General features: G+C 49.4%; 1 protein-coding gene and 1 long non-coding RNA gene across 3 annotated transcripts; one reads left to right on the top strand and one right to left on the bottom strand.

The window, feature by feature from the left end:
* Positions 1-5948: 5948 nt before the first annotated feature.
* Positions 5949-35204, bottom strand: LOC111837082 (uncharacterized). Of its 2 annotated transcripts, none has more exons than XR_002836568.2 (6): positions 34962-35204; positions 30141-30273; positions 7439-7540; positions 7026-7184; positions 6537-6626; positions 5949-6383 (listed from the first exon to the last, which is right to left on the bottom strand). It is a non-coding gene; the product is annotated as an uncharacterized lncRNA (long non-coding RNA). The 2 variants fall into 2 exon arrangements; XR_002836567.2 differs by lacking the exons at positions 30141-30273; positions 34962-35204 and adding exons at positions 22941-23013; positions 23096-23211.
* Positions 35205-38109: 2905 nt separating this feature from the next.
* On the top strand, positions 38110-41757 carry mafba (MAF bZIP transcription factor Ba). Its single transcript, XM_023798965.2, has 2 exons — positions 38110-38327; positions 38551-41757. The coding sequence occupies exon 2, from the start codon at positions 38604-38606 to the stop codon at positions 39735-39737; it is 1134 nt and encodes a 377-aa protein (XP_023654733.1). The 5' UTR covers positions 38110-38327; positions 38551-38603; the 3' UTR covers positions 39738-41757.
* The last annotated feature ends 20919 nt before the right edge of the window (positions 41758-62676 follow it).

The raw sequence follows: 62676 nt of genomic DNA, 5'->3' as shown, positions 1-62676 counted from the left end.
AAACCACGGTGCCCCATGTACCCATTTTTACCCACTGCCTCGTCCTGAGGAGTCAAAAAAACTCTCTGTAATTAAAATTCCTTACATGGACAGCGGCTGCCGGAGAGATGCAGCTCTTGCGCTCTGTATAGTTTAGTTCTCCCAACACACAATATTTCTTTTGATATAATAACTGTCTTGAATAATGTCCCTCGGGGCATAACGAATAAACGCTGTAATATTTCCTGGTAATGAATTGCCCCAGAACCTTTTAGATTGAAATACTCCGCCATTGCCCCCACCTCTCTACCCCCGACGTCAGACTGGCCACCACCCCCCCCCCCCCGCTCCCCGCCATTTCCTGCGTTTCGTGTCACCGGTTGCGCTGGCAGCAGGAACGTTCCCCACTGAGAACGGGGAGCAGTCAGAACCCCCCCCCCCGCCTCCCAGAGTCGTCTGTCTAAATCCATCCAGGAACTTCCAGCCCTGAGCGGTTCAATCATTAACTGCCAGGTATTGAATCATAGTGCTGATGTGCTAGATGCTAAGAGTGTTAGTGGTGGGGGGGGGGGGGGGGGGGCAGGTGGACAGCAAGAGGACAGCAGGCGCAGCAATGATGGGACAATGGCACCAGTGACTGCCCCACCTGTGGGGGGATATCTCCAAGCTGCCCCCCGTGGGAGGACGGGCCCCACCCCCGGATGGACCCCTTTGATGAGGCCCCCACAAGTCTTGTCCAGCAGAGCAAGTGCCCGTCGACCCACTGCAAGCCCCCCGGCTAAACATTAACCGGCCCTGGGCGGAATCGCGGGCGGATCCCCGGATGACAAAGGCACCGGCCCGGTTTTGTTCTGATCCTCTTTGCCGACGTGCGGCATCAGCAGATTCCCGCTTTTCTATATTTTTTATGGTCCTGTTTTTTTCTTTTCTCCCTGTCCCTCCCCAAAGCTGGACCGTTTGCCCCCCCGCCCCAGCACATATTCCACATTTTCCTCGTGACTCGTCGCTCGGGGGAGCCCCAAAGAGCGGGAACAAACACGCGACTTTGATGTTTCTAAAAGCGTCCCGAGGTCGGGGGGAAATTCTCCATGGCCTGGGGCAGGAGGAAGGGGCTCGTTGAGTAACGTTTGACAGTTCAAGGTGTGAGGTGGCAGGAAACGGGCGTGTTGCCAGGCGGCGGAGCTTTCCGCGGATACAGGGCCCGCTTCTGCAAAGGCTGAGGTCAGCTGAGCCTGTGCTTCCCCAAAGACCGGTGGTGGGCCCTGGCAGGAGCAGGATGCCCCCCCCAGTCTCTCATCTGACTGTCTTTCAATACAGCATGTATGCATCTAAAGGTAAGTGAAAGTGGCTGGTTTGCTGGGGGGGGGGGGGGGGAGATGCCGGCTCAGCTTGGGCGCCACATGAAAGCGAATCGGCTCGATTATGGCGATTCTTGGCCCCCCACTTTTCCTGGTAATTAATCATTTACCCTGGATCGGCTCCAAGGATCGTGGATTTCCAATCTGGATTAAAAGGCTGTTTGCGATCGCCGGTCACTTAGAGTGTGGATTCTGTTCCCCTCCACACCCCCCCCCCCCCCATGCCGTCACACGTCTATGTTCTCCTGCTCCTCCAGCCCCCTTGAATTATTAACCGGGCTCTGTATGGTGTGAAAGCTTGCGGATGATGGATCTGGCGTCACGTTCAGGAAGTCCATGCGTCTGGGGGGGGTGACGTATCCCATCTCACACACACACACAGTGCGCATGCTCACGCTCACACGTGCACTGGGCGGTTCATCTGTTACCGGACCGTTACACGGTCAGCTTTTGGAGACCCAACAGCGAAAGCAGTGCCCCCAGTTAGCGGGCACACCGAGAAGCTCTGCGGTACCAAGTTTTGAGGCCTTCTTCCAAAACTCAACGACAAACTGTGCTTCTGAGACACTGCTGGCCTCTCCCCCCCCGCTGGCCCCTGCGGAGAGGCCACCCTCCTCACTGCGGCCCTACCCTTCACGCTTCCTCTCTGGCTCGATGATTAACCACGGCCGTATGAAATGATTCCGCCGAGGCGGGGGACATCGGGGGGGTCTGGGGGCCGACACAGAGAGGAAGCGTCCCCTCATCAGGTCTGTGACGGATGGCCTGTCTCTCACCGCCAGGCGGGGGCGCTAGCGGGCACGTGGGTGTTGGGCGGGACATGCAGTGTACGGAAAGTGATCCAACAATGAAGAGAAGAATTCTCTAGAATTCCCCAAAAAAGTTAGCTTGTATCACACAGATTAAAGGCTGACAATTTTGTCATTGGTGTTTTTTTTGTGTCAAAAGTAGGGAAAAAACAGCCCCCACCCCCCAATTCTGGACATTGGTGGACCCCCCTCTCTGAAAAAGTAGCAGCTCCATCCAAATATGGACACGCACAGACTGATGGCACTCGGTACCCCCCCCCCTTTTACCTCCTTGGGGAGGCCTGTTAAAGGAGCTTTTATTTCTCCTACCCCCATGCTAAGTTTGATTTAGACTGATGGAAAATTTCTGTTTCTTTACCTGGGGAGTAATTCCTCTTCCCCCCCCCCCCAGTCAAAACGCTTTTCCAGGACACCGGGCGCGTGTTAATTCAGGTAAAACCTCTCGCTTAATTAGCGCGGCCTGTGCTTAATTAAGGCTTCCTCTTTAATAGCATCACACAAAGCTAATGACTGCTCCTTTTTCCGTTCTGCGTATCCGATAAGTGCAGGATTCTCGCTGAAGTGATTCTGTGGCGACGGACGGGCTGTGAGTTTGAGTTCCACGTACGGTTTCCTTCTTAATTGGGCCAATTAGGCCTGGGGAACCAGCCGGATTTAAAGTCAGCATATGTATGTTCCCCCCCCCAGTAGCAGTGGGTATCTACCAGCAGGGCACACAAGTCGTGCAGATAAATCCGCGAAGACTGCATTTTAAACTGCACATTCTTAATTCATTATAAAATTAACCCTTTAAAGCCTTCTCCCATACGGTCCCTGTGCTGGAACAGTTTTTAATAATGTCTTGATCTGTGATGTAAGCAGCCGTCGCATGTATCTGACAAGCTGTCGGCTCTTATGTTAATATCAGATGGGTCTGGATTCCCCGAAAGCAACCCCCCCCCCCCCCCCCCCCCTCCCCGGAGTCCGGAAGCCACAGCGGAGTAACGTATTAACCCACTGCTGTTAAACAGTATTGCTGACTGGATGGTGAGGCAGGCTGATCAAAGGTCTCGTGTAGGGGGAAGCGTCCCATTCAGGCTGCCCATGTCAGCTGTCCTCTCCGTCTTGTCCCTCTATTTAAAAGAGCTGACTTGATGAGTCCAGGCCCCGCCCCCCCTCCCACTCCTTCATCCTTTTTCCATTTTTCATCCTCCCCATCTTATTTTCCGGCTCCTGATCCTCATCCCCCACAGCAGCTCATTGCTGTCCGCTTTACCTATCACTCACCCCCTTAAAACTTTCCCCCACTTTTTTATCTGCATTAAATACATTTATTAATTCAGCAGGTGCTTTTATCCATAGTGACGTACAATTGAGACACAGGGTCCCTTCTGCATTTGGGAATTAAGCGCTTTGTTGAAGGGCCCGGGGCCCATAACTCTGCCAACTCTGGGATTTGAAAACACAACCGTCTGATCATAGACACAGTGAGGTAATCTACTGAGCCCCAACACTGAAATCACTCCTCTGACCTTGGGATTTAACCGACAACCTTCCGATCGCAGACACAGTGAGGTAACCTACTGAGTCCCAACACTGAAATCACTCCTCTGACCCTGGGATTTAACCGACAACCTTCCGATCACAGACACAGTGAGGTAACCTACTGAGCTCCAACACTGAAATCACTCCTCCGATCCTGGGATTTAACCGATAACCTTCCGATCAAAGGCACCGGGTGCTGACCAAACAAGCCACAAGCCCAACCATCTCCCCTCTGCCTCTTCCTACCTTTCCAGTCTCGTTACTTAGTCTGTCAATTTTTTTTCTTTCCTCAATCCACATTTCTCCCTAAATCCCCCCCCCCCTCCCCTTCATACCAAAATTCCAAATCACGGCCCAGTTTTCTGGGGTCACTCATTAAAAGTTGATGGCCCTCGACACATGAAATGGCTGGATGACAGATGCGGCCTCAACCCAACGCGACGGACTGGATGGACCACCAGAACCAGGGAAGCGGACGCCTAAATATTTAAATGATTATTCACATCAGGGCTGACACTAGCCTCTTTAAAGTACAGCTGGTTCCTCAGTAGGTGTTCTAATGTCCAGTATAGAACTGGTTTTACCCCCCTGCAAACTGACAACTCAGTACAGAGTGAACATACTCCAACCTGATAAACAGTACACTTTACTGGGCAGAGGGATACTGTGCATTGCACTTTACTCTGATATACTTCCTATTTCAGCCATTTATTTATTGTGTATTTATTTAATATATTTATACTTGGTTTAGTCATATTTTGTATTTCAGCCATTTCTTCTCTTTATTTCATGTTTCTTCCATAAATACCTACCTCTGTAGTTCCCAGTTATACACCCGCCTTCCTGTACACGGTCAATCCCTGTCACGTGTTACTGACTGGCTGGCGTGAGGAATCCTGTGTACTGATGTACGGAAGGCAAATAGAAAAGCTTCAATCTTGAATCTCATTCATATAATGTATAAGTGAGTATATGGAAGAAGCCAGGAGCTTCCGGAAAGATGTTTACAGCGTTTCATAGCGTCTTCACGCTTCCTCAAGATCCTGCGTTATCCGCGCGTTGAGGAGCCCATCCAAGTCCCTCCCGAAGATGCCGGACGGGCCAGTCCCGTAATGAAGGAGCGGGACGATGAATGGGAGCCTGCGGTGTGTTGGGGGGGGCGGGGGAGGGGCAAGGGGGGGACAGCGATGGTGATAGATTGGCCGGCGAGAATGGGGATGCAGATTCACTCATCAAGATTGATGCCCCACCGCTGTGCCGTAAGTGCAATTAAAAACGGGCCTGGCGGAATAGATCTGTAATTCAGAGAGCGATTAGTTCAGCCTGAATCCGGGGATGCCTCGCAACCTCGGGGCAGCCTGAGGGGTCTGTCGCTGCTCCCCAAGTGCAGGCCCCAATATATGGGCGCCTTGGGCGTCAGGGTTCGAATTGTCGGGCTCCCCCGCTCATTGAGGATCGCATTAAGGACCTCACGATCTCCTCCCCCCCCAATTGGATGCCTATGTCGCTTTTGTCATTCCGGAGCACGACGGGCCGTCTCGGCGGGACGCGCCCCGCCCCGGCTGCCCCCCCGGTACTTCCTCCTGCCAGCGTGGCACTCTGGCACGGCTCCCGGACGCTGCCCAGCTGGTCGGAGCGGACGGCGGCCCGGTGCCAAGCTGGCGGCGTTTCGGTGAAGCGGCCCGAGTCCGACTCTCGGACAGGTCAGCCAAGCGTGCCTCCGCGTTCCTCGGGAGCAGATGGTGTTGGTTTAGAGTAATGTGTCTGGTCCTGGGGGGCGGGGCGGGTGTCCGTCCATTGCAGGGCCCTTCTCCCCTCGCCTCGGCCCATAACGAGGTGTTGTTACTGATTGTCACAGCGCAGGGCTCTTTCAGCGTGTGCCTGGCATCCCCGGCCAATCACGCGTCCTCTCCCAGAGTTCCCTTTGTCATTGAACACACGTGTTCTCCACCCCCGCCGCGGTCCGCGCCGCACCGCCAGAGGTCGACCTCCGCTCCTTCTCCTCTTTTATCCCTTCTCATGCTGTTTCTTCAACTTCCCTCTTTTGTCCTTCTCTCTGCCCTTTTTTCTTACCTGGCCCTTCAACACCCCCGTCCCCCCCCCCACTGGCCAATCCTCCTGCAGGGTCCAAATCCCAGACTTACAGTGACGTTTGTCAATGATTTTCAGAGTGTGGTTCTGGTGATATTGCTCCTCCCCTTGCTGGTTTCAGGGCGTGTATGACTTTCCACCTTCCCACCTTCCCCCCCACCAGGGTCTGAAACCCACCCTTGTTGCTGCCCCAGCCCTGAACGCGGGATCGTAAGACACCAGCCCTGCCTCAACGCCGCTTGGCCCTTTCACAGGAACCATCGCTGTAACCCCCCCAAGCTTTTGGTACTGGTGAGGGGAGGGGGAGTACTCTACCCGTCTCATTTGCACATGCTGGAACAGAAGTGGGTGATGTTGGTTGCGGACCCCCCCGCCGCAGTCAGTGTCAAGTTGTTAACCCCGTGTCAACAGTGGTGCAGGGCGTGCTGGCGTCCGCGTGATGGATGAGTCTTCGCGGGCTCGACCCTGGCGGGGAGACTTTTTGGAGGTGCCGCACCCCCCCGTCAGGACCCCCTCCCTTGTACTGGACCGTGCTGGCAGACCCCTCCTCACGGACGCACTGTTAAGCTTTGATTCGATGCCGTGTCCCTTTTTACCTAGTAAGATACGAAGGGGCGCCAGGCTGCGGGGAAGTGAGATGGAGTATTAGCCAGAAACAAGCGGGAATTTTGCTCGGAATGAATCATTTATTTACATTTATGATTTAGGAAACAAACACAGACTTCAGGATTTGCTTGTAAAAAGTGCCTTTTCAAAACTGAGTTACAGGAAATACCTGAATAATGTTTTTGATGTTTTCTGTGAAGTTTTCTGGCAGATTGTTTGGTCGACGGCATTTGGAATGACCTGGATGCTCTCGTGTTTCCTACGGACACAAAGTGACGTGACTTTTTAATCCGTGTCAAAATTCGGGGTCTCAGTCCCACAGTCTGCTTATGATTATTCCCATTGTAACAACCCTCCGCGCCTCAGAACAAATCTCAGCAAATGACTTCCCGAAACGGGGGCAGGGGGTTGCAGGCGAGTATCCGAGTGCGTGGGCTGCCGCGTTGGTGATGGTTCTGTGCTATTTTTGGATGGGGGGGGGGGCTTTTCCAGGGTGCAGTTGCGTTGTCCACTCTGACTCAAGGGGTCAGATTAACAAGGAGGCCTCAGTCCACATGGCCTAGTGCTATCCATCACCCCTGTCTCTGAAAGGGGGCCGGGAGGTTGGGGGGGCGGGGGGGGGTCAATCAAAAACAGGCAGGGCTGGTTAAAGTTTAACCTGCTTCTTTTCCACTCCGGGATGCGGACACAAGGCATGTTCTGAGCCCCGCCCCCTCGGCCGCCCACTCTCTCCCAGGTGCCCATCTGATTCTCACGTGGGGGGGGGAGCAGGCTGGTGGGAAGGCTTCCAGTATGATCTTCTTCCAGGAGAGCATTTCTGAAGGAGCATAAGGGTCCAGAGATATACTAGCTGGTTCATGCCATGTTTACTGGTGAATTCATCTGTTTTTTTTTTAATTCGGCTACAGATAGAGGAGAATGAAGTAAGAGACATTTTAAATATTTACATTTAAATGTGCAACTGTAGAAACATAGTGGAATTTAATAACGCATAATTAAATAAACAACAATGACTGCAGCCATTTGGAAGACGGATGGATGGATGGATGAATGCATAATGAAATAATTCACCTCCAGGGTTATGGATTCGATTCCCATCCTAGTTCCACATGTGTGACTTTTGCCTGCTCCCCACATGGTCACGTGGGTCTTACTGGATGTTCTGGTTTTTTCCTGTAGTGCAAAAACAAGCACTTAGGAGATAGACTCACTAAATTGTCTGTAACATCTCAGGTGTTGCCCTGCCTTGCAAGTGTCCTGAGCAAGAGTCATGCAAGATAGATGGACTAAAGATGGCGTTATTAATATTATTCAATATGTACATCGTAATCAGAAGAAAAGAGGCCTGGGGACTTTACTGCTAGCATCAGTCCTGTTACCCATAATCCTATGCATGATCATCGCGTGAGAGCCTGAGTGTCTGAGAGCCTTTTGTTAATCCTGCTGAATATCCTAGATATTTCTCCTCATCTGAAGCAGTGTTCTTATGCTAAATGGGCCAAGCGATGGACCACACGTGGTTCTCTGTGATGCGGGAAAGCCCGTAACAGGTTACGTGTAGCAGGACACTCGTGTAATGACGGATGGCGGGTGGGGGGAGGGGTATCACCCTCGCCCGTTCCCGTCATCAGCAGCCAATCGGCACCAGGATAAGTGCCGGCACCCAGGACGTCCGGCGGCTCGATTAAATTACCCTCTGCGAAAGTTAATAATGTATTAATTTCGGGACGTGGCCATTTGGAAGGGAGGGGGCAGCTGTCCGCTCACACGAGTGTAAGAATCCGTCAGCTGTCGGGACAGATTTCCCGAGAACCGGTGCGACACCGGTGACAGCCGGCTCCCTCGTGCTCTCAAATGACATTAGAGAAATTGTGTTTGCGGCCCCATCGGGCGTGGCCCCTAGGAGCCCGCGCACGGGGGAGGGGGGGGGGGGTCACAGGGAGGCTGCCGTCAGCACTCCTGGCTGTGCGCTGCACCCCCTCCCCCCACAGCATCTCTCCATGCCGAGCTGGTGGACGGTGGGTCCAACCCAGGAGGTCCCCTGCTGGGGGGGCCTGAAAATCACAGGCACATGGGCGTGTTGCCTCCGAGACATGGGGGCGGCATCTCCAGGGGGGGCTGAAATGCTGAACATTTAAAAATGGCAATTAAGAGCCGGTCCCGGTCCCCGCAATAGTCTTTATAGCCATCCTGGGCTTTGGTCCCTGTATCGCTGAGCCCCAAACGGGGAACCTGGGAGTCCTCCTGCCTGGCCGCAAAATCATTAACCATAATTGTTCCTGTTTTTATCACTCGTGGACTCGTTTCTTAATGAGTCTTTGAATATTAATTAGCACAGGACCATGCGCCCTGCCCTCTTGAGGATTAACATGGTATTAACGCAGAGGTTACCGAAGGTTCACGCACACTGTGGTCAATTACTGCGGTATTCCCATCCTCACACCTACAGACAGGATGCTGCTAGAATCTGAAGCTGCTTGCTGGTCTCACCTCTGCCAGGGAAAATGTCTTGGAGTAATAGACTCCAACCAGACCGCTGTGAGCAAAATGTTTATACAGTATATTCATGGATACCCCCCCCCCCAGTGGCCACAGGACACCAACAGAGCGTGGATCACCTGGCTCAGACATGAAGAGACACAGTTCGCTGTTGGCTATAACGTTGGTGGACTTTTTGCATGTCACCAATACACCCTTGGCAGTGAATTCATAAAAATGATACATATCCCATCATGCTCTCCTTTTTAAAGGCATGTATATATGATAAAGATGCTTGGGATTTGCAGGGTTAACCATCCACCTGGCATGCCTGGAGCATTGGGGGGGGGTGCAAGGAGTAAGGGCTGAACAGAGATGTGGCTGCTCTGCTGGGCACGGGATTCAAACCAGTAACCTTCTGATAAGAGACACAGAGGCTTAACCCACTGAGCCACACACCTCCCCGCTGGGGTACCCATTGGGGTGTCTCATCTTTCCTCATCAACACATGAAATGTTCAGATTATGACTGGTAATGACCCTGGCCAATGTATTCTTAGAGCTTGTAGGCCTTGTTCTGGACTTCGCCTTCCTACCCAGTCAGCTTCCGCTTACCTGGCCTGCCCCCAGCACTTAGTCACGTACCACCAGTCACAAACAACATCCAGACTTCCACACCTCTGAGGTCGAGATCTTCCCCATTGATATTACTCGACAGAAGCACATGTCAGCAGGTGCTCCACAGGCCCGCAGTGAAGCCTGGGGCTAGTAGTACTGAGCGGCCAGCTCTGGAGGCCCGGCACCCTGCAGGGCTTCAAGCAGCACTGGCCCTTTGTCACAGAGATGCCCCGAAGACCCATGATTAACGGCGCTCGTCCAACGATCGAAAAGGCTCGTTGCCAGCTTAAACATGACGTAGTATTTTTTTAAGCAGCCAGGATTAATTGGACAGGCTAATGAGATAGATTAGGGCTTAGTTTTTGACCTCTGCCCTGGGACACTGGGGTGAACAAAGGAGGGGGGGTGCAGATAATGGGCCCAGGGCCTCCAGGTTTTACAGGGGGGCATGTTTATGGCTACTCAGGGGAAATTGATTTAATCGTGCCACACCGTGTGTATGAACAAGCCTGGCATTTTTACTGGCTATTTGTCTTAGGAGTCAAAGCTGAAGGAAATTTATACCCACCTCTGGTTTTAAGCGAGCAAACGTGTGCATGACATACGGGAGGGGTGACGAGGGGGGGGGGGCTGGGTGATGGGGGGGGTGGAGTTATTAGCGATGCCCCCAATGTGCATTTTATCTGAGTGTCAGTCATTGGATATTAATTGGCAGAGATACATTTCAAATGGTACCAGTGGTCCGAAATCATTCCCAGGGCAGTCCGACGGGATGTAACAGACCAGGTCCTGAGTCCTGCTGTCCGTGGTCCCACCCGACTTCTGCCATAGCTATCCCGGTCTTTCGATTTATTAGACCATGAGTGACGGTCGTCAGTCTTAGACTGGGAAAAATCACTTTAGCTAATTAACTGTTAGGTCATGCCTGTTTGGCTGGGAGGGATGGGGATGCCTATAGCTGATCTCAGGTCAGTGTGGGCATGGTGGTGCCTTCAGTCAGTCGGCTGCTTTTGGGGTCGCGACCCAATCACAGTGAATAATTACACGCAGGTGGAGACCTGTTTGAGATATTAACTTCAGGCTACGATGTAATCGGCATACAAAGATCAGGCCATGTGCTTTGTTTAGACAAGGGGTAGGCAGCCTTATCCAGAAAGTTCCGTTGTGTGTGGAGGGTTTTTGCTGCAACTCCCTAATCAGAGGACTGATTGGCTGAGGAGTCCTGACAACTTAGAGGGAAAATTTGGGGGTTGGTGGCAGGACTGGCACTCCAGCCACCGGAAAAAAACTCACACTGCTCCATTTGGACTAGTGTGGTGCTGAGGTATCACCCACCGCACGGCTGCCCTCAGGTTCTGAGGTGCTTCATTGGGTGGTGCTTCGTTGGGTGGTGCCTCATTGGGTGGTGCTTCATTGGGTGGTGCTTCATTGGGTGGTGCTTCACTGGGTGGTGCTTCATTGGGTGGTGCTTCACTGGGTGGTGCCTCATTGGGTGGTGCCTCATTGGGTGGTGCTTCATTGGGTGGTGCCTCATTGGGTGGTGCTTCATTGAGTAGTGCTTCATTGGGTGGTGCTTCATTGGGTGGTGGGTGCGGCGACATGCTGTAATCAATGTGTGCTCCTTGCCTCCTCCTCCTAGTCATAAATAAATTATTCTGATTCTATTTTATTGACACCCTTGTAGGTTTTAATTGAGGTTCTAGGTCTGATTGCATGATGAATGTGTCTGGATTTCCCATCTTGTTATAACCTACAGGTACGGGGACATGTTCTCCAGAAAGAGACTGGGTCTCGAAATAGATAATGTAGGAGGTACAGCCGGGGGGTGTTATTCAAACTGGCACCTGCCCGGCAAGCTCTGTCAGGGTGTTAGGGAGTTAGAACGGGCACCCACACTGATATAAGCTCAAAGTCACCTCGGGGGCAGGAGAGAGAAATGGCGAGGATCAGGGAGGAGGGGTGACAGGACAGGGCACAAAGTAAATAAAGGCACTTCCTACATGTGGACGAGCAATTGAGAGGCCAGGAGAGAGACAGAGAGAGAGAAGAGAAGAGAGGGAGAGATAGACGACTGCAAGCTTCCTGATTCATGCAAATTGAAAAGCCGTATCGATTGATAATTGATTTAGACTGATACATTCGTCCGCCGAGGCGAGGTGGAGACGCGGCCCCGCCCCTCCCCTCCCACCGGCCTGCGTGCCGCTAAATCAAATTTGTCTATTGGCTGATGCCCCCATCGGCTCATCCGTCAGAGCCATTAGATCATCTCTCATCGGATCCCAGAGGCGGATATGCCAGCGTCTTGGGGGTGGGAAAGACACCTGGAAGGCGGCATGGCCTGCAAATTTAAATGATGGCGGAGCAGTGAGTGCAATCATGACAACTGCTGAACGGCATGGCCATGGCAAAACATCAGTATGGTGTCGTGACGTGTGATGAATGTTTATAATGTTTAAAGAACCATAGCTGGCATTTCACACCTCTAATCAACTGCTTTTCTATACCAAAGATGAGGCCTAAGCTTCAGGTAGCACAGGGGCAAAGGTTTTGTGTGTGTCTGTGTGTAACCCGGGTGGTTGTTTGTTCAATTCCCATTCAGCATCAATTCCCATTCAGCATCAAGTCCCTTACTGATAAACAAGTTCTTAAAGAAGATTGCAGTCCTTTTGGACTTTCAAAGGCAGCAGAAATGAAGTTAAAACGGTGAAACAGAATTGCCTTAAAGTGAGTTAGCAGGATGTGTGGCTCAGGGTGAAGAAGGGGGTGTTTTTGTGGGAAAAAAAAATGAGCATGGAGAACAGCTTGGAGATTATTCATCCTTTCTGATCGTAACTCACACGCCGTTCTGTCTCACAGCGACGCTGTGGGTGACACCACGTGAAAGAAAAGCCCACAATTCATCCCGTGCTTGCCCTCCCTCATTCTGTCCTGTTTTTAAGCCTCCCTCTCCCCCCCCCCCACCCAATTCACTTCTATCCTTCCCTCCCACGCAATCCAGTGATCTCTGTGGCCAAGAACCAGCAGGTTAGATTCTCATCCATTAAAAAAGACCCGGGAACAATTTACAACATTAATAAATGACAGGAGAAAGAGGAGGATATACGACAGAGTTTGGGCCCCGTCCAGGAGAGGAAGTGGCAGGTATAATTTAAACAGGACCTCAAAGTCCGAATGTGTTTCCAGTGATTAAGGGAACGCAGACGGGGGCCGGTACTGATCCGTTTGGTGGAGCTGAGCCTGCCACCCCACGGCTCAAACGTCCACCAGTCTTTTTTCAGGAAAAATTTCATTTTGCAAACACTTTTAATGAAAGCAGCATACATTTTTGACCAAATAAGATCTGACAGTCCCTAAAGCAGTTGTGAGTTATTAGTGTTGTTCAACAGCCTGACAGTAAAATCACTCTGTTGATCCAGGGATTAGAACCAGCAACCTTATAATCAGAAACACAGCATCTTAACTGATGGAGCCACACACCAATGTGGGCCAGCATTGAGATTACCTCTGCAGTGCGAGGCAGCTCAGTGATTTAAAATCTCCAGCTGGTTCATCACGAATAAGTTGGGGCGGGGGGGTTATTTATTTATATGCAATATTGATTTCATTATTCTGGCAGTAAAAAGGTTCATAGAGAACTGTGTCCATCACCCGGTTGTGTCCCCCAGGGTGAGCTAAAGGTCTTATCAGAGGTAATCGAAGTTGCATGTCCATTAGCTGGTGAAATGTGTAACAGAAAAAACTCGTATGAGGGACTCCCCCCACCCCCGAGAGATGGTACGACCCGCCCCTGTGTGGAATTGTGCCTGGAAGGAGACCCTTACAGGTTAGCCACCTGTGTTGGGGTGTTGTTTGTGACTCAGTGAGTTAGGGCTCAGTGCCTGTTACCAGAAGGCTGTCAGTTTGAATCTTGAGCTTGGTGGAGTACCTGAATCTCCGTTAGGCCCTTGGGAATGGCCCTTAAAGTAACCCCTTATTTGCAGTACATTGGAATTCTTATTTTCACACAGCCTATCCTGTTATCCTCTGACACACGCATGTATACAGCTGAGAGTATAGCTTGGTGTCTAATCCTGGGATCAGGCCATTTATCAGACAGTCCCTGGAGCGATTCCAGGGGTTAAGGGCCTCGCTCAAGAGCTCAACAGACATGCATCTATCCTGCCAAGACCAGGCTTCAAACCAGCAACCGTCCAATCACAGGCACAGAGGCTTATCCCCACAGATCCACACACCTCGCCGTTGTTGGATCGCTGACCTTCCACTCAGACCCCAAGCTTCACTCTCACCTCCATATGTACCTGTGCCTTGAAAAGGAGAGCATGATGGGACATGCAAAAAAAAAAACACACTAATGTTCCTGTACTGATGGTGAAAAAAGCTTAATTTTTCCAGTGGGGAGAGTATGTTTGTGAGACTGTATTCACACTGTGTGGTATTTTCAAGGTGTGACTCTCATGTGTTCATTTACAGAGGATGATCTGAGCTCTCTGCGTACACAGGAAGCACATGGTTTGATTTCCCAGCATTCCTGGAAAAGCGATCCGGAGCGATACCACTTGATTTAGCTTTTTTGATTTTCTTATTTGAAATAACAGCATAAGGTAATGTTGTGTGGATGGCGTCATATGTACTTCAACCCGAGCTGTTTTTCAGCCGAAGACAAAGTGGGGGGGGGGGGCACTAGTCAGGGTTTGATCTGCTGCCTGATGTTCAGCTAAATCACTCAGCACTGAGCAATGACGCAGGTCTCTCTAATTATCCCACATGACTAGACCAGTTTTCAGAATGCCTGTTCATGGTAGCTTACTGGGACCGGCTCAAGATGAAGCGCAAAGTAACGCTGATGCATAACCCATATGCTGCCAGCAGGTGGCATAATGGTTAAGGCTACAGCTTTGTAGGATGTTGGTACAAATCCCAGGATATAACTGAGCCTGAAACCTGAATGGGATTGTCCCACAAAATCACTCATAATGACGGACTTCAATTTAACAGCTGTGGTGCTCAGCTGCATGTGTCTCTAACGCTATGTTCGTGTTAATGTCCTCAACTCGTTCTCCTCTCCAAATGCCACCTTGTTTGTGGGATCTGACCACACGGCTCAAAGGTCCAACTGAATACGTCCCAAATGCATGAACATGCAAGTTTGTATAACTGGGAAAAAGGCTAAATCTCACCGGATCACCATTTAAATCACAGTTTGCAGTGGGATTTTCCACTGGAGTGTGAAATCCAGACCTCATGTTCATGGGGACGCTAGCGCCGAACTTCCTGAGGTTCAAACCTACAACCTTCGGCCTGAGACGTACCACAGTCTCCCCCTGTTGACCTTTCAGTGATGAGTTACTCAACCACCCCCTCCCCCCCAAACCACACAATTAACACTTGACGTGCCGGTTTTTTTAACGCTTCACTTTTTCATAGATTAACAGAAAATAACGTAGCGTGGGCCCTGGTTTCTCCGGTTCCGGGCCTTTCTGGGATTATGATTGATAAGGGTCTTTCCCCTGGACTGCAATCCGGGCCTGTTTTGACAGAAGTTCGTTATTAGGCCCAGTTAAACGCTTTAAAAGCATTGATTTGCGTGAATTACAACATCACCCCAACCCGGCAGCATGGGCGGGGCCGACCCAAGACTGATCCCAAGTCCACATATCAGTGCCACCCCTCCCCCGCCCCCGGCTCCTCCGCATCTTCACTGTATTGATTCCCACCATAAAAGGTGTTTAATTCAATCAGGGGAAACTGAGTGCCTGTTTTTCTGGGTCTCAGTCGATGGCTATTAGATGAATTAGAGTCGGCTTCGCCTCACTGACAGCTGCATGATGGGATATGAACTTGGGTGGACGAGCTGTAGTAATCCTCAGATGCATATCTGGCGCTCTTTCCTATATTCCCCCCCCCCCCCCACCTTCCACCCCACCCCTTCCCACACTAGCTTGCCTGATACCGGTACATTACCAGAGCTAACTGTGCCTGGCACTGCAGCCATATGTGACCCCCCCCCCCAAATGACACAGCTCCAGCATGTCCCCCCAGCTTCAGCTCTTGCTGGTTGCTTGCACCCGCGTTACCCTCCAATATAAGGTCCGTTTGCTTACTTATCTAGTGTAAAATCAAATTTGTGACTTGCAGTGCCAATCAAAAGTTTGGTCACACCTACCCATATAAAGGCGTATTTGTACTATACTCAACATTCTGGAATAAGTATAAAGACATCTAAACTGTAAAATAACATATATGGATTATGCGCTAACCAAATAAATATTAAACAAAAGAAATTATTTGTTGGTGAGCAACTGTGTGGGTTGGGGCTCAGAAGGTTGCTGGTTCAAATCCCACCACTGGGCCACTGAGCAAGGCCCTCGACCCCTGTTACTCCAGGCACGGGCAGGCCCTACTTTCGCTTCTATGCCAGTTTCAGGAGCTGGCCTCCTGGGATGCGTTTTCAGCTGTCCCTTTAGGACCCACGTATATGCTGAACACTCATTGGCCACTTCTCCTTCACCCTCTGGTCAGACTCCTCTGAAACCATTTCTACTGTGTTTAGGTCTGGCAGCCAAGTCATGTGACACAACAATCTATCACTCTCCTTTGTAGGCGGCCTGGCATGTCCCTACTTTTCACTGGTACTGTTTTAACTGGCTTTATGTTTAACTCTGGAGAAAGAGACACAATTGGCTGATGTTCTGGTATCTCCCTATAGATGATCCATTCACTGATGGTCTTCCATGATCAAACAGAACCAGAGGGACGTTTCTTCAACCTGTAACCACTATAGGACACTCCTGGCAACTTGACCAGCAAATGTATGAGAGTCTATCCCCGATTTTCATTCTTTTCTCCCCACTCAGAGCATCTGGGACTTTTGGTACATAACTTTAGTGAAAGCCTGAGAAGATGCCTTCATCTTGTGACTTACAGAACCAGTCAAAAGTTTGGACACACCGCCCCCCCCCCCCCCCCATAGAAAGATTTATTTGTACTATTCTCTGCAAACAGGAGGCGTTGTGGTCCACAGAGCCATGGACTCCATCATCGCTGTCTGCATCGTGCATCACGGGCAGGGGAGGATTAAGGTGTACAGAGGCCCCTAGGCTACAGTAGTCTGTGGGCCCCCCAACCCCACCCCCCTCCGCGCCAATGGGGGCCCCCTTGCAGGCTGGCACACGTGGGGCCCCTAGGCTTAAGCCATATCTAGCCTGTGCGTTAATCCGCCCCTGATCACTGGTGCCCCTGGCCTGCTGCCCTCCCATGGAAACATGATGCCCCTAAATTGCCCTGAGACTGTCCGTGTGTCCTGTGATGGACAGGTGTCCCATCTTCGTCGCCCCCCCGTGCTTCCTGGCACAGGGTCCCCCAGCCACTGGCTCTGGGTGATGGATGGATGGATATGTTAGGTGTTGCTCAGCTCACAACTCTGGACACTCAGGTGGGATGGAAATCTCTAGAAACAAACCAGATCCAGGACCCCATTCTTCACTGGTGCCTTTTCTACTCCCAGTAAGTTTCCCACCATCAAACGATAACAACATAAAGGGAAATAAATACGTAAGATCCATCAAAATCAGCCCAGCTTCTGCGTGGCAAATGAAACAATATTTCATAATTGCTTTGAGGATGGGACAAAAGATGTCAATTTGTGGCTCTGGGTTTGCCCCCAGCCCTAGTGCCCCCCCCCAACTCTCTCTCTTGCCGTCCCCCCCCGCCCCCAACACGTGTGGAGTGTAGTTAATTATCAGGGAGGACACGCTCCAGAGGGCCGGCTGATCCCAGTACACCCCCCTAATCAACTGTCCCGCGTGTGGATGTGCTGAGCCCCTCATTTATCTTGTCAGTGTGTGTGTGGGGGGGGGGGGGGATCTAATTACCCCCCTCATCGTTCTTCTAACTCTCCAGCTCCATAGCGCTGCAGCAGCAACGCCAGTTTGGGCGAGAAGTTAGCAAATTAGCCCCCTATTAGAACCCCCCGCCCCCCCCCCCCCCCCCCCCCTCCCACAAACGCCTGCCTACCCACTGTCTCTGACGCCCACATCACCAGCCAGTAGGAGACAGTTTGCAGCAAAGGCTCAATAATCTGGGCTGAGATTATCACTGGCCGGGGAGGGGGGGGTGCTCAGCCACTGGCCCCCATGGTGATATTCCTGCTTCCACAGCCACTTCCCCCTCATTTCTGCCTGTTTTATTGCATATTAGAAAGCTTCGCCCACGCTGGTGCATTCTGGGAAAGTTTTGCCCTCTCTGCTGGATATTGGCCTTAGTGCAGATTATCTGGCAGAATGTGTTAATCAGCTCTTTTTAAATGCCTCCCCAGTTTGTTACAAACACCAGTAAAGCAACACTGACCAGTTAAACCAGTTGTGCAGAATCTCTTCCCTCCAGAATGTGATTATTTTGGGAGGGGATTCATAACTTTGTTTTAATGATTTTGAGGGATGTGCTGGTTCAATGCCTCTGATACCTGTTTCCTGAGTGGAGTGTGTGATTGGTGGGTGGGGGGGGGGGTGTTTCTATGGAAGAATCCCGGCCAAAAATTACCCAATTCCTGCTGCATCGCAGCTGTCGGCTCACAGTGGTTAATTGTGTCAGCGATCCCAAGTTGTCCCCAAAACCTGCCCCCTAAAACGTTTAGAGAGCACCCCATCCTGGGTGTCATCATTTTCCAGCCACCATCCATCTTCCCCCCTCCCGGATTAATTCTTTTCATTTTGGCGCCTCCCTCATAAATCCTGGCACAGTTAATTAATTTCACTCGCAACTGAGGGCCCAGTATTACAGAATTGTTCTCGCAAACCCCATATTAATTATGCCATTTTACGGCGATCCCATTGAAGGCTGCGTTTCATCTTTCATAATTACATTTTCAACAACAACATTTCGCAACAAAAGAGTCTAATTATGGATTTGGCGCCTAGCGCCGTGTAATAAGTCAACACATCGCGGCGGCGTCCCCCGGCAGGATCGATGCGCTCGTCTCAGTATCGCTCTTATTGCTGTTATTATTTCCTCGTGGCGGGATGGCAGGGCGCGGGCCGCGGCGGGAAACGGGGGACGTCACTCAGCGGGCGAATAAAATCTAATAAAAAAATTAGCGGTGATCATCGTCATCTGAAGATCCTCGCTCCCACTGCCTGATTGGCTGATGGAGGCACCGGCCAACGTACGATAGGGTGGTGTGTGTCTCATCGGGCTCAGGATACTGTGCTTGAGTGTCGCTGGTCCAAATCCTGGGATCGGCAGAGTGATGTCACCGTATTTCTGGGATCCATTCCTTTTGGGTCTACGGGTCTCCCACATCATGCCCGCCCCCGGAAACAAACCAACCGCACTTCAAAGCTGACAGGCCATGAATCATGATACAGTTATGACAGCCCCCATCTCTGCAGGGAGGGACGGGGGGGGAGCTAGCTATTAGCGGCACCATTTTTTGTCGCTAACCCTCCCTGATTCATGACCTGGAAACGGGGTGGGGGGACAACAAGCAGAGCACATGGCTGCCATTACTGATCAGAGATCCGGTCAGTCCTCGATTAACGAACAGAAACTATGATGGGGTGACGAATCAGACTCTCTCATGGTCCTCACAGAGGGGTGGCACCTCATCCTGTTAGGGACTCTAATGGCTCAAACTCTTTAAAGTCAGAGATGGAGGCGTGATGCAGCAGGAGCACGGACAATGGGCAAGGCCATAATGCATACAGAGGGGGCCAAACTTATTACCCAATAATATGTTTTGAATCTGTGAGTGACACAAGAAGGGGCCAATTGAGTGACAAAGGAAGAGGCACTCAGCCAATCGAGTGACAAAGAAAGGGGCACTCGGCCAATCGGCTATCAGATGGCCCCACCCCTGAGCAGGAGGCTACGGGTGTTCCTCAATACCGAGAACACAAAGATCGTACTTGTAGTCTTGGCAAGACTGGTCTTGCTAACTTGCCTCCCAAGGGTGAACTTGGGGTGCAATGAATCATGGGATTGGTGTCGTTTGGCAAGGATACAACCAATATATCCTTGATATTTGGGGTGGGGCAGGAACTACATCCATGGATTTTTACTGTCCTTTATATTTCTGTCCTTGAGTATTAGAACTGGTCTTCGGCAATGGAAGATAACATAAAACAGGTACATTAGAACACAAGTATGGTAAAGTACACATATTGAGATTCACCATACATCCTGCACTCTGTCTCGGCTTTTAAACTGCACTCTGAACCTTCTAGAACTCATTTTTCATTTAGCTGCAATTTGCTTTAGCTGAGATGATTTGGGATACAGCTATAAGGTAATGTAAGACAGGGCTGATGTTTTCTGGAACTTTCAGCATGCTCCCCTTTCTTAACTGGTTCTCCTAAATGTGATTTTTAAGTCCCAGTGCGTAATTCAACCCTAACCCTAAAACAATTAGAGCCAACAGATGTTCTTTCAAGTTCCATTCCCAAATGAACAGGTTCTGTCCCCACATTGGACAAAACCATTAAAGAACCCTGAGAAACGTCAACTGCTGACTGCTGACCGTGTGCCCAGCGACCGGCTGTCGAGGTCTAGCTACTACACATCATGTATCAGTGAGAAGCCACCGGAAGGTCATGGCCAAGCTGGTCAGCTCTAAGCGGTTGTACCAGGTCACTCCTGAGCTTGCATGGAGAAACTCTAACTCAGGCAACACGATAATGTCAGGCACCTGAGGGAAGTGAGGTTTGTAGGGGGGGGGGGGTTACGGAAGAGTGTGGAGCAAGGAGCTAGAGAGGTAACAGCAATGAGCTCCTAATTATTTAGGGCAGGGGTATCCAACTCCGGTCCTGGAGAGCTACCGTCCAGTAGGTTTTCTATTCTACCCGGCTTCTGATGAGCTGTTCTCAGGTAAATATCAGGAACAGCTGTGGCTCATCAGAAGCCAAGTGGGACAGAAAACCTACTGGATAGTAGCTCTCCAGGACCGGAGTTGGAGACCCCTGATTTAGGGCAATGGTTCATGTGGGAGCTGGGAGGGAGCAAAAACATGGACCGACTCTGGGTCCCCGAGGACCGGATTGGGAAGCCCTGATTTAGGCTACTAAACCCTACTAGGGGCAGCTCTTGACTATCGTAAATAATTTGTTCCACATACCCTGCAAATTTTACACAAGTTGTATTCATCTTCCCATATCATTTAAGACAGCTCACAGCAAAAAAACACATAAGCCAAAACTATACTAGTAATATGTACCAAAAAACACAAGTAAAGAAATCAAGAATAAAGTTGAATGGTACATTTTCAGACGTATGTCGCCTTCTTGCATTAGCGCTTCTGCAAACTCTGGATTTACTTAAGTCAGTTTTATGTAAGATGAGAGGCTGCCTGTATTGGGTGGTTTAGCTTAAAGGATCAAAAGTATTTATTTAAATGCTTGATCATCCATCCATCTATCCATCCATCTTGTAACTTGTTTTTCCGGGTCGTTCTGCAGTCTCATCCGTGCTTACGGCCAGTTTCGGTTCCAGCAGCATGACTGTAAGCATGGTTATGGTTTAACTGCCACGTGTGATGGTGGGAGGGGGGGCCGCAGGCCCTGTCAGGAGGACCCCTGGCTGGCCGCCCCCGCCAGGGACATTGTGATCAGCAGAGGTTAAAAGTTACAAATCACCGCCCCCCCCCCCCCAAGTCCCTCTAGCCTCCCCCCCGCCCAACTCACGTCCTGCTTCTCCTGGGGCCTTGCTCTCATTCATATTCCACGGCTGCCATTTCTATTGGGGAAGTGGGGGGGGTGGCGGCTGTAGGCACCGGAGGGCAATTACTCCTCCCGTTTAATTGGCGTTATCATTTTTGCCCCCCCTGACAGAGATGGATCACCCTCCCCAGCCATGACCACTGGTGTCTGTATGAGCCAGGGAGCACGGGAGTGTGAAGGAAGGTAGGCCTGCTGGAGGAGGGAGGAGGAGCAGCATGACGTGGGAAGCCAGAGAGGCAACATAAGCCCCCAGACCGGTCTTCTCCAGAAACTCCTCAGCTAGCTAATCCAGCCACAGCTCCGCTCTGTTCCCCTCTGGGCTCCCGTTGCTGTTCTCTTGTGTGTCCCCAATACTCCTGCGTTTTTGTACTTGTCTTTGTCCTTGATTTGAGTCGCTCACCTGTTAGATCCCCGCTATGTTTGTAGCGTATACAGTAGCTCTTCCTCTGATGATTACTTGCACTCGTTACTGGTCACTTACCGGAAGCTTAGCTTTGCTGCCCGTAAGCCTGGTTTGCTCCTTAACTTTTGATGTACTTCCTGCCTCACACTCTGTGAGCGAATGTAAATGTGGAATGAGCAGAGCCGCCCCCCTCCCCCCCCCCCACTAACAGCTCTGTTAGCATGCACTTCCTGTATAATAGTCAGGGTATTTTGCCCACCAGGAACCCCCTCAGTAAAGGTATTATCCATGAATCATCTCTCAGTCGTCTTGCCGCTATGCCGTCATCGACTGATCGACAAGCTGGCCAGCTCTGGCTTACAGATTTAAATGCTCCAGATTTCACTTTTATGTTTTGGTAAGGGGTGGCAACTGGCGGGGGAGGGGGGAGCATGATCCTCCGCTGCTGTTGTTCCCAAGTAGCTTCTTTCACCACAGACCCTGATCACGTACCAGCTTTACTGGCCATAAACTAGCTCCTCTTGAAACAAAGTAGCTTCTCTGGTCAGAACTAGCTTCCCCCATCACATACTAGCTTCCCCCATCACATACTAGCTTCCCCCATCACATACTAGCTTCCCCCATCACATACTAGTTTCCCTTATCACATACTAGCTTCCCCCATCACATACTAGCTTCCCCCATCACATACTAGTTTCTCTCATCACATACTAGCTTCCCCCATCACATACTAGCTTCCCCCATCACATACTAGCTTCCCCCATCACATACTAGTTTCTCTCATCACATACTAGCTTCCCCCATCACATACTAGTTTCCCTCATCACATACTAGCTTCCCCCATCACATACTAGCTTCCCCCATCACATACTAGTTTCTCTCATCACATACTAGTTTCTCTCATCACATACTAGTTTCTCTTGCCTCTCTCGCCAGGTTCATTGAAAATACAGGTGGATCGTTTTTTTTCCCATTTTCCTGAAAGATAACGTCGGCATTGGTCGCATTGGCCGTAACCGGGCGGCACTAAAACAGCATCTGAAACGTGCTGTTATTAATTCTCCCCCGGGTATGTGTGTGTGTGTGTGTGTGGGGGGTGGGGGGAGTTGGACTAAGAGCTGCGTATTAGCGTAGGCCGGCATGAAGGATGTAGCTGCATAATGAAGGGTGGTGTAGTGATGCCATATTTCAGCACCAGTAAAAATGTCACTTGAATTAAGAGGGGGCCATTATGGGTGCGAGAAGCGGGTTCCGGTTAAATTAAAGAGCCGCAAAACGGCGCGGTCCCTGGGGCCACCACCACCGGGTCATTCCAGACGCTTAGTGAATCATCCAGGTATGCGCCAGGCTCCGCCCACAACACTGACCTGGATCTGCGTCTCCCGCTACCGGGACATCAGGAGGGCTGACTTGCGTCTGTGTTGCCGGCGGTTCTCATGCCTGCATCCATGGATCATGGGATTATCACATGGTGCCAGAGTCTAAAGAGAAGAACGCATAGATTCTCCTTGAATCCACTTACGGTTCCACATCCGTGGCGTCGGACCAGCGTCGTATCTGAGGAGTTCCTAGTCTTCCTCTGCCTGGGACAGGCTCACTATGACCCCGTACTGGGTCAAGGCGATGGATGGATGGATGGATGGATGGATGGATGGATGGACCATTATAGTTGGATACTTATTTCCCTCAAAATAAATAATGTTCAGTTACTGGTCGACTGAGCATTAGAACTGCAATGGAACAACCATCATTTTCATGCACTGACGAAGTGCAAAATTCAATTCAATTACACAGCTGTCAAAAATTATTTATACATATTACATATATTAACAGAATATACAATTACAAAAGCCCAAAGGTGTTGATTTGGGTATCAGTAGGGACATGGCCTTACCGATATTGTGGCATTACTGTGTGTTTAGGGGGCAGGAAGGTTGAGAAGGTTGAGCTCCAGCAAGGTTGAGCTCCACCAAGCGGCCTGACCAAGGACTAACGTCCTTGGTCAGGCCGCTTGGTGTCTTCAGTAACTGCCACTGGCCTGGTCTTTCATCACACCAATGTCTGTAAACTCCAGATGGTGCAGTGTCTGAAAATCCCAGGTGGGGGGGGGGGGCTCTTTCCCAGATGCTGGACCCGCTGTGTCTGGCACCACCGATCACGGCACGTTTAAAATCACTTCGATCGGGAGTCTGAGCTGTTTTAATGCTACAGTATGTTGAACAGTAACAGAACCTCGTGACCCAGTCTGTGTTTGGTGAGCTAGCTTACCAATTGCACCAATCAGCAGCGGTACCCATTTATCCGGGGCATTTATGAAAGATCTATCTAATTTAACATTTTATTTTTGTATCGTTCAAACAATAAACACAAATACGTATTGGCAGGTATGACCTAGACCATTGGTACCAGTACGCAATAAGGTAAATAGATGCGTCGGCTTGGTAATAAGTTTTATTACGTAACACACCTGTAGTGGTGCCGTCCGGAGATCCACATCCTGCTCCTTGCACCGGAAAGCCCGTTACAGAGGCAAAAAATACATCAGCCTCTGTTTATAGTCTCTCCGTTACCACGTGGCTGTTCTATTTGCAGCTAGCAAGAAAGCAAACCGCGGTCGCTAACCTATATTAGCAGTCAGCTGGCACGGACTCGGGAAGTGGAGAGAGGGGAGGTGTCGGGGAGGAGGGAGAGGAGGAATTGGGGGGGGTGGGGGTTGATGGAGGCAGAGTCCACAGAGAGTCCTCCGGCTGCGGCCGTCCAGAGGGTCGGCCCGGCGGAATATGAAAAATGAAAACTATAAGGGAGACAATAATAAAAATAGCGGTGAGAGTGGACAGAGGGACTGCTTCATTATTCACTGGCTGCTTCAGCTCTGTAAAAATGTGCTGCCCACTGCAAAACCATGTATCACCGCCGGCCCAAAACAAATGGCCTGTCGGCACCGTATTTACCTTCGATTGTTCAAGCGGCCGCAGGCAAACGTGTCCGGCTTTTCCGTTGGCGTCTCCCGGAGACCGGAAGGCCGTAGCTCTGGCCGAGGCGGGAGCTGGGGACCCCCGTTTCTGTCCCCCCTCCTCCCCGTGGTCCGAGGGGGGCTTGGAGATGGGGAGGGACCTGCCGGTGTGTGACGCTGCACCGGCTAGTGACAAAGAAAGGCTCACCGTGGACATTTCCCGAGTGCGTTATGCCGAACAGTGCCCCCCCCACCCCCGGCTCACTCTGGTCTTTTCCGAAGGAAACTCCCAAGGCTCACTGCATTTCTACAGGGCACGGCTCCCGTCCGGTTATCAAATGAGATGCTGGGAGGGACCTGCGGGGAAGCCCTAGGACGCCCTGTCCTCCTGGCCATTCGGCGTCCCCCCCCAGGTTAACAGAGTCAGACCGGGGGATAGACAGCAACCCCCAGCCCTGGAAGCCAAAGAACTGGAACTCTGCTGATTAGGCACTCGTCGTACCCTAATTTGAACGACCAGCGTACACTTTCTCCCCCAAAACTCACATTATGGCCCCATGTAAAAATATATGTGTCATTTGATGATCTCCTGGAGATGTTTCTTTGGAAATAGTGGGTATAATTTGCCCGAGAGTAGTGTTTTAACAGCTTTCGGCAGCTTTATTTCACATTTAGCGGCTCCATCAATAAGTCGCAGTCCCTGCGATGCTCTTCCATTAGATGCTGAGATGGAGCATCCGGAGGACACGCCCCTCTCCACATTACAGCACTGCGCCGGGAAAGATCTGCCTGATTATCACCACGAGGTTCATTTTGGCTAATTTCGATCGCGGCCATTAGCCGCAGCCCTGCGGAGGCGCAAGCTGCATTTGCATACAAACGTCCCCCCCCCGCCACCCCCGCGAGCAGCTTTATCGCGGCTCAGGGTGCCTCCGACCCCCCCAGTTCGCGTCATGTTCGGGCTGATTTTTGCCGACTCCGCTAAACCAGGGTAAACGGCTTTCTGCCTCAGACCAGACCCACTTCACCACCTTGAGATGTTTGGGCTCTCCTGCTCAGCTGTTGTATCTTAGGATCCCCAACCCAGACCAAGCGGATCCAAGCTGAGGGTTTGTGGTCGTACCCTGGTAGCGTCAGGCTGCTACATCACACCTGATGGTGACTTGTAGGCAAACACCAACGGGCATGTGAGCAGTGGGTAAATCCCTGCAATCTCCCTGTCATTTCTTATCGACCGTCGCATGTACTTTTGTGTTCAGGCTGGCACATTTAAACCGGCACCAGCTGTCGACTGATTAAATCCCGACCATGGGGGCAGCTCTGGTGCCCGCCTGCCCTGCCACCCCGCCTCATCATGCCGCTCTGGTAAGCTCACCCGGCCGGGGAGCCTCAGACTTTGTTTTGCCTGAGTTGCGGAGACCTGGGCCTTTTGATACATACTCCGTAATCACACAACAACACTGAATGCCATATTCACACGCCAACCACCCCCCCCCCCCCGGCATACAACAGCCCCCCTGGCCAAGATTAAACAGCTCGACTCCATGCTGAATTATTTCCTTAACAGCCATTATTCCCTCTATTCACTTAAGCGCTCGATGTACTCTGCCGGTCTGGAAAACCGCACCGGAGACCGACCATCCGGAGATGGGGGCAGGGCGAGTCTCGTGCAGACGCAATCAGGCGGTATGTTTCACCTGCGTGCATTAAGTCGCGATAATGTTTGGAAGCGGGAACGGCGATCCCGTGGCTGGGAATGGGAAAATAAAGGGATGAGGGAAAAAAACAAGGGAGGGAAGGATATCTAATTTATGTGGAACGCCGACCGGAGTGGCAGTGATACATGTGTTTGTTAGTCAATTGATAAAGGAGAGGAAATTCTTAAAAAACATTCATCACGGCGGAATATGGCCGCCATATATCACCTATTTGCAAACAACGGGGTAATATTCATTCCGGGAATGATCCAGTGACCCGCACACATCTACAAACAGGGCTTCCTCTGACCCAATTAAGGAGAATGAAAAGCTATTGTAATTAGGTGCTGCATTTAAACCAAATAGCGCTCAACTCGATTCCTACTGTCCTTAAATCCCATTCTTATTTTGACTGTTAGGAAAGCTACACAAAATACACCAGAAACTAAAATATTTTTTAAGTACTTCTCTTAAATTGTGAAGTAAAACCAGTTCAAATATGCTTTTTCCCAGATCCGCAACTGAATTTGTGTGTTTGTTTTCAGTAATAGCAGCTTTGCGGTTGGCTGACGGGCCAGTCCTTCAGCTCTGATGCATCATTTAAATAAATATCTCTGACTTTTTGTGTCGTCAGCAATAATATTTAATTATTTGGCCCCCTGATTATCAATCGTGACACTGTCGACCTCCCCGATCCGGCCACGGTCAAAGTTCCATAGAACCGTAAACATAGAACATTCATTTGTAAGCCCAATAAATAGAAGCTTTCATTTAAGTGAACAAACAAACAAATAAATAACGCAAATTCATCAATAAATAAGGTGCACTGGGAGAGGTGTCTTTGTTAAGATCCATATCCCAGATGGATAGCTTTTTGGGAGCCTTGTATTTATTTTTCCAGCTAACTGTGGCGGGGGATTTGTTATTCGCTGGCGTTCCTGAGTTTTTCACACTGTTCCACATCCAGGGACCATATTTCATCTCCGCACCACCCCCCACCCCCCACCCCCAACACAGTCCCCAAACAGATATATTTACAAGCCATACTCCTGTATCCCTGTTTCTGAACTTCATAACCATCAGCCCTGGGAAAACATCCAACAGCATTACAAGAGGAAACTAGTTTTTCTCTCTCTCTCTCTCCAGGTTTTTCTTAATTCCATGACACAATGAAGCAGGCTCCTGAATAGAGCATAAACGGGCTTGTTCCTGGTGAAACACGACGTGAGGAAATGCTTCTTATGTCTGCTTCTTATGTCTCTCTGGGGTGTTTCCACTGCCGTCTCTGTTATTTTTCCACCGTTTCTTCTTCGGGAAAATCTTCCCCAGCCCGACGTCGGCCGTGATTACCTTTCTGTGCTCCTTGAGGACCGTCTATTAACTTCTGAGTGACCCCACTGTGAGTCTAAAATATTTATTGGCTTAATCCCAACATATGAGAGTCCAGTATTATTTTTAGGAGGTATCATTTGTTGTTCCCCTGCTGTTGTGTTGCTAATATCTTGAGTGGGGGCATGTGCCCCCCCCCCCCCCATTCAGACTCTTCTTGTCAAAGTGTAAACAGCCTCCCCCCCAGCTCACCAAAGCCCCACCCATTCCTCCTGCATACATGTATTATAATTCAACTGTTGTCCCATGACCAGTGGGTCCTGGGGTAGCTGTTTGTCAAGCAGAGGTGGGGGGGGGGTGTTCTGGCATTTCCTTACCCTTTCGTTGGTGGTTGCTGCAGGATCGCAGCTGTCAAAGACTTTCCAGGATTTGGATTTAACTCTAACCTGCCTCCTTTATTCCTGTACAAGGTACAGGAGGCAGCAGCGGGGGGGGGGGGGGGGCACAAACAAATAGCCTAACCATTTTTCATACTCCCTAAAAAACAACATGCCCTTCTTCTCCGGCGATTAATAAATGGAGGGATAGGACTTGTGAAATGTCAAGCGGTGACTGGCAGTCCGCTACCCCGGGAAAGGTGTTTTGGCGATGGGGGGGGGGGGCGGCAGGGGGGGCCGGGGAGCCGCGGTCCTGGGCTCCTGTGCGTGTGAGTAATGATTCTGCCTGCCACTCCACCAGTGTCGGCACATTTATAACAATCCCGAGGCCGCTCTGCTCATTTCTTCCCCGGCACCCCCCCACACACACACATCCCCCCCCCCCCACCCCTTGCTCAGGGGAGATTAATCAGTTGTCGGTCAGGGGGACCGACAACCAGGCTGGCAGGGCCCATCCATTCCAGCTGAGCGGAGTCACACCCAGTGCGTGGAGGCAGGCCGGCCAGTGCTTCTGTGTGTGTGTGTGTGTGTTTACTGTGGCTCCTAAACAGTCAGGATGGGGCTAAGGACCCTTCTGGAGATCACAGCCCCACCTCCCACAGACCACAAATATGGCCGTTGGTGTCTGTATGGGACAGAAAGTCCAGAATCCTCTGTGCTTCTGTGTCTGCGAATGTCTCATCCCCTGAAGGCACTGCAGGGTCTTCCACGAAGCAGGATTTTGCAGTTAGCTGGGTTGACTTAAGCTATAACTCATGATTCTCCAATACAAGTGCTCCTAACCTAAACCCTTATTGGACAATCAGGACTTCTAGCTTAAGTCAACCAAGCTAACTGAGAAATCCTACTTTGTGAGTGAAGTACCCCTCCCCCCCGGCTAACTATGGCTTGAGCCTGTACGATCAGTGTACTATCAGTATAATTTAGTAGTATCAGTGTAATACTGTGCTATCAGTGTAGTACTGTCCTATTAATTTAATATCAAATGGTCAGTGTAATACTGTACTAGTATGGTTATACTGCATTTTTCAGTGTGATACTGTCAATGTAGTACCGTACTATCAACGTAACACTGTACTGTCAGTCTAATACTGTACTACTATAGTTTTATGTACTTACTGTACTATCAGTGTAGTACTGTACTATCAGTGTGCTCTCAGGGCCTACCTGGCCAGTGTAGCCTGACTCTGAGCGTCCCCGCTGTCACCTCCGGATCTCTGCACAGGCCACCCTGTCTGCTCACACCCGCATCCCTGGGACGGCCTGCTTCATCATTTTCCTAAAAGGAGAATCTACGCGTTTCATGTGTGGAGCAGCTTCCAAATCCTCCTTGCTCCCCGGGGAACCCAGTCTGTGTCTTAGCAAATGGCCCACCAGCCGGCCCGAGTTACCAACCGGCCCGAGTCACCAGCCAGCCCGAGTCACCAGCCGGCCCGAGTCACCAGCCGGCCCGAGTCACCAGCCGGCCCGAGTCACCAACCGGCCGAGTCACCAGCCGGCCCGAGTCACCAGCCGGCCCGAGTCACCAACCGCCCGAGTCACCAGCCGGCCCGAGTCACCAGCCGGCCCGAGTCACCAGCCGGCCTGAGTCACCAACTCCCCGAGTCACCAGCCGGCCCGAGTCACCAACCGGCCCGAGTCACCAACCGGCCCGAGTCACCAGCCGGCCCGAGTCACCAACCGCCCGAGTCACCAGCCGGCCCGAGTCACCAGCCGGCCCGAGTCACCAGCCGCCCGAGTCACCAGCCGGCCCGAGTCACCAACCGGCCCGAGTCACCAGCCGGCCCGAGTCACCAGCCGCCCGAGTCACCAGCCGGCCCGAGTCACCAGCCGGCCCGAGTCACCAACCGCCCGAGTCACCAGCCGGCCCGAGTCACCAGCCGGCCCGAGTCACCAACTCCCCGAGTCACCAGCCGGCCCGAGTCACCAGCCGGCCCGAGTCACCAACCGCCCGAGTCACCAGCCAGCCCGAGTCACCAGCCGGCCCGAGTCACCAGCCGGCCCGAGTCACCAACTCCCCGAGTCACCAGCCGCCCGAGTCACCAGCCGCCCGAGTCACCAGCCAGCCCGAGTCACCAGCCGGCCCGAGTCACCAGCCGCCCGAGTCACCAGCGCCAGTGTCCCACAGATTCCTCACCCGCGTTTTCTTACCTATTCCAGCTCAGGGGAGATGACAGGAATAGCAGGATCCATACTTTTCACAACTGCAGACGGAAGCCTTGTGGAATCTTCTGCTGACTCCTCGTACCCAGGATGTGTGAGGTTCCACTCTCCTGTTTCGCCCCTGTCCGCACAGCAGAGCCGTGGTAAAAGGTTTAGCAGGCTGGGATCCTCGTGGTAAGATGGCTTCCGTGGAAGATCAAGTTTAATAGAGTGTGGGGGCAGCCAGCCAGCCCCAGGAGCCCGAAAACGCGGCTCTTTAACGCACGACATGCCTGGTGTGCTGGTCCTTCTTCCCAGGGCCAGAATGCTGTTGTTTCCCCCTATTCTGTCCCCTCCAGCATCTGCTTGCTAACAATGCAGACTTTGTCCAGAACTGCCTAACATGATGATGCCCGAATAATTAAGCTGGCTTTGCGTTTCTCTGAGGCAGGAGCCTGAATATTTATGTGAGTGTAAGGACTTGCGCTCCAATAATCAGGCCCATTACAACCGACCAACAATCAATCCATCCATCCATCCATCCATCCATCTCCCAGTTCCTCTCGGATAGTAATGTGCCAAAAGGTTTGTAAATATCCTTGAAAATACCTGCTTTGATGTTTGCCTCTATAGCTATGCACATTGGGAAAGTGAAGTATTACATTACATTTTAATTGACAGCCACCTCACCTAATTAGCAATTACATATAATTAAATACATGTAATTAATGATGCACAATACATGCACACATATAATCATGTGCATACACGTACATATCTATTCATTTGCTTTTACTGATTCCTTTCTTTTCCTTACTGGTTGGTTCTCAGCAGGTTTTCCTGTTAATCCTCAGGTTACTGCTCACTTCTTCAAACCAAATTCTTGTAGTAAATTCCAGTAAATTTCCCCTTTATCTCCTCCACAGAATAACCCCCCCCCCCCCCCCCCCGCCACACCCCACCCCTGTGTCCTTGGAAAAGCACGGTCCAGCCTAAATCATTTAATGTTATTTGTTTTAATTATATTTGCTCATTTACCATCAATCCTTCGACGGTGTCGGACACCAGGCTGTCAGGTTCGATAGCTTTGAAAAACCCCGTCGCTTGACAGGGGGCGCTGTAGCTGTCCGGGTCCATGTGAAGCATGACCGGTACAGCAGGGCACTGGCAAATTGAGGGAGGGGGGGGGGGGGCACTAATCCCATGTGTCGCGTGGGCATGATTGACGGTGGGGGGCACGGGGTGGGGGGCGGGGGGGCAGGGCAGGGTGGGTGCTCCTCTCACACTGAGCATCCGCCTTTAGCTTCTCAATCTTGCCACCCCCATCGGGCCGAAATAGCCCCTCCCCCCTCTCCCCTGCCCACCCTCTCCAAAACCAGGGTCATTTATCACAGGGCAGCAGAGGAACCCCAGGGCTGCAAGGCCTTGTCAGCTGCTGCAATCGGCTCTTTGTGCCGACCGGCAAACAAGTGTCGGATCAGCAAAAGTCTATTAAAGGCTGGTGGGCTTTTCAGAGCCAATCGGTACCGGGTCAGTGCCTCCAGAGCGGCGCCATCGCGCTCCCTACTCACACCCCTCTTTGTGTCGCCACTTGGGGTGACACAGATCCGCAGAAGATTAATGATTTTTAGCAGGCGTTTGGTTTTTATCCTACTCGCGCTTCGTGCCCCCCCCCCCCCCCCATCCACACACACACACACACACACACTGCCACCCCCAGGGCTGAGGCACCAGTCGCGGCTGCCCTGCCTTCCCACGGCGAGCTCTGGACAGCCACTCATCCAGCCCGACCGCCTTTTATCGTCTCCAATTAAAAGCGCCCGAATTCACCCCCTTGAGCGTAACCAGCTTTCCGCTTGTAAACGTGACGCGTCGGTAAACCCCGGCTTCTTGAATGTGTTTTGGACTGTTTGCATTTGGTCCTTGGAGGGACTTTCTGTTGTTGTTTAAGTGTATGTGTGTGTTTTTCCTTACAAATTTTACACTAGCTTCTAAAGAGGAGCCCAGGGGAACCACAGACAATGAATAAACAGAATTGCACTGTCATTGACGGCAAGGGCACACGCCAGTTGGTATAATAATTTATTATAGATGTGTTAAGACACGGGTTTTTCAGGAGAGTTTCCATTACTAGAAATATATCTTAAATCCTAAATTTCATCACTATATTAAACTGCGTTTTTCACTAAGTAAGATGGTGGTTACAAAATCCTTTAAGGTGGCCGTCTAAACCCAGCACTAAAAATTTCCATAAATTTGACCGCATATACGAAGCAGTATCAGTCAATAATGGAAGAGCCAGCAAGTATTGAACCGCTACAGACACTGATAGTTCATTACACGTGTCGTTATTCTTGTCGTTGTTATTATTATTTTTATTATTATTAGTAGTAGTAGTAGTAGTATTAATGTTGCTGTTGTAACCATTATTTAAAGTAGGAGCACTCCTGTTCGGCGATGTTCGGTGAATCATCTCTGTAGGTTTACATCTGGGTAAAGTTTTGAGTTTAATGATGGTCTCCATCAAGTCACCCGACAAAAAGGCATGAGGTATTTTGAAACTTGCCGCAGCGGTCAAATACCACTCCGCAAGCAACATGTTTTCGAGACACAGAAGTAAACTTTTCCTGGGACATGAGCTGCCCTGTGCGTGTTGTGGGCGAATACTTTCGTTTGCGAGCGGCAAACTGAAGGGGAGTATGCGAACCAACCGCAAATGACTGCTTGGCCTAACGTGTAACCTGTAATTATTTTGAATGCGTGCAAAGTTTATTGCTAAAAATAAAACTTTACCATTACACTGTTCCTCGTTGATGGCCTCTTTGATGCACCATCATTTTTATTCATCATTAACAATTTTCAGCTTATATCACTATGTGCTATGAAATTAAATAAAGCGGCGTTTCTCTTTCCTGCTTAGATATAGATAGACTGGCGCCAAATTCATCAATGTATTTGATCACTCTTTTTTTCTATGTGGGCAATAGAGGAGATTCTTCATACGTGATGTTTACGAATAAATGAAGCATATTAAGTTAATTATGTTATAGGAATATGAATGACCAGTCAAACTATTCAATCTCTATTAAAAACCATTATTTATTGGTGTTCAGTTACGTTGGTTCATTTTTGAACTTGCGGGTCTTACCATGATTGCCCACTAGGGGAGCTCTAGCCTAACGAATGCATAAGGAAACTGTTCTTCACAATAAACTATTTCAATCACCTTACAAGCGTGTACAAGTCTTCAGCCTTAGCATCCCCGCGCTTTTAATGAACATTTCACGTTTTACAACCAGTAATTAAAAGCAAAAATGTAACATGACTCTAATAATTATATATTTTACAGACGAACGAGGCTTAGAATATGTGACTTCAGAAAACAGGTCAATCCATTTTTTGATGTTCCTCGGGTATTTTGCATTTTAATTTAACATTGCACCTGCACCATCCTTTTCCAGTGACTGGAAGGTGGAGGACAAATTCTGACATTTGTAGCATACCTTACTTGATTAATTTGAAGCTTTTTGAATTAATATGGATTGGACAGCCGATGAGAAAGTCGCCGTAATCAGTCCCACGTCATTCAAACCTTTCACATAACTGACAACTCTCAGTGGGAATGATTTAATATTTAATTTTTCGTATGTGAAATATCACTGAAAACTGTAAGATATAGGACCTATATACACCTCAGATTTCAGGGCACATGCACAGAATTTCACGAATAAATATTTTGCTTAGTAAGATATTTTTTCCCAACGAGAACGTCTGAAATGCCAAGTATCCTATGTCTTACTGCCTAAGTGAAATCCAGTCCGCTTTACATAAGTTTGAGTTTTTTTGCAGTATTGTTAACGAATAACACCAAACGCATACAAAGAAAATTAGACAGCTAAAAAACATATTTAGCTCGGATTTTGAACGCTTTTTTTTTTTTTTTTACCGAAGCGGTTTAACCTTTCTAAGTAACGCACGCGTGGTGATCTGTTTCGGTGAACAGAGGCGCAGCATTTCAATTTTGTAGAAAGGAGTTTTATAGAATGGTCTAACATCACCAGATTTACTGCTCCGCGAGATTACAGCGCTGTTGCAAGCGATCATATTTAAGTATGAGTAAATAAAACCATGTAAATTAATTCCATTCCGTGTCAAACGAAAAAAGGATTGTGCCGTTAATATCTCTTGAATAGCGTTTAATCTATATTTTTATAACTTGCGCGGTCAATTAGCCCGAGGCATTAGCTGCACACTAAACCAGTTTGCCGGACTGTTTTCCACGTTTTAGGATTCACACATACGCTATAAACAAAGTGTTGAAAACTCCATATATCACATAATATGCGTATTGATCTATACTCACACTTGATGATTTATTAGGATTAAAAAGTTTTAACTGCATATTCTATGGACAAAAATATCTGTGTAAAACTACACGATCGTTCATTTATTACATTTCAAATTTTCTGAACTTAAGACTTGCGCGTCGTAGATGAATCGCCAGATTAAGAACTATATGTTTTTGTTTAAAGAATACAACTCCGTAAATACATTACGATCTGACAGTCAGTCACACTTTCTTTTTCCTCGATTTGATTAATGATCTATTGGAATTGTTTATGTTAATCATTGTGCCTAAAAGCGGCTTGGATGAATAGGGCAGACCCATTACCTATATGCATCTGTCAAAAGCTTGCCTTAAAAATAAAAAAATGCATCTATATGTGAGAAAATAAATACAACAAGCAGTAACGGTATGACCCTTTGCAACGCATCCAGTCGTTAATCAGGCAAGAGAGGACCCTTGACAACGCACCACGCCTTCCTTACCTACATCGGCGCCCGGTAGCAATACTTCTTAAATTCTTCCTAGAAATGTCCCGGTCCGATGTGCAGTCTTGGGCATTGCCGCGACAGAAGTGTCCCCCCGTGTTATTACGGCCGATGACAGGCCCGGGCAATTTCAGATGGCGAAAAGCTCGGGGCGTAGCGCGTGCTGCAGGGACAGTGCATTTCCAGCTATAAGGTCCGCCACGCGGCACCTTGTCAAACCGTTAAAAGCAACATTATAAAGGTGATTTTACTTCTGTTATTCATTCTTAAAATTCGTAGGATGGGAATCTCATTAGTCTGAATAAGCAAGCATCAACACTTTTTTTTCGCTGTCTGTAAGCACACGGATCACTTAATAGATCATTAACCGCCAATACGCTGCTGACTTAGACATTTTTACATCTCCTCTCCATTACAACCTGCTATTACCAAAGGAGTAGAATCCTACAGCAGGCCTAGCTATATTAGAACGCATTACTACAAGCTAATGGCATTGCTGGAAGGCTGGCCTCAGAGAAAACGTGTTTTTTGCGTGTCCCGGCGTGGACTAACATACGGATCAGTGTGGCAAATGAACGCCTGTACCTGTAGATGATTCCATGCTAGGTTTTATAGCTTATGCTTATGCAAATGCTTCGCATCCGGCTTCTGATTATTTACCTTAAACATCTCGATTAAGTATTTAGCGGCATTTCTATCTTAAGAATGAGTTTTTTTTTTCTTTAAAAACGAATTTCGCAGGCGTAAGTAAAGCGTCCTGATGCCTCAGAGATAGTGGGTGTCGGGAATGTGTAACGTGTGCTCGCTTTCTGTGTGATGGTAATGAATCAGTATGCATCATTATGATACAGTGTTAAATCAAATCTTTGGTTATAGTTTGGTACATCTGTAGACAATGCATTTGTAAAACATTAAACGCGTATCCACAATGAGAACAGGACGCCGTGAGCCTCAAAAATGATTGTGATAGTATGTAAGATAATAACCCTTGGTGTCAAACATTTGAAAAACTTTTATTTTTTCCCGTGGTGTTTGTCCACATTGCTGGAAACTGGTGAATTGGATAAACGGGTTTCCAAGGAAGATGTATTCTGTACTTTTCCCGCGCTTATTGTCCTACTTTTTATACTGGTTTAGGTCCAGATGAACCTCCTTATTTCAACACGTCAATCATTTAATATTATTTAAATAATACTAGCAATCCCGTTGTAATAAGGTCGTTTTGTTTGTTTATTGTTATTGTTTTTAACTGAAAATCCGGAAGGATGTTATATTTAGGTCATAGATGTGCTGTGCAGACAGATCAGATGTTCATTTAAAATGCGTGAAGGTCGTCGGCCGTAAGATAGCGAAAAGCAGACTCCCTTACATCCATTGGAATAGATGTATGTCCACTGTGCGCTACGCAGGTAAACAAGTAAACAAGCTCCCCGAAATCGAATTATAATACAGTGTTTAGCGTCTCCTCACCATTTTAACCATGCGGTTACGAAGAATGTTACTCAGATGTCACTGTAATTGCAAGAAAACGTAGTAGGCCTATGTCGGTTGCGATAAATCGCCAGTGAAAACAACTCAGAATTTTGACTAAAGTTGTAGGCCTGTGCCTCTTGGTCGTCGTATTGCCTTAAACGTAACCTACTTCTTTCAGATAGTGAGTAGCTTGATAGCGATCAAAGTGTAATAAATGCCCTTTAGCGCTATTTACATACAGCAATCCTTTGATCAAATGATTGGAGAATTTAATCAAACAACAGGCCTGTTTGATTATTGAATAACAGTGTCTGTTACACTCGGCCGGGTTAATAAACTAAATAATCGATAAGGATGTATAGGGCGTTGAAATGAAGCGTTTACACTTAGAGGAAGCAGTAATAATTGTATCTCTCCTTTGCGGTGGCTAATTATCAAGCAATGTACCGCTTGCGCAAAACATCTGAAAACGTTAGGATATATGGGGATTTTGTTAAATCCTCCGTTTTCTATAGGCCTATTTAAATTGTCGCGTGTTTTCTTACGACACACGCCCTGAATTGTTTACTGACACATATAAACCCAACCTACCATTGTTAACAAAAGGTGCGCATCCGCATGATTATATTAAGTGTATTATTAAAGTTTTGTTGTGTTGTCGGAAAATGTGCCGTATTTTGAAAAAGGGTAAAATAATTTCACTTCGTATTGCGTGCTGGACTCGGTATTGGTCTAGGGTGTGAAATGACCACTTAGGGTCAGTGTTGAGCGCGTTTTCCGATGGCCGGACGACCGCTCTCGCTCTGCGACTCTGGGGAACATTACGAAACGTTCAGCGAGAAACGAGGCGCGCTGTCCGTCCAGGCGGCGCTGTCAAACACTCCAGTACTTAGCCATGATCCGGTAAAAAGAACATGAAAACAGCTGGATAATGCACATTTTAAACCAGCCTTGTCGAAATACATTATATAAATGACACATATACGCTGCCATAGATAAGATTCTCCATTTGGTTCAAAATGCAATCTCAAGCGGTTTTATAATAGTGTGACACGATGTTATTTTTACGCACAGGTCATGCAGAAGATGGTCTTAGCCAAATGTGCCTAACTAGTCATAGCTACAGTATGACAAGCATAAACACATTGTGTGATCCCTGTAAGGACACAATTTATTCTTATCTATTAATATTTCATCCGTTCTCATACATTACTTCGGCTTCTCATCACGTTGTTTGGTTAAACTGCAATAAAATATTTGAATGTTTCGTGCTCTTTTTGTCTCTGATTCGTATCAATCATTTTATTGAACTGGATTGTAACGCACCTTAACACGTGTTATTATATATTTTTTTAATATGGTGGGAAGTTCTGTTTAAATAAGTTCTTTTTATTGACTGGAAACTTTAGCAGTATTCGGTATGTGCAACAAAGGGACACTGTTTTGTTTTTATAGTAACAATAGTGCAAATTCGCTGCTGCCATAAAATGAGAAAAAAAAAATGTAAAGGCATTCATTCCTTGTGTCCCTTTCCTCTAGCTTTCCACGGCGAGTTAGCTGATGTCTCTAGCTGTCCCCTTCCAGGATCATTATGCTAATGAGGATCCCGCTATTGGAGAGGAGCGCGGCTTTAACCAGCCTTCTCTGACATCAGCCAGGCTATAACAAAGCGCAGGCTAGCCCTTCGGCGCAGTCCACACTGAAAGTCGGGAGCGAGAGCGAGTGCGAGGGGAAAGCGGGCCCAAATCTCTGCGGTGCAGAGCTGGAAAGCTGCTGTCCGAGCAAAAAGCAGGCGCTGTCGTCTTCCTCTTTACCTCCTTCTTTTTGGCAAAAGGACATACAGTACAGAATTGCTGCTCCGGGACGTCGTTGGGGTGGCAGCCGAGCTCGGTAGCCTATTTTTTTATTATTTATGTTCGTTTGTTTCTGCTGAAAGGACTTCGTTTCTTACTTTTGCACTGAGACGTTATTTCTACCTCTTCTTTTTTCGTTTCCTGAGCTACTCCACTGTCTAAGTAGTTTATAGCACCGCGATTTCCAATGTCATTTGCTGTACATTAAAATAACGTGTTTTTTTTTCTTTTTTTCTTTTTCTTTTTTTATGTAAACACAGCTGCGTGTTAAGAACTCCAGTGGCTGAAGAACATTTGAAATAAGGACCTTTGCATGAGAGAAAGAAGGAAAGCGAGTCAAAAGTCGGATTTTGCGGCGCTGGCAAGTACGTTCAGTTATTTGCAAAACAAAGAAACGATGAGCGCTGAAATGAACATGGGTCCGGACCTGCCGACGAGTCCGCTGGCACTGGAATACGTGAATGACTTTGATTTGATGAAGTTCGACGTTAAAAAAGAAGCCGTGGCTGGGATCGAGCGTCCTTCCGTCCGGCAGTGCAATCGGCTCCAGGCGCAGGGCTCCGTGTCCTCTACTCCGATCAGCACCCCCTGCAGCTCAGTACCTTCCTCGCCAAGCTTTAGTCCAACCGAGCAAAAGAACCACCTGGAAGAGCTTTACTGGATGCCAAGCAGCGGCTACCACCAGCAGATCGATCCGCAGACGTTGAACCTGACGCCGGAGGACGCCGTGGAAGCTCTGATCGGCGCTACGGCCCACGGGCATCCTCCGCCTCCTCACATCCAACAGCAACTTCAGCAGGGAAGCTATGAGGGATACAGGGCAGCACATCTTCACCACAGTCACAGTCATGCCCAGCAGCACCACCATCAATACCCGGGGATTTCCCACCACCCGGACGACCTGCCAGGACACCCTGGTGCACACAACCATGCACACAGTCAGCATCATCATCACAGCCAGGACCCCGACAGCCCATCTCCTACCTCGCCTGGGGCCCACCAGCAACTCCATCACCGCCACCACCATCACCATCACCCGCACGCCCATCCGGGCCAGCAGGGTCACCACGGCGGAGGAGGGGGGCTCAACGTAGAGGACCGATTCTCCGATGACCAGCTGGTGTCCATGTCTGTGAGAGAGCTCAACCGACACCTGCGCGGCTTCACTAAGGACGAGGTGATTCGCCTGAAGCAGAAGCGCCGGACCCTCAAGAATCGCGGCTACGCTCAGTCGTGCCGTTTCAAGCGCGTGCAGCAGAAGCATGTCCTGGAGAACGAGAAGACCCAGCTGATCAATCAGGTAGAGCAGCTCAAGCAGGAGATCAGCCGGCTGGCCCGCGAAAGAGATGCATATAAAATGAAATGCGAGAAACTTACTGGTACAAACGGGTTCCGTGAGGCTGGGTCCACAAGTGACAACCCGTCCTCGCCAGAATTTTTCATGTGAGTTACTCTGATGTCCGACAACTGATGCTGAGAAAGAGAAAGGAAAAAAATAACCGATATTACTGATTCCGAGTATACTATTAACAACTGTATTCATATTAGAAGAAATATCCTGAAAGTAATAATCTCGTATATAGCCATCTCCATCCGACTGAAATACAAAGAACAACAAATTACGTTTTTCAGAAGTGCACCATCTTTGTAGAATAGTAGCTTGTAGAGAAGACTTTTTCTCCCCGAAAAAGAGATGAGAAGCTGAATCTGAACTTTCTTTGTAGGTCGCTTTAATCTGTTAGGAGCATGGGATGATATCGGACTAGTCTTTTTACTGTGATTTTTTTTTCTTTTCGATTTAAGAAATATAAAACGGTTGCGCTGGAAGGAGAGTACTAAGACTTGCATTCTGCACTTGCCCGAAAAAAAAAATACCAGAAAGAAATGAGAGGGAAAAAAATGACTCAACATATGCAAACTTTATTTCGTTCCTGTATCCCGATTCAAACTTTAAACTGTCAAAAGCGGGGTATTTTATGCAACATCTCATCGGTTTATTGCCTGCTTGGTTATATACAAATATATATAAAACAAAACTGCATTAAATATTAATCCTGCATGCTGGACATGTATGGTAATAATTTCTATTTTGTACTTTCTTTTCCCGTGTGTATTTTCAAAGCATGCTGTTGATCTGAGCTTTCCATTAGCCGTTTTTGGGTTTTAGAAATGAGGTGGTGACAGTGTCAACATTAAAGATCGTGCAGTTTCGCGTTCTTTGGGTTTAGCTTGTAAATATACGCAACGGCAAACGACACCAACGGGGTTAAGGAGGCTGATTTAAAACTTTTCTTTTGTTCCATTGTTTGGGTATTGCGTTTCCGAAATATGGGCATTTTTGCAGTTGCATTAAACGACAACAGACTTTGTATATTAAGTGCACTTTTCTGGATCATGATTTTGGTATTTTAAGTTTTCATTTTGGGTTTTTGCAGACCCCCTTCAAGGAAGACATACTATATATGGATTATTATATGATGTATTTGAAAGCACAGAGGTGTGGCAACTCTAAAGACTAATAAATAGCTATAATGGCGTACCGAACTGTTATATTAAGAGATTCGCAGTTATATTCGCCGTTAATGAATTGTACTCCACGTCAGTAGCTTTGTCTCGCAGGTTGTTAATAAAGTACACATTACAAATTAGCTGTCAAATACGGTGTGCGAAATTAATTGCAATTGATGATCTGTGGCTCCCTGTTTAAGGAGGAGAGTTTAACAACAAATAACAGTTCCGCCACCTATGGCATAAGTCTATTATATAACACAAACGAAATATACAAGTCATATAATTTCCACTTTACAACCGGAGTCGTGAGGGACAGATGTACTCAACCCGGTGGTTCCTCAGATAATCACACACACTTTGTAAATATCTGTCAGCATGCATAAAATCAGGGATTTATTTACGTTTTGCGTATTATTTCGTCATTGTGTATATTATAAATCAAAGTTTTTATGATAAATGTTATATGTTTTCCTATATTTTTTCTGCCGGTCAGTAAAAAAAAGGATTCTGGTTTTGCAAAATCTCAAAATGAAAACTATATATGTGTATGGTTATATTTTATTATCATTTTGTTTTATTATTTGGATGTTCTGGTTCTGCTGGCCAGATGCATAGTTAAGTTTTATTTTAATGATTTAAATTAACAGTCAGATCATATGGAATAAGCATGGTGCTTGCATTTAAAACTATTGTTAAAAGTCACGCATTTAACAATCTTTGGTTTGTACTGATGCTGATTCAACTGTGTTGAAATCAAATCGAAACTGCAGCGGCGGATTTTTTTTATTTCATGTGTTTTGCGAGGGGATCAATTTTCAGTCCTGTTTATATAAATGAAAAAAAGTTAAATTTGGATTGTTGTAGTTCCATTCAGGCTGGTTTCTGTTTCGTCTTTTTCGTTGTTTTTGGAAGAAATGGTTTCATATTTTGCTTATTAAAGTCATTGAAATGGCAAATATTCGAGGCTGTTCATTTTCGTGTCTTTCAGTTCGCCTCCTCTGAAGAATTTTCAGCGATAAAAACAGAAAGTTTGGCAGAGCACGCATGACTAACCAACGCAGATTGTGCAAACCCGTGCAGCGCACACGCACACACGCAAACGCACATGCTTGAGAGCTTAGCACTGCTCATTTTGCAAGCACACGTACGTTTTTTTTTCCAGATTTAAATCAACGTGCATCCGGTGCAAATTCTTTCACCTGGGACCATTTTGCATGCAAGATTCCGACATTAAAAATAATACAAACTTGAGTATCACTTACTGCCTGTTTTGGCCTTGTAAATGCGAAATAGTACTGGTGTGTGACTGTGCAAAGCTACTTTTTCGCGGATTTAGAAATTTTATGGGTAATAGATGTACGTGAAGGTTAATATTCATATAGAATGCTGGTATGATTTCAACGAACTGCATTAAACGCAGTACCAGTGTCGCTCTCATTATTAACGAGCCGTGTCTTGCGGCACGCCTTTACCTTACTTTTATAGATATGCGCTTGTAATAAAGCGTTACAGCGCAGATAACGTGGTTAATTACAGTAAACACTGGAGTTGTTACAGTGCATATGTGCACGCCTTCCTCCTGTGGCCTGCTGACGCGCGCAGAAATGCAGCGTGCACGTGCGAACGGTAAACGGAGATCTTTGACCTTGCAACGGCGCGCGCCCTGCCGCGTGAGGCCAATTAACCATTTCATTGTCGAATATGAACTAAATGAATGAGTAATTGCATTCAGATTAAAAGTACACACGTATATTGCATATGTGAGATACAAATTAGAATTGTAATGCTTTATCCTAGGAAAAATTCGAAATGCAAATAAGCAGCCTGTACTAGCTATACAATAAAGCTTCTGTCATTGTGCTTGATATATTCAGTATTTTGAAGTCTTTTGGTATTTTCTTGCTTGGTATGGTACTGTACAATTCCTGCAGTGTCCATAGACAAATATTTCAGTGTCCGCAATCTCCAGTATTCTGCAGCAGATAATTTGTCAAGTCACCCGTAACTGTGCCAGTGGCCACAATTAACGGAACTGGTTATTGTCACCCAGTGCCAAAAACAGGCTAAAGCTGTGCTTTTTAAACAAAATCTTATCTGCAATATATATTTTTTTTTAATCCTGCAAGCTACAGGGTTGGGTCTCTGGTTTCAGGATTATAGGACTTCCAGTTTCTTATGGATTATTTGGAATATTTTTTTTTTGAGCAGAGTAAATAACATTTTCCCACTAGTCAGTTTTGGAGCGTTTCTTTTTTTTTTTTTTCCTCTTTTCAGTTGAATGCGATATAATAATTATGAATCAGTAACCCCTCCCCCTGCTCACTCCTAAGGATGCAGCCAAACCGCGGCGGTGGCGGCTGGGTCAGTGCGAGGCAGGGGGCCAGCGGAGGAGGCGGCGGGGAGAGAGGCTGGAGAGAAGCGCTGCCATTTCCTAAAGGTTTAGGGTTTCCGCTGTCAGGACATTATCTGCCCAGCGTCTGCACATTCTCAAGGGCGCAGCGCTGCTCCCCCGGCCCATCGGAGCAGGCCGGGCTCACGTGGCGTCCACTGCATTCAGGTCCCGGAAGCTTACGAGGCGCGCAGTGCGTCCCAGCACCTGAGAGTCCTGGCGGGAAAGATGCCGCATTTATCATGAGAATGAATATTATATTATATTATATTATATTATATTATATTATATTATATTATATTATATTATATTATATTATGTGTAGTGCTACCTTGTACTAGATAAACAGTCTAGAAAATGAATGGATGCATAACGTACAGAGGACATAATGATACCTTGTTATTCCATAGTAAATTTAAAACGTTTAAAAATTCTTTAATGATTAAAAACACCCTTTATTGAGCTTTCTATAAAGTTGTATGTGTCAGATTATCGAGGAACTGGAGTGTGCCTATACCATGGTGTATAATTGCTGTTATAGGTATAGCTTGTGCTATTTGGCACATGCAAGCAAAGGCAGGAAATGTACACCGTGGCCTGTTTGCTGCATGCGCTTCCTGTCAGCGAGTCGGGTGGAAATTGGCCCGTTTCCTCATTCGAAGTCATGCAGGAACATCCCAGAAATTTACAGCAGTTTTTTTTTTTCAGTTTCACCGTAGGCCTGTAGATGTATGTGCGTGTATATGTGTGTGTGTGTGTGTGTGTGTGTGCGCAGTGTGTCTGTGTACGCGTCTGTCCATTTGTGGTGGATACATTATCCACTCTTCGTTTATTGGTACTTTTGGAAAATGTGGCCAGTAGATATTTTATGTGTCGTTTTTCTCCTGCTGGATTATGCCTCAGGCTGTCCTGATGTATCCCGTTTGCAGGTTAAACTTCTGCTTTATCGCACCGGTCGTGCTGGACATGTTCATGCTTGACGGGGGGCACGGTGCTGAGTATGGCTGTCTGTCTCGCTGCTCAGCGAAGGCGGCGGGGGGGGGGGGGCCGCACCTGATTGTGTTCACTCCGGCGGAAAAAAGGCGGAATGAAAAGAAAGCAGGGAAAAAATTCCGGAGGGTTCTGCAAGGTGGAGGACGAGCAGCTCTGAGCAGTGAAATTAAGTGAAATATCTTAGAAGGGGTTAGCAAATGAACGATTTGTGATGAATGAGTCAGAGTCACTTAGAGTCAGCACTCTCGCTTTCAGCGCTGTGGCGTGACTCATGGTCCGCGCGCAGCCAGTCAGCTCTCTTATCGGAGCCGCCGATTACGTGCCACGCCGCTGGTGCATGAGTCAGGGGGACCAAAAAGGCCCCCAGTAACATTCATGACCCCCCCCCCCCCCCGTCCGCCCAACAGCACAATCCGTACAGGTGCTGGGCGCACTATTACACTCTCTCTATCCATTTCATACCAGACTCCCATTCTGGGTCGCAGAGGGGCTCAGACCATGGATGGCCTGCGGAACCTTCCAGAGCAGGACCATGGCCTTGAGTGTGACGGAGTGATCCTTTGTGGTGGATCAACCAAGGGCACGGTGACCAGTAGGCGGTAACGATTTTAGGCTCAGATCGCACGTTCACACCCCCCTGACGATCTTATCGGTATCCATGGGAACCCGCCAGGTCTCCGTACCCAGGAAAAGCAAGTTCCGTTATCAGCCACTGGGGTCTTCAGCCCACTCCCCCCTGCCGTTGTTTTCAATAAAATAAATGAAAACACAAAGACCTTTCTAGGCCCTGCCGGACACAAATTGATGAAACTGGACAAAACCACTATTTAATGCTAGTCACCTTTCTCACTTAACCATTTTATTTAGGCATGTAAAAGAAAAATTTAACATTAATCGATCCTTTGAGAAGATGTGATTCTGCTGATGCGAATAGTGACATTTTCGGTTTTTGCGAACTCACTGTGAAACTCCCCGAACGATAACATCACAGGGGTCACAGGGGGTCATGGTGTCACATGAGTGCCTGAGTCCTGGAACTTGTTCTGGTGTTTGCAGAGAAAGCAGGAGTGAAGATGATTCCAAGCGGCCTTTTTCAGGAATCCTCGGATACGTCGCTGTTGGGTATAGGATACAGATATGGGTTTGATTCAGCTCAGCCCTGGTGTATCCATGTGAATTGTTGCTGGGAAGCCCATCATTCCACTACACCCCCCCCCCCCCCACCACCACCACCGATCCCATTGATTTTTATTGGAACAGACTTTCCTGCTACTCCAAATCAGAGTGATTTCCTTGCAAATTAAAACGACCCCCACCCCCACCGGGGACAGACTCCTGCACTGGGAGAATTGCTTCGCTGAGCTGGATGAGACTCAATAGCTTGATGGTCCTGGGGGGGGGGGGGCGGAGGTCACAGAGGACGTGGTGCGACCACATGGGCCATTAAACCCACGCGTTGTGCAGCGTGGAGCCTGAACTGTACATGAGGGAGGCCCTGAGGGGGCGTGGCCTCATTGGGGTGTTGATGTTGGAGGTATGGTGCTTATTACCCAACGGAATGAACCTGCAAGAGCCAATAATCAAGGAGTGACTGGTCTCCCCCTGCTGTACGTTCCATTTGCCACCCCACCCCATTCAGTCGCCGTATGGCCGTCGTTGTGACTATGCTGCATTCCCTCTGCCATGTCAGGCTGCTTTCTCTATAACCCACATATCTATGCACTTCCTTCCAGAGATGTTTCCGACCAGCGCTCCTCTGTTCTGGATCTGCTGGGGAAGTGCATCTCCCTGATTTCCCCATTGGTGTCTGACTCCTAAATGGGAATCTTACATGGAGGAGTGATTCTCTGAGCATCGCTTCAGACACCCTCGCCCTCTTACAAGCAGAGCCCTCTTTTTGTGGCCACTCCACCCCTTTCGCTGCCCATTTCCCATTCCCTGGTCTTTCTGGCCTGTAGGATACTTGCCGCATGAAGCGCAGCTCAGATGGGCAGTACATCGCCGTGGCGACCTCTCTGCAACCTCAGTGCGACACCTGCCCCCGGGCGGTGTCCATTACAGCGCTGGCTGCAACGGCCCGATATGAACGACCCGTTTGGATGCGTAATATGATCGCCATCGACTGGCGTCTGGCTGGGCGGCACACAGGGACACAGCATGGCAGGCGCTTCATCAGTGTAGCACAATGGTAGGGAGGACCTTTAGGGGCGTGGCACCATGGTAGGGAAGAGCTTTAGAGGTGTGGCACCATGGTAGGGAAGAGCTTAGAGGCGTGGCACCATGGTAGGGAAGAGCTTTAGAGGCGTGGCAGCTTGGTAGGGAAGAGCTTTAGAGGCGTGGCGCCATGGTAGGGAAGAGCTTTAGAGGCGTGGCGCCATGGTAGGGAAGAGCTTTAGAGGCGTGGCAGCTTGGTAGGGAAGAGCTTTAGAGGCGTGGCACCATGGTAGGGAAGCGCTTTAGAGGCGTGGCGCCATGGTAGGGAAGAGCTTTAGAGGCGTGGCGCCATGGTAGGGAAGAGCTTTAGAGGCGTGGCACCATGGTAGGGAAGAGCTTTAGAGGCGTGGCACCATGGTAGGGAAGAGCTTTAGAGGCGTGGCGGCTTGGTAGGGAAGAGCTATAGAGGCGTGGCGCCATGGTAGGGAAGAGCTTTAGAGGCGTGGCACCTTGGTAGGGAAGAGCTTTAGAGGCATGGCGCCATGGTAGGGAAGAGCTTTAGAGGCGTGGCAGCTTGGCAGGGAAGAGCTTTAGAGGCGTGGCGCCATGGTAGGGAAGAGCTTTAGAGGCGTGGCACCATGGTAGGGAAGAGCTTTAGAGGCGTGGCGCCATGGTAGGGAAGAGCTTTAGAGGCGTGGCACTATGGTAGGGAAGAACTTTAGAGGCGTGGCCTTGTCAAAATGTTGTGGGCACCTGCTCCATGGTGTGTGTATTTTTGTTTTGTATATGATAATTACATAATCTATTTGCTGGAGTTTGGGGACACTTTGGGGTTCTGATCTACTTAAAGGACGGTTCTGTGTCTGACATCATCCTGGCCTGGAAGTTAAATATCTGAGAGTTAATTATTAAGGCGGTAGGGGGGCAGTTAAGGGAGGGTGTGGGAGTCAGAACAGAGTCAGGACACTGAGCTCCTGCGCCGTCTAGGTGAGTGTGTGCGTGAGTGTACATGTGTGTGTGCATGTGCGTGTGCATGTGCGTGTGCATGTGCGTGTGCATGTGTGTGTGTGCTTGCTTTGGACAGCCTATGGATCGGAGGGTATTTTGGGAGGGGGGCTGGGGGAGGTGAACGTTCCGCCGGGACTCCGCTAGAGCCTCCTCATCTGTCGTGGCGGGGAGAGTGCGCCAGCATCGGACGCAGCCACGGGAGAGGATGTTCTGCTGGACCTGTGAGGCTGATCTCCAGGCGCCCAACAGCACTAACGCTGCTGAGATCCAGAGCACCCAGTATCCGACTCCCCAGCTTAAGCGAACCGCAGAAGCACTGTCCCGTCACCTGGGACAACAGGGGGTCCAAATCCTAGTGAGCCTTCGGTGAAAACCAGTTGACTTGTTACATTTCAGTCTAAATATAAGATTGCATTTACTTAGTGGATGCTTTTATCTAAAGCGACATACAATTCAAAAGGCAGCGTCAGCCAGTCAATGATGGGACCCATGGTGACATCACTGCTGGGATTTGAACCAGCGACCTGATGATCACAGCATCCTAACCCACTAAGCCACACACCACAGCTAAAGTACAACCTTAATAAAACTACCCTCATATCGCCACTGCCAAGGAAACCAGTAAAATGCATTTATATAGTGCATCCTTAAAAACCCAGCTGACAATAATGGTGTTATTAGAGTAGAGTGATATTTGTCCTGTGGCTCAAAGATCTTTCTGTCATTAGCCTGTGATTTGAGTGTGGGAGGTGCAGAAGAGGAGACGGAGGAGTACTTGTACGGAAAGCCTTTTGGAGTCATTTAGGGTAAATTTCTCTGGCAGGTAATGTTAATGTCAAATTCTGCCCTTCCTCCTTCGTTCCTTTGCCCTAAAGGGATCCTTCCCACACAGACAGTTATTTGGACCCTTAAACAGCTCCGCAAACTCCGGGAGTCGGAGAGAGATGCAAACAGCTTCGCTAGTAATTAAGTTTAGCCCACCTGCATATGTGAAGAGTTTGAAGCATCTTCTCCTTATCTGAACAAATCTCAAGTCTGTTCGATCTTAGTCATCTGTTCTGGAATCAGCGGCCAATATTCAAACCATGTATTTGTGTGGGGCCCCTGAGGTTTGGGGGCCCCCTGTTGGCTCCAGACAGTCACTACACTAGGGGGAGCAGGGGGCCTCGTAGTGACTTTTTGAGTAGGGCCCCAAAAACGAACTCGCCGCTGCACCCCTCGTCGGTGTGGGGGTTAGCGGTGGGCACTGTTATATACAAGGTGGGTTTTATTCCTCAAAGGTTCGTGGAGATCTTGAGGAAAAGCCCGCATGCCAGCATGAAGCTGCTTCGCTCCGGCACCCTCATGCTCTCACTGAGCGCTGAGTGTTCCTGCAGACTCCTTTCAGGGCATTTTTCCCAGCATGGAAGAGGAACAGTCAGCTTCCACCGAGCCACTTGCGGGGTGATAACGAACTTGTAAAGACGACAATGTCCACACAGAGGAAGGGGAGGGAGGGGCAATGCAGACCTGAGGCAGGAAATATGAGGGGTGGGAGGTTCTGTGTGTGTGTGTGAGGGGGGGGTTGACCCAAATCATCGGCAGCGTTCCGGCAGATCGAGATTAAGCACACGGAGTTCTGTAGGGATTAAGCGACTGAGAAGAAGGGCTACTCCCAGTGTGGCCAATTACACCAGAGCCTTGTGGCCCTGCCTCCCACAAGACGACCCAGCGGAGCTGGGGGGTGCTGCTGAGCCCCCCCCACCCCCAAGGGATGGTCTACAGCAGCGAAACCTGCCTTCAACCTGCAGTCAACTACCAGATCAGATGCAATCATAGCAATTCCATCCATCCATCCGTATGACTTATCCAGTACTGGGTAGAGAGTTACATTTTCTCCTCTAACTTGGAAAGTCTGTTCTGAGAGTCTTCTGCAAACCTTCTTTTAAAAGCGAAGGAACGGGACAAGGGAAGTAACTGGAAAATTTTATGTAGCGAAGTAGTATTACATTAGCTTTAAAAAGTAATTGTTGTAAAATGGAATGAAAATGTAGAAATTACCATTTTTAAATATCCAGGTACCCCGTGTTTATAATAAATGAGGTTTCATTGTATTCACTGTTAACACAATATAACGTTCCCCTACAGCCACGGGGAAACACTACAAGCAAATGACAAGAGGGAAGTTTTCACAGCATTGGACTTATGCCTTGTCCACACATACACGGATATATTTTAAAACGGAGTTTTTCCTCCTCCGTTTAAGAAAGAATCCCCGTCCACGCGAAAATTGTCTTCTAAAAAATTTCCATCCACATGAAACTGCTAAAATGCGCTGTCAAAAGCATGCCAAACCAACAGGCGGCATTATAACTCTAACCGTACAGCCGTGTTAGCCAATCAGAAGCCTAATTGCCAGTCCTGTTAACTTGAAAACCGTGGCGCACATTCCGACGCCTGTGTTGATCAATATAATGCGAGAGTGACTCAACATTTATCTGTACACATGTAAGAAGTCCTGTCAGCAAGGTTAGCACAGGCACTATTCCGGCTAAGTCCGCCATTGTTCAAACTCGCCTAATGTATACAACAAACAGCGCGCGCTCTGACGTTAAACAAAGTGGATAACGGCGCTCAATCTGACGTTTCGAGCCAAAAACTCCGTTTTCCCTGTCTACACGTCGACGCTGAAAACGGAGTTTCTTAAAATCTTCACCCTGGGTGGAGTTTTGCAAAAGCTCCGTTTTCAGTGACCTGAGACACCGTTTACGTGTGGACAAAAGCCCAAGACGCATAGAAAAAGGTACGTTTTAAAATATACCCGTGTGCGTGTGGACAAGGCATTAAAGTGCAAAACAGAGGGCGATGTGAGATAGGGGGGCTGAACACAGGGGTTTGTGTGCAATGTGCATGTAAACAATGAGACCATGAAGAACGTCAGAAAGGAAAGTTGTGACTCTCCTGCATGTCAGGGCATGGCATATTAATCTCAATATTGTGTTTCCATTTAAAGAACATTTGTAGGCTTTTAAGTGGCACGTCAGTGTGGTGGGTGGCACGGATACTGGTCACTCCCATAAGGGGCAGCTTAAAAAAATAGGTGCTAATTAGTGGATGGGGTGGGGATCAATCAGTTTGATTGCCGCATTCACTCCGGTGACAGCCGACGGACGGTGTGGGGGTTAGCGGTGGGCACTGTTATATACAAGGTGGGTTTTATTCCTCAAAGGTTCGTAGAGATCTTGAGGAAAAGCCCGCATGCCAGCATGAAGCTGCTTCGCTCCGGCACCCTCATGCTCTCACTGAGCGCTGAGTGTTCCTGCAGACTCCTTTCAGGGCATTTTTCCCAGCATAGAAGAGGAACAGTCAGCTTCCACCGAGCCACTTGCGGGGTGATAACGAACTTGTAAAGACGACAATGTCCACACAGAGGAAGGGGAGGGAGGGGCAATGCAGACCTGAGGCAGGAAATATGAGGGGTGGGAGGTTGTGTGTGTGTGGGGGGGGGGGGTTGACCCAAATCATCGGCAGCGTTCCGGCAGATCGAGATTAAGCACACGGAGTTCCGTAGGGATTAAGCGATTGAGAACAAGAGCTACTCCCAGTGTGGCCAATTACACCAGAGCCTTGTGGCCCCGCCTCCCACAAGACGACCCAGCGGAGCTGAGGGGTGCTGCTGAGCCCCCCCCCCCCCCCGGGATGGTCTCCAGCAGCGAAACCTGCCTTCAACCTGCAGTCAACTACCAGAGCAGATGCAATCATAGCAATTCCATCCATCCATCCATCCATCCACCCATCCGTATGACTTATCCAGTACTGGGTCGAGAGTTACATTTTCTCCTCTAACTTGGAAGGTCTGTTCTGAGAGTCTTCTGCAAACCTTCTTTTAAAAGCGAAGGAACGGGACAAGGGAAGTAACTGGAAAATTTGATGTAGTGAAGTAGTATTACATTAGCTTTAAAAAGTAATTGTTGTAAAATGGAATGAAAATGTAGAAATTATCATTTTTAAATATCCAGGTACCCCGTGTTTATAATAAATGAGGTTTCATTGTATTCACTGTTAACACAATATAACGTTCCCCCACAGCCACGGGGAAACACTACGAGCAAATGACAAGAGGGAAGTTTTCACAGCATCAGACTTAAAGTGCAAAACAGAGGGCGATGTGAGATAGGGGGGCTGGACAAAGGGGTTTGTGTGCAATGTGCATGTAAACAATGAGACCATGAAGAACGTCAGAAAGGAAAGTTGTGACTCTCCTGCATGTCAGGGCATGGCATATTAATCCCAATATTGTGTTTCCATTTAAAGAACATTTGTAGGCTTTTAAGTGGCACGTCAGTGCGGTGGGTGGCACGGATACTGGCCACTCCCATAAGGGGCAGCTTAAAAAAATAGGTGCTAATTAGTGGGTGGGGTGGGGATCAATCAGTTTGATTGGCGGTGACAGCCGACGGACGGTGTCTTTCACGGCTCGCCGTGCCCAAGTGCGTGAGTCAGGTCCGCTCCTACATGCTCGGCTTGACACTGAGGCTGATTCCCCGTGGAAACTACCCAAGAAAAACAAGAAACAAGGGGGGGGGGGGGGGGGGCACATGCTCTGCCGATTTGCCACCGTAAGCACAACCCGCCTAATCGGCACGGGTGTCGTGGGCTTTTTTACGGGACCGCTGTCCTTTACGGGCCGGGAGCCTGGGGAGTCACAGATGTGTCTGAGGTGGGGTGCAGGTCTCTCCACCCCCTTCTCCCTGGGGGGTCTCAAGACGGAACTCTGAAACCCAGGGAGCGACCGGCTGCCAGAACACCGCCGAGTCCTAATTTGATGGGACTGGGTCAGCGCAAAGCGGCGTGTAAAAATATCCCCCCTCTTTGTGAGGGCACGGTGGGGGGGCATTCTCACTTTCCAACTGGCGGGGGGAACCGCGTGGCACTCTTGCCCATGGTTTTGGGGTGGAGGGGGGGGATGGTGAGCTACACTTGGGTGTCTCCCATCAGCACCGATCCCAGCGGAACCACAAATGGCATACCGGCGCATCTCAAATTCCGAACGGCATTATCTGGGATGACAAACTGCCGAGGGGGCGTTTCCAGCTAGGCGACGACAGCGTCTCCGCGCTTTCCGCCGTCTCCGCGCTGCCGCCGTGACCGAACATGTCTTCCTGTGATCACTTTTGCCGATGAAGTCTCTCTGCCGGCTTCATCCCGTGCTCCCTGATGGCGAGATGAGAGCTGCAGGGTTTCTGTGGGGAAATGACTGTGGTTTTCACCGTGCTCCTGAGCTTAGTGGAAAATTCTAGACCAGAGTTTCAGCACTAGAGGAGTCTGCCACACGCTGGCGTGAAATGAGTGGCACGTCAATAAACTAGATTTACTTTTAATTGAGCAGCTGCAAAACTTTAATGGGCTTATTTAACACAAACACGTTCGTTAGCGATTTCTGTCTTTTTCCCTCATTAGATATGACCGTTTTGGTGTTCTAATGCTTTTATACCTTGCCTGATTATGGGGGCTCAGTAGATTGCACCATAGGCTAACGCCTCTCGGCTTGGGGGTCACATCCTGCCCCCAGTGCTCTGTTTGTGGAGACTATGTAGCCCAAGCAGGGAGCTTGATGCTGTAAGAAGCACAGGAGTGTCTGTATACGTTATTTTCCTAAAGATTTTAGGGAACCTTTATGATAAATAACACCAAACACACCTTAATTTACTTTGTCAGACAGAATAAAATGAGGCTTTTTCTATTGCAGTTAATGTCAGACAACTAAATGAAGATTTATGAATGGCAGAATCTTTAAATTAATCTTTAGCTCTGATCAGTAGCTGGGCCTGTGACATCACCAGTGTAGGGAACTGCGAAAAGGAACCAATATGGAGAAATGGTGAAGAAAACAATTGAAGGGAAACTATGTAGGAAGCCCACGACAGGAATGAGTTATGGGAACCAATGTATGGAAACAGTGAAGGAAACCAATATAGAGAACTTTCGTAGAGAACAAGTAAAGAAACCATCAAAGGGAACCATTATAATGAATCAGTAAAGGGAACCAGGGAAGAGAATTAATGTCAAGCACCACCAAAAGAACCAATAAAGATATTACTTATGTAGGGAGCGAATGTAGGGAACCTATGGAGGGAACCAATGAAGGGAACCTGTGGATGGAACCAATGTAGGAAACCAGTGAAGTAAATCCATCCATCCATTATCTATACCGCTTTATCCATCTGGGTCACAGGGAAGCTGGAGCCAATCCCAGCATCATCGGGCAAGAGGCGGGGTACACCCTGGGCAGGTGGCCAGTCCACCACAGGTGAAGTAAATCACTGAAGGAAATCAGTGGTGGAAACCAATATAGTGATCCTATGAAGGAGCCAGTGAAGGAACACATGAAGGGAATCAATGTATGGAACCTATGAAGGAGACTAGTGAAGAGAACCAATGTAGAGAATTGTTGTAGTGAGCAAGTAAATGAACTATTGAAAGGAACCAAAATATTGACTCATTGATGGGAACCAGTGTAGCAAAGACATGTCAGGAACTAGTGAAAAGAACCCTTGTTGGGAACCAACGAAGGGGACCTGTGTAGGGAACTAGTGAAGGGAACCAGTGAAGGGCACCAGTGACAGTCCTTTGTATAACATAAGGGAGGCAGACAGTGAAGGCCTGATGTCACCTCATGCAAATGAGGCTTTTTCATTGTATCAGCAACTTAAGCTCCAGGTAAAAGAGACAATGTGACAAGAAAAATTCACATTGCACATAATAGCTGACGATTTTTAAGATTAGCGAGATCCCGAAACGCGAGCGGGGCTCTTGTTCGATAAAGCAATTTCCACAAAAGCGATAATGAGATTGATTTATTTCATTTGAATCGAAACAGTTACATGGGGCGAGCGTCTTGCTCGAAATACCCTGGAGCACGGCTCTCGTTCGACGGCGTCCCGTCACGGGCTCGGGCCAGCCACAGCACCTCTCTCTAGCTAGGCTGTCTCACGCTTTGGTTTCAGGCCTTTGCTCCTGTGTCTTCAGTAACCACATCACAGCCCACTATACAATGTTACTTGGTGGTGCAGTCATGTGTACTATGGGGGGGGGTGGGGAATGGGGCCCTGTTTCTGCTGTTCCTGTGAACAGAAGGTTGCTGGTTTGAGTCCCACGGTCCGTAGACTAGCCACATCTCTGTGGGGCATTTTTGCAAGGCCCTTAACCCCCAGAAACATGCTCCAGGGCGGTGTTGTGGCTGGGAGGGTAGTACTGAGGCCATTTTTACCCCCTTGGTTTCTGCTTCTGTTCTCCTTACGTTTATAGGACATCCTCTTTGATCCCCTGTGTCCTTCCACGGTCCCCTATTTCCTTCTTCTTGGGAGAGGTTCCAAGATCTCTGGGATACTATACTGCATATCTGGATATGGGAGATGGAAGAGGGTGACGGTGACAGCGATGAGGACCTCAGTGACAACACTGTCATATGACGAGGTAAAAAAAAAAGAACCGTCGGTGAAAATGAGCTCGGGGGAACAAAGGCGCTTTTCAAGGAACTAAAGAAGTTATATACAGGATCATATGCAGGGGTGCATATGATCCCCCCAAGTGCCCCCTCTGGTGTCCCTCACTGTCACAAAACACATCTTTGGCTAATGACAAGCTTGGTCCCTCTTATGGCCCAAGACTTAAAAAATCCTAGAATTGTCCCTTTGCGAGAGAGTGGTGGAGTAATGGAAGTGGAGTAATTTCATGGTAAAATTCCTTCAAAAGCCGCTAATGTAAAGCTGTAATTATGGAACACGTGGTACATCAGATGAGGCACACGCACCGATGGTCTGACGATGCTTTTCCCTGTCAGTCAGGGGCATGTGGAGATGTACACCCCACCCCCCCCTACACACCCCCCGTTCCAGATGAAGCGCTCTGTGTAATAACACGCCGGCTGGGGGGAATCTGCCAGCACACGTTACCCCCTCTTCACGCTTGCCTTGATGAAGACAGAGGCTCTAATTGATGTTAAACAAACCACTGACCCAGACCGGGTTGGAGCTCCCATCAGTGCTAAATGCACACACACACACACACACGCACACACGCATGCACATTATGGTTACACACACATATATGTTAATGCATACATACAATAATACACGCACAGGCACACACATTAACCTGCAGACACACTTGCTCATGCACGCACTAGCACGCACATTAATGAGCGCACATACACACACATGCTAAGGCACACATGCACATTAATACACACACACAATAATGAATGCATGCACTGGCGCACTCACTAATGCACGCACACGCACAAACAGCAATCCACGCACTGGCACAAAGTTCACTGGCATGCACACATGTAAGCTAATGCACACACACTAGCATGCGGACATGCATACCAATGCAAACACACACTAAGGCATATACACACATTAATGCACACTCTGGCACATGCAGTAGCATGCATGCAAATGCACAAACACTAATGCACACTTGCATATGTTAACACGCAGACACACAAGTAAACAAATGCACACACACAGTAAAACACAAACACACACTAACTCTCATACACTAATGCACACACTAACAGCCACACTCCAATCACTCATATGTAGCTTTCCCAGATGGGGGAGTTCTAAGTGGAGGGGGGGTTGAAATCTGTAAGCAGCTGGGGATGTGATGTCCAGTGAGAATTGCAAACGGCGTTCCGAAGCCTGCATGCCACGCGTCACACGGTGCCTCGACATGGTCAGGAATATGCAGCCGCCCCCCCCCCGTGCAGATGCTCGCCAGGGGAAGGGCATGTGCTGGCATGCCAGCGGGAGAGAGACACCAAGGGCCCCCACTCCAACCCCCCCACGGAGGAACCTGCCCCCCCCCACCCCATGGGATTAGATCAGCTATCTGAAGGTGATCCTGGGCTGAACTGTAACCCCCTTCACCACCACCCCCCCCCCCCCCCCACTACTGTCCCTCATCCGTCTCCAGATAGCAGGCAGAGAATGCCCATGAGTGCCAGCTTACAGGATGCCCCCCCCCTGCTGTTTTGGCCCCTGCGCCCATTTCCTGCCGCTCACTGTTTTTGCGCTCTGCCGCCTCATTCTGACATGTTTCCTGTGCGCTCCGAGCACCTCCAATTTTCCCCATGTGGGGGGGGGGGGGGCTGTTTCGAGAGGGATAAAATAAATCTCTTTGGGGGGGGGGGGGGGTGCTGGCGTCCATGGGGAAGAGAACCCGGTGAGATGAGGCCCTTTCCAGCCCTGCCCGGGCCCCGCTGATGCTCTCCTGCTCGTAAAGACACTCCTGTGCCCATCTGTCAGCGTGTTGGTGAGAGTCCAGTCGTGGCCGGCGGGGGGGCGGGGGGGGGGGGGATCCATTACCCTAAAGACACTTAATCAGAGGCTCCAACTCCTGCGCGTTCGATGCCTATAATTATATCAATCCTTTTTAGCAACTGGCACTTGTTAATGCGATTAAATCCTTCCCCGGGCGGCCGATTCCGCTCTTAAGGGGGCAGTCACCATATGAAAGGGGGGGTCTTGTTGGATCTCCAGAAGCCCCCACCCCCCCCCATTTTCCCCTGGGCTGTCAGTCAGCTCTTGGCCCGACTTCAGCCCACCCAGAGCCATACCCCTTGGTGCGTCCCGGTATAATTTTCCTGTGACCTGATTGGCTCATTCTTTCACACCCTCACTGGGATGCCAGGGCAAGGTGTCTGCATTACCTCATGCGGAGGGAGAAGGGGAGACGGAGTGAGGGAGAGACAGAGGGAAGGAGGCAGACAGATTTATGAAGAGGGAGAGAGAGACAGAGGGAATGGGAAGTGATGAGACAGGAAGAGAAAGAGACAGAGAGAGACAAAGAAAGACAGGAAGAGAGAGTGGAAGATGATGGGAAAGAGAGACAGAGAAAAAGACAGAGTGCCAGGGAGAGAGAGAGACTGATGGAGTGGGAGAGAGAGAGAGAGACAGAGAGAGAGGGAATGGGAGGTGGTGAGACAGGGAAAGAAAGACAGAGTGAGAGAAAGAAGTAGTGGAAGAGAGACAGAGGGAGATGGAGGGAGAGAGAGAACGACAGAGAGGCAGAGAGACAAAGAGAGAGAAATTGACAGAGTGGGAGACAGAGGCAGACAGATAGGGGGCACTGTCTTCAGCAGGAGCATCCTGAGAAATTTCAGCCCTAAGCTCGCCATTCTGGGCACATTCTGTGTGATGTCATCGCGTAACACGCTACATGCTAACCAGCTAACAGCAGCAAGCTGGTTCAACAGGGTGCCGACCGGCAGAAAGGGGCCTTAAAGCAGCTCCTCCTCTTAGTCATTAAGCCAACCCCCCCCAAGTGCCCAAAGCTCTGGTAATTTTGACATAAGCTGATTCTGATCAGTGGTGATAGCCTGCCCCCCCCACCCCCCCCAGACTGTAACTCTAACAGAATGATGGTCATTAGTGGGATGCTGTTTCACACTGAAGCCCCAGGCAGTTATCCGCTTGGACAGTAAAGTTTTCAATGAGTTTTTCTTGTACTTGCTGAGGGAGAGAAGGTGGCAGTGGGGGGGGGGGGGCATGGGGGGTGAGACGGCCTTGCTGTGCCGTTTGCGCTGTGATTCACGCGACCGGCTCAGCTGTTTTCTTAATGGCAGTCATGTGACCCCACACACAGGCTCTGGGTTAGACAGCGAAAGAACCGGCTGGGACCGGTCTGGTCCGAGGGTCCGGAAGGCGGAGCTGTGTGGGGCAGGCAGGTGGGGGGGTGTACTCGCCTGCTGCCCCCTGCACCCCCCTGGCCTTATCTCCACAGGTCCACCGGCAGCGGGATCATAAGAGGATGTGCAGCTTTTCCTTCCTGTCCTTCACAAGCTGGGCGCTTGTGCCACACGCGCGCGAGCACACACACACACACACACACACACACAGGTTTGTAATTATAGCTTTGTGGGGACTCTCCATTCATTTCTATGGGAAAACTCTAATCCTAACATGAGGACCTTAACCCCTACCCAGCCGTAACCTTTTGGCATTTTGAGTTTTTTGATGGCATTCACAGATCTTTATGGGGACCTGAAAAATGGTGATGCTTGGGTCTTCCCTGGGTGACATGTGGTGCCCGGTGCGTGTGCCCTGTGCGTGTGCCCTGTGCGTGTGCCCTGTGCGTGTTCCCTGTGCGTGTTCCCTGTGCGTGTGCCCTGTGCGTGTCTGTGGCTCCGCCTCTGGCTGCAGGCATGCAGGCGGGAGCCATATGGGGAGGGGACTTCATAAACAGGCAGTGTGTATCTGCGATTAACTGGGATCAGATTTTACAGCATCGGCTGTTTTTTTTATTTGTGTCTCTTGCTCTTTCCAGTAACAAATCGGGGGTTCGGCCCCCATCCCCATTGTTTGTTCATTGACGGGAGGCCCCTGCAAATCTCTCATCCCTTTCAGTGGGACCTTCCCTCCAGTGTCACCAGTGATCACATCGTGCTGGTGTTCTCTACAGATTAGTAGGAAGCAGGGGGGAATATGACTGGGGGACTGGTGGGGGGGGGGGGGGGGGCAGGCGGACACCAAGGACTATCCTAGCATGTGTGTGTGTGAGTGTGTGTGTGTGTGTGTGTGTGTGTGTGTGAGTGTGTGTGTGTGAGTTTGTGTGTGTGTGTGTGTGAGTGTGAGTGTGAGTGTGTGTGTGTGTGTGTGTGAGTGTGTGTGTGTGTGTGTGTGTGTGAGTGTGTGATGGGATGGTCAGCAGCTGGTCTATAAAGGGTGCGCTTACGGTGGGGGCCGGCTGTCATTGTAGTGCAGGGGTCAGATCCTCTCCACAGATGCCCCATTCTGGCCCGGCAATGGGGGGGGATCAGGGGCCTTCCCGTATAGCCCCCCCCCCCCCGCTCCATGCCGCCTCCACTCCCTGCTTCCTGTCCGAGATCCCACTGGTGAGGAGGAGCCCCATCCCTCACTGCGAGGAAAAGCAAACACGAGGCCCACTACTCTGTGCCGCCCCCCCCCCACCCCGCCCCACTGCAAAAACAACACCCATGCTTTTTCAGATTTCAGCCCCCTTGCTCCTCACACCCCCCCGATAGGTCCTGAATGCCATTAGAGCAGCAGGGGGGACACAAACCTGGAATCGGCATAGCTTAGCGTACAACTTACCATATAGCTTAGCATCTAAGCTCAGTGTATATTTATGTAAGGAAATACCTTGAGAGCTTTGAGGGGCTGCTAGAACACGCCAATTTGGGCCTGACCCACTCCCTGCCCATCCTGCCTCAGCGCCAGCCCTGTGGTTTGAGGGGGGGATGTAAAGAAGACTAGTTTAGACTCTTCACCTGCAGTCACCATTTTAGCTGAAGACCTCAGAGTTAGCCATGCACAGACACATGCGGCAGACACATACTGTGCGCTTTCTACTGCCCCCCCCCGCCCCCCCCCGAGATAGAACGTGTTGCAACAGAAATGGGAGTATGTGCAAAAGCACCCATTTAGCCTGCCAACCAACCCCCCCCCCATACACACTGTATTTGAGTTGGCAGGGGAGGGTAAGTCTTCCTCATTTCAGTGTCACTCCATGACCCTGACGAGGTGGGGGGGGGGGGGGGAGGGGCTTCCTGGAAGGTTCCAGACCAAGAAAGTTGGTGGGGGGGGGCAGGCACTCTCTGCCTGAACATGAAGCATGCAAATAATGGGAAGGGAGAAATTAGGCCTGGGTGCCCCTTTTGCCCTCCTCCCATGGCAAATAATAAAACCTCACACAGCTCACCTCCAAAAAAAAAACAACATAGGCTGTTTATTGCCATAGTCCTGCAAAGAATCTGTTTCAGGAAACTCTTTTTTGGTGGGGAGGGGGTCGGTGATGGCTGGTGTTCTGAACTATTTGTTAATCTAATGTGAATGTGCCGCTGGGGTATATTTTAACCCCGGTGACCGTAAGTTGCAATAAATGTGACCCACTGAAACAAACAGCTCCCCACTTGCGGCCTGGGGGCCTTAAATAGGCCTTTCTGCTGTCGTGAGATGCACCCTATCCCTAAATGGGCCATTGGGATAAAAAAACGGCTTATCGCTGGTCGGGAAGGCGAGCTACAGGGCAGAACCAGCAGAGCAGGGCTGCTTCTCCTTTATTCATTTTTTCCATCAGCTGACGGGTGTCTGTCAAAGACAACCCCCCCCTTCCCCGCCCACAAATACCCAGTCATGCTCAAGAAAATAGAAGATGCGTAAATATACCTATGCAACAGACGCTTTTATCTGAAGATTGAGAAAGCTGGGCTAACCATGGTTTGGAGTATCTGGGGGTTAAGGGCCTCGCTCAGGGGCCCAATGGTGGAATCACTCGGCCAGCCACAGGATTTGAACCAACTACCTTCCGATTACAGGTGTAGTGTCATAACCCACTGTAGTAATGTGTTAGACAGCAGTGTTCTGTCCTTTCTCTCAAGCACCCTCACGATGGCACCGAAAGGAGGCGAAGGTGAGCAGTGACCCTGTCACCCTCTGACCTTGACATTTCCAGTCTGGGTTCGAGCCTGACCAGCACGGTCGTGAGATTACGGGGGCCTTGCCCTGACACGGTGTGTCTGAGGTTGTCGGTGACCCTATCAGAACCTTGCCACTTATCTGGCCTGGGACTTAGCAGCGAGGGGGAGGGAATACAAGAACACAGCCTCCCTGGAGCCCCAGCGGGTTAATTACATCCCCGTACCAGCTGATAAGTGGTACGCGCCGGTTGGGTTACATCCCCGTACCAGCTGATAAGTGGTACGCGCCGGTTGGGTCCTGAGCGCTTACGCGGGTTGCCTTTGATGCCACTGGCCCACGGCGGCACTCATGTGACGTGATCGTTTGCTGACGGTCGTGTGCTTCCTGTCACACGCCAGCCACTGCGCCGTTATCGAGCCATGCCTGGAATCACCTTGAGATCTGTTAATTGATTTGGGATGGACGACGGTTAGGTTCGAGGGCAGCGGGTTGGGATGGGACAGGATAGCTCCCCTGTTGCCCTGCCCCCCCCCCCCCGACACCCCTAACCACAGCTAAGCCGATGCTCTATGCCTCCCAGGACGATAATTAGCCTGTCCCATAATGACACCCTCCCCACCACCTTTACACTGATCCCATCCATATCTCTGCAATTATACAGCAGACAAGCTGTGAAGTCATGAGGGGGGTGGCCACAGGTCCGTCCCCACAACCCCAAAATGATGACCCCCCCCCCCTCACCAACAGAGCGGGCAAACACTCACGAAGATCTCCCCTTTCCTGGGGTGACTGCAGGCTGATGCCTAGACAGGGAGAGCCCCGGTGCTGGGGGCTGGATGAGCTGTGAATTCATGGCAGAGAAGCCATCTTTCCTTGAAGTGGGATGCAAAAGCAAAAACTATCAATATCGAGAAAGCTAAACTACCCCAGTGCTCCTCCAGGGGGGTGACCCATTGGTGCTCCAGGCAAATGGAGAGCTCCACCTCCTCATTTGCGAATCATTCGTCTAAGTTCTCCTCTATCCCATTTTCCCAAAATCCCCCTTCCTCCTCCTTCTCCTCCTTCATTTTCTAACCTCCCCCCCCCCACCCCGCCCCACATGTTTGAACTCTGATAAGGCAGGTACAATTTTTCGCAAATATTTTCTCTGTGATATCGCACAACACGCAATGCTCAAATCTCGATGAGGGCGGACCCGTCCCACCGTGGGAAGGTGGTGGAGATGATTAGATCCTCACAAAAGCAACTACGGGCCACTGTCGCATTATATCGCTTTCACAGGGCTGGCCCACGGGATTCTGGGATACGGACGGGAGGGGTCGTCTCGCCTGCAAAAGTGCTAACCGCTAACGACCCGCTTCTGCGGTTCTCGCCCGCTGAGTAAGGCAGGCCGGAAAGTTCTGGAAGCAGCTGTTGCTAACGTCAGGTAGACATGCGAGCATTAGGGTTAATTACGGCTCCCGCGGCGAAAGACTGTGATTAACGATGGGTGAGGGAGACGTGTAATTGGGGGCCCTAATTAAACATAAACATCACCATTGGGCTGGGGGGGGGGGGTAGGCCGGGGCAGGGCTTAGGCCTGGGCACAAACACCCTTAATCACAAACAGGGCCAGTCTGTGTCCGATGCAGAGTTGGCCGAGGTTGCCGTGGTGACCGGCTCTTGGCGTGGTTTGGCTGTCCCGCCGTGTAACGCTTAATTACCAGTGCACTGTAGCTCCCACACTGTCCTGCATGGAGCCCAGGGTGGCGGTGGCGGGGGCGGGGGCGGGGGCATGTAAACAGAAACAGGTCACTGGTGGTCGAGTGATTATTTTTACACCTCTCGTGTTGCTGCCATCGTTGTTTTCCCGTTCCCTCCTCAGGTGCCTGGCCGTAATGACTTTGACTGAAGGCCCCGTGTCT

The sequence above is a fragment of the Paramormyrops kingsleyae genome, chromosome 18 (assembly GCF_048594095.1).
Source record: "Paramormyrops kingsleyae isolate MSU_618 chromosome 18, PKINGS_0.4, whole genome shotgun sequence".
NCBI classification, from domain to species: Eukaryota; Metazoa; Chordata; class Actinopteri; order Osteoglossiformes; family Mormyridae; genus Paramormyrops; species Paramormyrops kingsleyae.
The sequence above is the reverse complement of the archived record's forward strand: the minus strand, read 5'-3'. Positions and strand labels throughout refer to the sequence as shown.

What these genes read in the sequence shown, in the direction of transcription:
- mafba (XM_023798965.2), top strand. Translation starts at nt 38,604, where the DNA reads ATGAGAGAAAGAAGGAAAGCGAGTCAAAAGTCGGATTTTGCGGCGCTG.